We start from the raw sequence: 72,089 nt of genomic DNA, 5'->3' as shown, positions 1-72,089 counted from the left end.
ATGGTGACAACACCACTGTCCTTAAAAATGACATCATTACATAAAAAGTTGTATTATGTAATAAAAGGGGTCATCGGGGGAAATGGCATTATCTGCAATGAGTTGTTTGTATGATTTATTTAGTTATTTCACAATGAACTGATTTGTTCACCTATTGCTGAAAATGTTTTTAAAAATGTTGCTTAATAAATTGTGTGTTGAGGGAATTTGAAATTAGAAGGATTCATTGTTGGATTTGGTGTTTTTATGGAATTTTATTGACGCTAAGAAAAAAATGTTGAACGCCACCAGCATTATCATAGAAGTATAAGAGGCTAAATTACCACATCTTATTCCTATGAAGTTCAAACCAGCAAAGAGCAGGGCCAGTTGAATGGAGCCCATGTATACATGTGGAAGTAAAGTTTAGGCTGGCACTGGAAAGGGCAGAAGCATCAATTACAGATGGGGGGGAGAAATCGAGGTAGAAAGAGCTGAAATGCATAATCATCACACTCTCTCCCTGGCCCCACTCTCTAATTAAGCCATCTCCTCGTAACAAGGCTTCAGGCCCCGCTCTCTTTGGAGTGATCGACTGAAAGGACAGCATGCAAATGGCTGACAGTTAATCACTACGCTCTTTGGCATCGATCACAGACCAAAGAAAAATGTCAAATGAGCAAACGTGCAGCACATGCTTGCGTTTCAGATTACACGCAGATGCCACGAGAGGATTAAACTCAAGAATCCATGACAACATTGATATTACAGACAATAGATAATTGATAATATTTTGCTTCAGGAATAGCCATGTGGACTGAAGGAAAAAAGGTGTTGATGTTCTTTTCAAAGACGAGTCTGATCGTGATAAAAAACCACGCATGTTCTTTGATCCCATTTAATACAGTGAGAGGACTGTAATTCTCTCATCAGCTTAGTGCGTACACCATTCCTATTCATACGAAGGAAAGAGCGGGAGACTTTCATCTGCCTGGTTAACAACTTCAGTCATTGTCTTCTTTAATTACAACATAGTCAACAGCTCCATTACTTCCCCTACTATCTTTCTTTCATCCCCGCGCTCCCTGAGGATTGGGATGTGGCAACAAAACAGAGAAGGCCTAAGTCTCATCTGCAGGCTGGCGAGAGGGTCTGAATGTAATCAGCATTCAGAGGCAGACAAGGAATCGAGACGTCCAAGCAATACACGCATCCGTGGCTCCTGATGGCAATTAGGGTTCCCTCTGCCATTTAGGCTCGGTTCTCCTGGCGGAGCAACCGCTGCCTCCGCGTGATATTGATTTACCGACCGGCGGCCGGTCGGTGAAACATATCCATCAGTCAGTCAGTCCGTAGCTCAACCATTCAGTACGTCAGCTCCGGCATCCGCAAAAACTAATAGTTCAAAAAGTTAGTTTGCGGATTATTCAGCAAATAAACATTCCAGTCCATCAGTTAAAAAGATTTACATTTATTTTTAAATTGTCTTTACTTTTGTTATCATTATTATTATTATTATTATTTTTACTGTTTGCCCTACTTTCCTGTTGTTTTCTTCCTAACTCTGTTCCACACACACACAAGAGAAGAAATTTAAAAAGAAAGCTTTCCACACGAGCAGTCCATCTATACGTGTCAGTAAGTCTGTCAATCAGTCAGTCAGATGGCGATTTATCAAAAGATGCATCAGACGGTCGCCTCCTCGCCTTATGTTGCAGTGGCTATTCTGACGCCGGGACAGCCCACACTACTGCTGTGCGGCGCTCTGAAGGGAGTGATTGATGATATGATGAGCATAACAAATGATCGAGCTCAATCAGCGCGGCTCTAAAGCAGCACAATGAGAGTTACGGCTCGTCATTAGTGCAACGTTTAACAACAGCTATAATATCGCTCAGTGGTGTGGATCAAACCACATTAAGACAGATAGAGATGATAGAGATCATTGCAGGTAATTTGCTTCAGATTACCTCCCAGCAGGGGACAGTTTTGGACATTATGTTTTATTTAAATTGTGGCAGATGTGAGAGGAGCAGGCTAATAATAGGAGGGTTCGAGGTTTAAATGAGAAATACCAGATGGGGAAATCTAGTAGCATCACTTTATAGCATCAAAATGCCCTTGAGCAAGTGCCACAAGCCAGAAAATTAACCCCGAGGTGCTCAAGTAGAAGCCGGTTTGAAACAAGATTTAGATGCATGAATAACTTGACAATTGCTGTGTCATAGTTGTGAGCCTCCACCAAACCAGTCATGTTGCAGTTTACATCCATGTCTGTTTAAAACCCCCTCGAGGCGCTTCAGAGACATCACAACAACGGGACAGACATGAGGTCATAGAGCCCTCGACCTTTGACCTTGACAGAAATTCAAGACAACTGACATGCCACTTGTTGACGTTTTGGATTTGTCGTACATTGTTTTGTACGACAAATCCATTTGTGGCAATATTAAGGACAAATTCAACACAAATCCTTTTTTATACCTGGAATAAAAAGACAATGGTTTAATCGATGGCATGTTATGTCATTCACTGTTAACGTTTTACTGCATCGTCGACTATTACTCAAAAGAAAAATCCATTTCAAAAAAGCTCCTGCCGCTAACCCCGGCAGACGTGAGGTAAGGCTGTCTGACGCTTCGTCTTCCCAGACGTAAAAGTTTTACAATCCTGCAGCGATTCGAGTCGCTGTCTTCAGCCCACTGCCGGTATCTTCTGTTGGTGGAGGGTCCGAGGCCTGAAGCGGAGGCCGCTGACTTCCTTGTAATCCTCTTCGCTGGTCCTCGTCGTGGAGGATCCGAGGCCTCGTCCTCGTCCTCGATGTCGTCCTCACCGTTTCTCTGCCGCTTCACAATCACCTGCTGCGTGCGCTCCTCTTTCCCGCTCTTCTCGGTGGACTCTCCTGACCTCTGGGGGACGAGGGGCGGAGCTTCTCCAGGACGTTCCACACCAAAAAGGGCGGGAGAATGGCGAGCAGGGAAGGGATGGGCAGACGCAACATGTCCCAAATCCACCAAGAAACCGCTGGATCATCTTCCTCTTCCTCTTTATCCCACGAACATGGAGTAGTACCTGGAATCTTCACTCTCCCAGTCGGACAAGATGTCTTCCTCCTCCTACTACTCCTCCTCCAAAGAAGAAGAAGAAGAAGAAGAAGAAGAAGAAGAATCAAACTCACTTTCCTCTTCCTCATCTGAAGACTTGTAGATTGAGAGGCCAGCACGACCAACAACATTGTCTCCACCAGCTGAGATGGAAACATTCAGGATTCCTCATTACATTAAACTTTTCTGGATTAAATCAAACAATAATCAAAGTTTACATTTTAAACTACACAACCACAAACTAACAAGGACTACACTACACGTGTCACGCAGGCACCAACACACAAGACACTTTACTTTGAATAGTAATATTTAAACATAGTGCAGCTCTGTCTCTGAACACGATATGAAGCAACCACCATAATAATGATAACAGGGAAGGTAATAATTATTATAATTGCCGTTAGAAATATTATCCTTGTTACTGTAATTAATATTATCAGCCGAAACAACTGTCCAAAATAATTTAAAAAATGTAATCATGAGGTGCACGTCATAATTGATGGATGAGGAGCTGCTCTACACACACACACACACACACACACACACACACACACACACACACACACACACACGCGCTTTCTCCATCTTTATTGGTCTGGATTCAGATTCCAGCTGCTAATCAATCACTCAGCGATTCACCGGCTGCTGCGGACTCCAGCGCTCCGGGCGAAGACACTTCTTCTGCATGTGTGTGGACCAAAGCGGTCAACGGCGTGCAACGTCTTCCATATGCATTGCTCTGCCGGCGCCATTACTCACAGCGACACGAGGCGACATCATCCAACATGACCACCGTGACCTCTGTAGTTCATAGGTCATTGTTCTTCCAGTTTATGAGTTGTGCATCGCAGCGCGTGGAGGAGATGGCGTCACGCTGGACCCAGCGCGCTCGCAGCGGCGTCATAAATCACTCTCTTTGGTGGGTTTTTTTTTGGGCTCAAGGGACCATCTTTTGTCCGAAATTTCAATGTCAAATGTGGAAGATTTGCTGCCCTCAATCCAAAAGAAGAGTGTTTTCAAACATCACCACCGTTGACACATTTTCTGGGGCTCTTCTGTTGCGCTCTATAGATGTGATGCATTAGTTTTGTTCTCCATCGAGATTCATAAAAGTAGATTTTATTCAGCAGTTCAAAGCTCAAAGAGTCCGCTCTGCAGTTTGGGTAAACAAGGTCTGTAAACATCGATCTGTTTCCATGGCGTTTACTCCCGCGCCGCGAGTGATTAAGCAAGACAGAAAGAAAGACAATTTAATTATTTTCTCTTTTTTTTTTTTAAATACCTATTTTTTTATTAATACTTATATTTTTTAATTACATTTTTTTTTTTTAATGTGTTTCCATTCACTGCAGTTCTAATGAGTTGTAACAATACACAATCTGTCTCCGCACTACTCACTCAGTCAAATGGAATAGTTTGGGGTAAAAGTAGACAACAAATGAAATATGACTGCGAACGTGTGTTTTAAAACAGGACAGGTCTGTTGAGCACGGGAAGACAAAATAAATGAACATTGTTTGCACACAAACATATTAAATGTAATTATGTTCTCCCTGGTATTAATCACACAGCGTTTTTAGTGTGGAAAGGCTTGTTATTTATACTGCGGCTGATCATAAATGTCATTCAAGCAAAACTGGCAACATTTCATATGATTACAACACGTTGTCACTTTGTGCCCAGGTTTGTCTCGATAGAGGAGGATCCATGAGGACAGTGACGACGGAGTGGGAGTTAGATGGTGACAGTCAAAACTCTTTATGAATCAAGTTAAAAATGATGAATATATATATATATATATATATATATATATATATATATATATATATATATATATATATATATATAATTGAGGTTCAGCGGTCTGCGTCATCGCCACACAAAGAGAAAATTGTATTTGTGTTGTGAAGTATATTCAAGATGTTTTTCCATATATGCACAGATAACAGACAGATATTTTATACCAAAAAAAAGCTTATTTTGCTCGGTGTATGACAACAATATGATTCAAGTAGATGAAGGTGAATGGGGGTCAGAACAAATCATGACTTAATTAACAGCTATAATTAACGTTTGGCAGAAGGAATGAAATGCAAACAATAAAGGGAGACTTTATTGTGTATGCAAAACAATATAAAGGGATATATGGTCATGGAGGAGGCGATCATATCTGTGTCCTTCTGTCAGCGACCTGTAGCGTTAAAGTTCCCGCCACTCGATGTCCCTAAAATGAAAGCGTGTCAGTAATAAGCGGCGTGTTGTGAGTGTTTCTCAAAAGAGGGTGAACATTACATCTGACTCCACGAAGCAGTTTAATATAGATTTGGTAATTGTCTTCACATCCTACGGCTGTAACGCGGTGCTACAGCACGGTGAAAATGAACGCGGAGGTCGTGCACTTAGTGGTCCTCTGTCGTTTAGACGCGCTGGACATGCGGCCTGAAGCGTGAATACAACGTAGAGAATGAAAAACAAAAAGGTGAGTCCCGAACATATTTAACATTTATGGCTCCAGCTCAACCGCTGGAGCCATAAATGCATTTTAATGACTTGGAAGACAGTGCCACTCTGACGGGGCTTAAAAGATGAATGATTCCACATTGCCTACGAATAATTTATGCACGTCACCTCACTGAGTCACTTTAATAATCTGTCTCTGCGCTGCCATGTTTCACTATTTGTTCAGTGCACGTTTTGTTGGCGAGGCATAAGCCTTTGAACATGTATTTTGCGGCGGCTCAATGTTTCACCAAGTCAAACATATCTGACGTGAAACGGGTCAACTGTAAGTTGTTTGTCACAAGATGTTTAGTGTCGAGATAAATCAACTTATAATAAATTAATGCGCTTCCAGCTTTCGAATCTCTATGATAGCCAAATGTACAATCAAAACCCACAAAAACAACGTTATAACAGAGCATTTGAAGAACGTTTTGACAATAAAAGTTTCAAGAACAATGTTACAAGAACTCGAGAAAAACAACAATCCATTAATACGAGTTGTTAAATGTTAGTCCTATGTGTCATTATTTATAGGAATGAGTCATTCGTCACATTTGCTTGTTTAACAATCTCTAATGAGATTTGGAATACAAAGTGGTGACAAAGGCTAAACCAAATTAGAAAAATGACAACGTGATTCAAAGGCCTCTGATGTGGAACACATAATGAACTCTGCAGACCGACTGTGATAACCGGAGAGCTAATGCTGCGCGGCGCCGCCAGAGCAAACAAACACTGAAACACTTTCGACTGCAAATCTCGGGTAAACACTGCAGTTGGAAAAGTGCTTCGCCCACCGACAAGTAAACAACTTCTCGATAAACATGTTTCTTACTGACAGCATAATATGAGCTCTTTTGAAATGAATGTAGGGAAAGGGTAGAAGGTAATTCTAACTATTTGTCATCATAAACCTTTTTTTATGGGTGACTAAACACTGTAATTCCATCAGAACCCCTTTTCACCCCATTTCAGAAGCGCAAGAGTGAGGGAGCGACGCCTGTGTGCGGCCATGCGGCCATGCGGCCAAGACGGCGTCTGAGACGGAGGGTCAGGGGGACAACTCGGTGTGGCGAAAGCAGTGATTTGCAGCTGGAAGTCAAAGCTAACCAGCCGTGAGAGGCGACTGTCAGACTCCTCCGTTTCCCTGCTGAGAGGCTGGTATGACCGTCAGCGTTTATCCAAGTCTTTGAAAGGGCAACCGCGAGTCTCTCTAGTGTGGCGCTGCAGGTGGGGGGGGTGTCATGATTTGTAGTTTTTGTCTGTTTTATTTTGTAGTCTCGTGTCCCCTGTGTCTCTGCACTTCCTGCCCTGGTGATTGTCTGGGATTGTGTGTCTACTTGGTTCCTGATTGTGTGTTCCCTTCACCTGTGCCGCCCTCATTGTGTCCACCTGTGTCTCGTTACCTTCCTCTTGTATTTAAACCTTGTTTGTCTCCTTGTCACTTCGTACTGTGTGGTCCAGGTCCCGGTCCCTTTCTTCCATTTTGCTGGATTCTGGTCTGTTTTTGAGAACCCTTTTTTGTTGGAATTAAACACCTTTTGAACTCTTCTATGTCGTTTAGGTCCTACTTCCTGCATCCCTTGACACGGGGTCAGTACACGTTTAAATCAACGCATACACACAAGCTCAAGCGTCCATCTCCCGATTAAAAATCTTGCATTTACAGTGTCTGTATTTGACGTCCGTGGGAGTGGGACCGGCTGGTCCACCCTTCCAGTGGCCTAAGTGCCTGAACTCCTGCACAACAGTTTCACAAAACTTCAAAATGATTAAAAACCGGCGAGTGTGATGATTTTTTAAAGAAAATTCCATCTGTTGCCTCTTGTTGTTCTCTTCTTTCTTCTTCCCACTAAACGTTGCGCAATGCCAGCTATGGACTCGGCAACCTCAGACAGGTAATAAAACGTAATGGGAAATGAAATAAGAACCAGAGAAACAACCGTTTCTCCGTAGTTCCCAACAAAAAAAAACCTGAGGATCTGGATCCCTGTGTTCAAATTGATTATGTGTCCTTTCACTACCTGAGTTTTTGTGTGGCCGAGGCCCCTGAGTCAGCACTCTGGTCGATTTCTGACATTTTCTAAGGCAGTAAAGGCGGATCATGTTTATCAATGAGCAGTGCTCTGCATAGGGCAAGAAGCACATTACCTCTCTGCCTTGATCAAACTCAAAGACCTGAACCAACACTACACGTCCTCTCGGCCCTATTTCCTATTGGCATTGAGTGTGTGCTAAATCAACTATGCCTCAATTACACACATCCCCTTGGGCGTGGGATGTTATTGTGATGCAGGAGGTCATTCGTCTGTTAACGTCTGCTTCATGTAAGTCTGCAACATGGTCACAGAACGGATACAATGGCGTAGAGACCAAAGGCTAAAGGCGTCTGTAACTCAATATGTGTCCTGCTTTAGTTTGTCAATCAATGTTGTTGTTTTTGTTCCCTGTTTAGTGTCTGCCTTAAGCAAAATGTATCTGGTTTCCTGTTTTGAGACAAGGTGCTTTTATTTTGAAGGTGGAAAACGGAATTGAAACGGAAGTCGCGTAGTTTAATGGCTAAAGCTACGGTCTTTACGGTCAATTTCGAATTGGTAAAGAAGCTCTTTATGTTGATTTTTGGAAACAATAAAAGACAAATCAGCAGTCAAAGTGCAAGATCATCTGTCGGAGGGGAACGCGACATCATCTGTGGGCCCTATTCCAGAAGAACATTTGATTTTAAATATCGAAGCGTCACGCAAACCATTCCCCAGTGGCCCCAGCAGCGCTGGTGTGAGTGAAGTCCTGGGTTTGGTTATCGGAAATATTCTGGAGATTTTGTGTTAATTTTGACCTGATTATGACCTCTTGTTGAAAAGTGAAGGAGTCTCCAAAGTTACAACGATTCATCCTGAGGGGGGTTCATGAACGTCTGTGCCAGATTCTACGGGTCCCCCAGTCATTACGATTTGTCCTCTTGACTGTTGACAAGATATTTCTGGCTGCACTAAAGTGTGTGTGTGTGTGTGTGTGTGTGTGTGTGTGTGTGTGTGTGGGTGGGGGGGTGGACGCTGACCAAGTGGTCCATCCTTACAGCCACGCTGCCAGAGGGAAACAGAAACAGCTCTGTTGTTGTTTCAGGGCTCATTTGAACTAATGATGATGATGATGATGTGGGTCTGACATGGTGATGAAAGCCCATTGATGATGAAGTAGTTACCAAATGGAGCATCTATGTGTAATGTTACAGCTCATTAGCATGCATAGTCCTTCATGTGCGCTGTATTATGTCACGCTACATTAAGTTATAATGTGTAGACCCACAAAACATGCTGATCTGTTTTAACCAGCATTGTCTTTCACATTGTTCCTTTAGCTTGTGAAGACAGGAAGCAGGTTGTTACTGACTACACATGCATCCATTCGTACGAGATTATTTTATTATAATGCGTGATATTAAATGTAGATTAATTCAAAAAAATACAGCAACAATATCCTTATTATTAAGAATGTTTCTCTAGATACTGCAAGATTTGCCATGCTGTATTGAACAAGTTGACATTCATCACGTCACAAATTCATGGAATCTCTAGCCTTGATTAAAAAAAAAAAGTATAAAAATAAAAGCAAGTGCGGTTTTAATGCAATATCAAATCATTCGTAGTGATGAGATATGCAGTGTGGAATTTTAAGCAGATCCTGGCATCGTTTTGCTGGAACGTTCCTTCAGACTGATTTGCAACCATCAAAAGTCTCCTTCAGGAACGAGAACCACGACTGATGTTTATTAAATGCTGTATTCACTGTAAGCCCTGAATTCAAAAACTTTGATTTAATGAAACGTCTCAAAGAAAGACTAATGTGAATATATATATGTATATATATATATGCAATTTCAAACCTAGTATATTCCTTCAAACATGTATTTATTAGTGTTTGTTTTTCCAAATTAATTGTTGCTTTTCTTTTTCCGTCTCGTTAAATGCTTTAAAAAATGCAACTTCCGGCCATATTCACCAGCTGTTGATGTTAATACTGCAGAAAAAAGACGGCGAAGAGAAAGAAAAAAGTGAATTCTTACTCCCCTCTAAATATCCACTGAGTGCAGCCCAACATTTCAGTCATGATCTTAGAAAACAAACCATTTATCTTTGAAAATGCCGTTCTGGATCCTGGTTAATGGATGCAAACTTGCTGACCTTGACGTCATGCAGCGAGTCATCTGACAAAGAGCGTGCAGCCCGCCGCCGAGTGTCCGCATTCAATATGAGCGGACACGCTGCAGATCGCCATTCATTTGTCAGTAATGAGAGCTTTGATGAGCATCTATGGCCGCCGCAGACCCGATGGGCTGGAGGTTTGCACGCTGAGAGACATAAATATAGACATCCAAGTGGCTGCCAAGTCCAATGAATAGGAATATATGGATATACATTCATTTAATGATGGCTTTCGCACTCTTTGTTTTTTTTTTCGTATTGAAACGTGCATCAAAGCAGGTGGATTCGATAAATAAATAAACAGTCCCAGCTGAATGTCTCCGCACTTTCAGGTGATGTTTGAGCAGATGGCTCTGGACCACAATGCTTTCGGGTTGGGAATAAGTTTGCCAACAACCTCGGGGACGTCGCTTTGTACAGGTCTAGTTTTAGGTTCGTTTTTACCGGGTATTTAAACAAGGGTTAAAAAAAAAAAAAGGGATTTTTTTTTTTTTACTGGTGTGATTGTATAAAACTATTGGCACGCTAGATCGGGACGGGACTACAAATAAAAGGTGTCGTTAATCCAGTCCAAATGCGGATTGAGAGTTTACCCATTTGGCCGAGCTTCTTATCCAGAGAGTGTGCGGTGAAATAAGCCTCAATAATCTCATCAGCGAGGTCGAGCCAGTATGAGGAGGCTCTCTTTGGAGCGGTGCGAGTCAAAGGAAACGTCTTAGACCCGGCGTCAAGCACCTGCCTCATCGACTGCGTCGTCCGTGAAGGACAACCAGCACATTAGATACAGCCGCTTTTTAATTTTTTTGTATTATGTGAGTCAAGCTGGATTTCTCACTGAATATGAAAGTTCGTGTCCAGACCTTTTGTGTCGTCAGACAATACAATATCACGGTCTGTGATTCCCGCTGTTGAGGCGGTCTTTGTTCGTCCTCGTGCGTTCGACGCTCCCTATTTTAAGCCCTGCATGTCGTGTCGCTTTCATTTGAAATTAGGCTTTGATGAATAGTGTATGAAAAAGAACCTGCTCGCAAAGAGGCTGACCTTCACAGCTGCTTCGCCGCCGCTGCGTTTGAAGTGTGGTGGAGTCCTCGCGGGCTCGCGGAGGCGCACTCAGCCTAATAGAAGACGAAAGACAGTTGCTGCGAAAATATTTAACCAACATCGCCTTAATTTGAAGAAGGCTATAAGCCTCAAAAAATAAAAGCTCAACAGGCAGGAGGGGGGGCTGAATCACCGGGATTGTGGTATTTGAAACGGCACTTTAAATGCCCTTTAACCCCCCCTCCCCCCCCCCCCCCCTCTTGTGTTGTGTATTGGTGAGCTGTCCAAGTTTGCCCATTCAGCTCCATCGCTGTGATAAAGGTTAATCTGTCCGTGTCAGATATCACAGTGTAATGGCTGTTTTTGGATTAAAATAACACACTTGAGAGAAAACACACACGCCCACACACACACACACACACAAAGCGAAGCGCTCCGTCATATAAATGTCATCCTTCTTTGTAACGTTGGCTTCCTTTGAAAATAGTGATCACCTTGCTCGCTAAAAGCACTCCATAGATAAATATGACTTGACTCATTTTTTTCCTTCTTCTTCCTCCCTTTTCCAGCCCGCTTGCTCTACCGCCCTGCCAACCATCTGAAGAGTTTGGAGTAAATAACTACTGACTTTTTAATCAAAGACGCTGAGGCTTATGGCTCCACCTTAACGCGCGCGCCTCAAACATCTGGGTGACCAGCTGCTGCCTTCGCTAATCCTATCGGCTCCTTAATGTTCTCCGAGCAACACCTGGCAGCGCCTCAGCTCTTTGATTCATCTCACCTGGCAGAACCTTGCTGTTTGGCCTACACCTTGCTCGGTAAGCATTTATATAAAATAAAAATGAAAAAAAAAAAAAAAAAGCGTTCGACGCTCCTCGCTGGAATCCATCAACGAGGAAAAAAAAGCGGAGACGCACACACATACACATACACCCCGTTATCAAATCTGCAAGGCGCCACAGTGTTTTGCTGCGGGGTGTTTATGCTCACACCGCAGCCTCGGGGGAACTCTGATGGCTGGCTCATTTGCTCGTCTTAGCGCGTCGCTGACGGTTCATCGGGGTTATTGGTACCGGCGGCCTGTTAATATCCGCGGCTCTAATGCGGCGGCAGAAAGGCTCGGGGGCTCCGCCGGCTGCACGACCGCTCACCTGCCTTCAAAGGTGACCGGGATGATTTCCCCCGTAGATCTAAGTCAAACTTCTGCACGCTTCTCGGGAAAGGATGTCGGAGACATGTTGGGGAAAGTCTTGAGGAATGAATGGTACTTCTCGGGAAATGCTGCGCCGCCATTAGTGAGGATATTATAACCGAGGAGCTCGAGGGGGAGGAAGGGGGGGGGGGTAACGTAATTACAGGCCCATGTCCTTCATCAATGTTGATTACAATTTCAAGACTGATGGCGTTCGGAGTATCCAATCGTACTTTGCGAAATCCAATAAAGCATCCTATTTCGAGTGTAATTCAAAAACATTTTTACAAGTTCAAGGGCTACAGTCTGAGGCTCTGGAGCCACAAAGTAAACAATAAATATGCTAAATATCAGGACAGACCGTCTATATGTGGGGAACGCTGTCCGACAGGCCTACGGGGAAGGCCTGCAAAGCGCCTGGCCCGCTTCCTGCCGCTCAAAACCTGGGCTGCAGAGTGTCTGCCTGGGGAGGTGGAAGGGGGATAGCTGTCCAAACTACAGCCCAATCAGGCCCCGTGCCATCTCCCTGTAAACTCAGGCCTCAAGCTGTCAAGCTCCAGAAAGCTCTGGCACACTTTACGGGCGGAGGAGGAGGAGGAGGAGGAGGAGGATGAGGGCGGCCATTTAGCAAGGAAACACAATCGACGCAAATCTAGCCGGTGGCGACGCGACCGCGCAGTCGCTCCGTCCCATCGTGACGATCACCCTTCCTCGTCTCAGCCTTCCTCGTCTCAGCCTTCCTCGTCTCAGCCATGCCACACACACACACACACACACACACACACACGCCGGGCGCGGTGAAAGCTGCTGGCCTAAATAAATGCTGCGGGGAAACCTGTCACAAATTGTGCGCGGCGCTCTCTGAAAACGTCTCTATTTTTGGATGCGCTTCAGAAGAGGTGCTGGTTTCACCCGGACCCCGTGGCTCAATCTCTGGGCTCTTGAAACTGTCTGCTGCAATCATTTTACTCACTCGAACGCAGGTTCTTGTGAAGTCAACCTTGGCTAATCCACACAGCCAGGCTCCTTCCTCGTGGAGATAATATTATTGGGTATCGTGTGATAAATCTTGATCGTTATCACTCTGCTCTGGAGAGATTTTGGGGAGGAGGGTGGGGAGGGCGTTAATCAATAATGTGAGTGGCCCGATCAGCCCGAGGGGGTTTGCACGATCGCTGTACGGTGTCACTTTTCAATTCAATAAGCCCACACAGCCGCCGCTTCCCCCTGCAGAGCCCTTGTCTCTCTGTTTCTGTAGCAATTATATAAGGCTCAACTCCCAGTGTACACAAAGAGCTCCTCCAGACAGAGGCGGGAATTACCGCCTCCGCCAACCAGTCAAGTTACGCTTCACATCCACGTCTGTCCAACATGTCAGCACTTCATTATCCTCATCCTATTAGACATTCATGTCAGATTGTCATAATTAGCATATCAAATCTTAAGTCGTGGCCAAAATGTACTTTTTAAGAGTTCTCAACAATCTTGGACGAGCCAAATTCCAGTCGGTTCACCCTGGAGTCCGAGCTGGTTTTTGTGCCAAATTTAAATAAATTTGGACCGGGCGGAAAACATGACTGGACCTCGCTGAATTATAATTGATTGCCCCTGATAGAGGACGTCGTGATAAGGTCTTGGCACCAATCAAGCTTGGCGTTAAAGCCTGAACACTGTTGATCACCGGCACTTCCACTCTGCTCTTATCCTGCAGGATAAAGACATATTCAAGAAATGTGACAGCATCTTCTCTTTAGTCCCCACAACTGAGACCCAACAGAGCTCCGTTGGGATCAGGTGGAGCAGGATGTTCGCAGCATGACTCTGCTGCCAGAACGTCCACAGCAACTGTGTCATACGACCGAGCCAAAACGGATCCCTGTGCAACAGCTGGCTGAGTACACACCTCCAAGTCTTCCCATGCACAGAGTAGACAGTCGGCGTACGCGCGTACTCCATATGTCGTCCACGCGCTGCGGCGGGTCAGGTTTCGCTCGGTACATAATCAACTCAGACGTGCTTCACAGAAACAAAAGAGAAAGCAGCCACGATGGATGAAAGGAGCAGAGACAGAGGAGGGAAACAAAAACAGCAAAGACACAAATGCTTAAGCTTGTTTTTCTCCGGCTCTTAGCGGGTGATTTGTCTTTACCTAATTAACTAGCATGCACGAGGATAGTGAGGCGCCACCGTAAAGTACCGTAAGATCTGTCACCTGTGCTGAAAGCAGTGGATGTGATGGGCTGTGACACTTCCCTCGGTGGATAACCTTCCGTGAGCGGCGGTGGGGGGATTACTTTGCCTCTGCATTACAGTGGCAGCAGCAAAAAAGTTTAGATACAAGCACCCCGGCGTATAAATAATAAATAAATACCAAGTAAATACCAGCGTACGAGCTGAAACATTGATTGCTAACTACTTTAGCATGGCCAGCCAACCTTTGGGTTAGTTTACACTTTCAAATATGGCGGTTAAAGACTTTTGAGGATGTTTAATTTAAAAAAAAAATGATACCAGAAATGCTGATGTTCAATGTATGGATTAAATGGTGTGTGTAAGCTGTGACATGTAGCATGTAAGACACTGAGTGTTACCACCAGGTGCATATCCTGAGCCACGTTCGTCTGTCGGGTTACATGTTACTTTACGTTCATTTCTCCGTTGTGCGGATGTTGGTGTTGGATGCTATCAGAGTTTAGGATATGTCTTTGGAAAGTTCACAGCCCACAAGCGGCGCCATATTCCAAAACCCTTATAGTCCGAAAAATGCCCTGTTTGACCGAACGGGTCATTTTGTGCAAAAAGTACTCGAAGAATTATTAGAATATTGTATTTATTTGTTTTAAACGGTGAGTGAAACTCAGTTGTCTTTTAAATGAAATACCTGCCTGCTATGAGAGATCACTGTGACGTCTGAGAGGTACAGCAGCCGTTCAGGCCCAGTTTGAGGCGTCACAGGAGGTGTCTTTGGCTGACTTTTTCCTCCCCATGCGATTTATTTCTTCTTCTTTACAATGAGATGAAAGCTTGAGCGTGACCTGTGGCACAACATAGCTCTCTGGCGGTATCCACGGCTTAAGGATGGATCGAAAAGTGTCTGAGAGGAAAGAAGAAAAAAAAAAAGAAGATTGTTTTAAAGGTGAATATCTGGTCCACCTTAAAAGGTCAGCCTACCTTAAGCTTGCCTGAGCCCCCTTCATTTAGTCAGCAGGTGGCTGGCAAGCAAGACTGGACAGCTTGTTAGGCACTTCACCCACAGCAGCCCGGCATGAGTCGGTTTGGGGTTCACAACCGCTATTGGTCGGAAATAAAATAATAAAAAATCCCTAATACACACTCTCCATGCGACAAACAAAGCACATGGCTATTTAATGCGCACAATTATGTCATTTGACAATTTCTGGATGCAATATGTGTTCCTTCTATGGCCTATAGGCATGACCCACTATAGTCTCACTTTAATATTACGACACTATCTAATCTCACTACTAACCAATTAATCTACTATCAAAGGAAACGAGTAATAAGAGGAGACTGGTGGGTCACTGGGCCGGTGCTGTGGTGTAATTCTGCATAATAATCAGCCATGTGCTCCTGTTTGTTGCACAGAGAGTGTGTACTTTAGGAGAAATGGGCCTTCGGGACAACAGGAGTTTGTTTTGCGGGATAATGGGCTGACAAATGGGTCCAACGGGACTGTTAGGGTTTGTAATAAGGGGTTGTTGGACCTATGGACACTACCTCCCAACTTTTCCCCTAAAAAATGTTCCGTTATAGCATTATTATATGGGATAAAACATAACATAGTATTAATTTTAGTCACCATCTCCCCGGCACAGGGAGAGTGGCCGAAAATGCTTTTTTCGAGCAGTTTCCGACATGTTCAGAGCGTGTGGTTGAGACCCTTACCGAGGTCCCACATACTAACAACACACCTTGTTGGAAAGAAGAGGGCCTAAAGAACCCGAATCTGCAATAAAAACACAGAAAAATAAAGTGTCGGGGGCCATGCGAAGGTTTTTCAGAATTAAAAAAACTGTAAATCACTTCAGAAATGAAAAAGCTGAAGGTACTATGAGAAAACTATTATTTCTGTAACAACTAAAACTACATTTCCCAGAGACATGGCCGGATGCGTTCTCTTCAGCAGACTGCACATGTGCTCTGTGAAAAGGTGCAGACGTCATCCGCCTCACAGGGAAATGACGGCGACTCGATATGTAAACATAAAGAATCGGTTTTGGGAATTTGAAGAAACTATGAGTCAAGCAAAGTGCATTTGGATTACTGGAAGACTCCTACGAGCCCACACGGTTACGGAAATGTGCTTATTATTGAAATTGTTGTAAACGATACTTACAGACGATTTTGTGAAACCTTACGAAAGCTCACGGCGAGTAGTTGGGAATTTTTCTAAGTACATAAACTTAACGATTACTTTGATTATTGTGTATTATTGTCTCCTCAAAAGGGTTGCAGCATTGTAGCGACTTCAAATGAAGTTAAACAACGCTGTGGTTGTGGAGATAATTAAGGAAGCGTTAAAAAAAATATATATTTTGGGATAATGGCTGCAGGGGGCACGATGAAAAAGAAGGTGAAAGCAGAGGTGTCAATATTTTTCTTTTTTCTCTCTCTGACACTTTTCTATCCATCCTAAAGCCGTCAAAGAGCTATTTCCTGCCACAGGTCACGCTCAAGCTTTCATCTCATTGTATAAAGAAGAAGAAAAAACCTATGGGGGGGGCGGGGAAGTCAGCTAAAGACACCTCCTGTGACGTCTCAAACTGGGCCTGAACGGCTGCTGTATCTCCCAGAGATCACAGTGATCTCTCATAGCAGGCAGGTGTTTGGTATGCCGCTCAGGTCCCTCCAGAACAGCGTCTGCTCCCTCTGCATCCTCCTTATCGGCTGCTACACACACACACACACACACACACTCTTTATTCTAGTCAGCCTGTGAATGCCTTGGTTTCCCGATGCCCTCTCCAGCCCTGGTGTTTATCTACACTTTCTCTCCGACACAATCGAACTCAACGTGGAGGCGACAGAGTCCCACCCGGGTACGTGAGTGTGTTCGGAGTAGCCCTTGTTGAGCCTTTCAGCGGACCAGATGATGCGGTTCCCAACTTCCTGTCTTTGGGACTCAATAAAAAGATGCTCGACTAAACAAGGGGCCGCTGCAGTTTGAACCGGGCTAAGCCACCAAACCGCCTGCGTCGCTCGAATTTCGTACCCCTCCGACACGCCGCGCTGGTCGCGCAGGCAGGTCTGAATGCATCGCACCTCCGCGTCTGAAGCGATACACACCCTTCCAATCTCCTTCTGCCGATGGACTGGATCAATGCCAGTGGAAGTCACTGACACTGCATCTCTTCCCTGTATCTGCAACGGGCCTCAGATAAGGGCCGGAGGGATTTCTGACAGCGCAGGCCCGGAGGCCTGAGAGCCGCCAAGTCGACACAGATGAAGATACGGACGACGAAACCTGACTCTCTCTCGCACACACACACACACACACACACACACACACACACACACACACACACACACACACACACACACAGCCTCGCAGGTGGCCGCACTTGATAATCGTGCACACTGGCAAGCGACAGATAACATCAAAGACTTTTAACTTTGATACAAATAGCAAGGAAAAGGCAAGGGAAACGCAGCACAACTCAGATAACTCTATCACGTCTGCCAAGACGGAATATATTTAGAATTAATGTGAGACATTAAGCGGAAAACATTGTTTTTCACGCACTGATCAATTTTAAAGTTTTGGGCCTTCTTTGAGACTAGTGGAAATAAAAACATCCAAATCATGTGTGTTTATTTTCCTACTTTGTCTTATTTGTGTCCATATATTTCTCCTAAAATCACCAAAAGTTAGCGTGGGGTAATGCCTCATTTGCATATTTAAACCAGAAGATTTCCAGAAAACAAATAACTGTCCTAATGTTAGATATCAACTGGAGAGGTTTCATGCCGGTATCTATTTGTTAAATTATGTTACTCATTCACCCGCAGTGCAGTGAAAATCGTACAAAACATCTTTAAAGGCCGTTTTCTCAAATATTTTTTTCTCATACTGTGAGCCATGAATCTCCAGTTCAGCAGCACTTACATACACCAAACTTTCCAGTTTCACTCCTATCTATATGCTGAAGCGTTCTGCCGAGAGGTTCTTTCATACATCATTCATAGCCTGATTTGTATCGCATTTTATTCCCAAAAACATGGCAAAATATATTCTTATATGGATGTATTTTCTGGTTCCAAACAGAACTGCAATATGCCCACAAACAAAACAAAGACTTTAGGACTTTGCTTCATCAAATGTTCAGATGTATGTTCTGGAAATTAATGCAAATTATCACATATTTAATGGATATTAACTCGGCTGATGACCGTTTTCATGTGATCGGGGGTATTAATTAGTTTTAGTTCTGCAGCCCTATTTGCTTCATACCAATCACAGGTGTATTTATGAATACATGAACTACAAAACGAGATGAATATGCCACAAGTAGAATGACATAAAGTTCTAAAATTATATAAAATACGTTTTTAATCGGGAAATCAACAATTCTTCTCTTTTTGATATTTCTTTTTGATAATGGTGAAAGAAAAAGCTTATCTTGGTAGAAAGAAATGTAAGGTGCCATTCAAACGTCTATTTGATGGCCATGTTGTAGTTTCAACCAAATAAAGAAACTTAATTAAAGAAGCTAAACACAGGATCAAATGAACATTTGAAATGCAAATATGCTCAATTTGGGTTCGCTCTAGCGCTGCAATAACACTTTGGTTTCAAGGAAAACATTTATTTGAGGCTTACGATGCTCTCCAGAGTATTTCTCGAACATTTGGCATCAATCTCGAAATTAAAGTTCTCGCTGGCAAACGACCCCTGGAGATTAAATGGCCCACCTCAAACCAGGAAACAGAGCGCAGACAAAATAAGAAATCTATCACTTGAAATAAACAGAAATGTTCTTCCCTCGAATCAAAAAGCTGACTTTTCAGGCCCTTTAATTTTTTTTGTTAAACTCCAAAAAAGTGAACATTCATACCAGTAAAATTCCAAGATGTTTAGAAGTGTGAAATTCAGCCTCCCGCGTTCACAAGGGCGATAAATATTCGCTCATTGTGAACGCTGGTGCGTCCTTCTCCCCCTCCATCACGTGGAATAACGACAGCAGTGGCCGGTCTGTGTGGCGGCAACCATCTACTTCCCTTTCGCGTTCACTGGGCATCATCATCATTGCGGTCGTGAAAGAGGGCTCCATCATCCCTCCCCGGTCAAATGTATTCAACAGAGAAAGAAAGCCTCCACTTGATATTCAAAAACCAGCCATGTTAGTCTGTCGGCGTACACCGTCTGATTCCCCATCTCTTTGTAATACTCTGATTCTCTCCCGCGTTCTCCTCTGGTCCTCTCCGGCTCATTCCTTTTAACTTTGTCGGGGAGAAAGGATTCATTATTTGAATACATCCTCTCCTCCTCTAATTTGAAGGAGAGTGAAACGGAGACTGATGCCCTCTCCGACCCGAAGTTGCCGTGTCTAATTATGCCGCCTAACTTCTTTTTTTTTTGGGTCACCCTTGGTGTCACAGCACCACACTCCAGCAATGTTAAGTGGTGCTTTTAATGGGTTTTCTGCTACAGGTTCATGTCCAAAGAAATAAGGACGGGCATAGACCGCTCAATATCAGGGATCAAAATTACCTGCAAGAAGTTGGAGGAGGCGAGTTGAAAAGTGGTATTGGACTTATTTCTGTCTCAATAATCACTTGCAGTATGTCACCGCTAAGAAAACTATAAGTATTTATCATATATGCAAACACATCTGAGAATGATAGGCAATCACTTATTAGGGTTATTGCCACAACGACCACAACCAAAGTGAAATATTCGCGAACATAACATGAAACTGGATCAAGAAACTAAATAGGATGTGGTCTTATATTAAGGTTATTTAAAAGCTGGAACAGTGGAACTGGTCAAATAGTTTGCGTCTGCTTTGCTCTGCTGCACCATGCCAAAACATATTGATAGCTATTTTCTTCTCTTTAAAAAGAAAATGAATCCATTATCTCCGACATCATCAAAAGGCAAAATGAACCAATTCAAACTGAAATCAAAATCTCTGGTTTATTTATGTTTTCACTTTAAACTCTGCCAAACTAAAATTCAAAGTTCTGGCCACTTTAGTAAGTAAAGCTGTACAATCCAATGCAGTTGGATGATGGAGGTGTTTCTTTTCTTGTATCCTCCCTATTTAAATACACGAGGGAGACAAAATATTGGCCATAGAAAAAAAATGAAATCAAGCCACATCGCAGACTTATTACAATCATCTAGACCTGGACGGGCAAATCTACATATATATAGTTAGCGCTTTATAGTTATGCTATCAACAAGCATGACACATACCCGTCTCACTTCTTGTTTTGTGTCAAATCGTTTTTGTGACCCCAAGTCAAGATTCAAGTACACTAGCTAGCGTAACTCGCTAGCTGCGTGTTACGCCCAGAATATACAAAGTTGGCCCCTTTTCAACCAGCCTACGCTAGCCTAACTCGCTAGCTGTGTATTACGTCTGGTACAAACATTGAGCAAGTCGTGCCTCATACTCTTCTTCAGCCAATACTAGTGAAATGCTCTCGGTGAGGTATTTAACCTTGTTTTGGTCCAACGGTGGGAAGACTGGATGTACATGTGCGCTGTTAGCGCTAGCATATGGAGCTAATTTGAGTTTCTTTGGATAAGTTGCTAATTAAAATACTTTTATTTGTTAGATTCTGTGATTGTTTGAGGTAAAGACCTGTGTCAGAATGAAAAAAGGTGTAAAGCCCCATCCTGCAACTCAAAAGGTGAGTTAACAGAGTTTTAGATGGGTTTATCCGTTTCTATATGCCTGCCGCAAAGTGAATTTAGTTCCAGCTCCCCTGACACCGAGGCTTTGCTTAACAGGAGTTGTTGAGACAGAAAGCCCAAGGCGGCAAAATGAAGGACTGTTAAATAATTTTTTGTCAGAAGAGGCGTCAGACTTGGATTGAGGCAGACAACGCTTTAGCAAAACACAATTGGATGGTGCTGTGGGGGAGAGTGTGTGTCATGCTCAACACCTTCACAACTCATTCTGATCAAGCTCCTTTACTGGATGGGCACATTCTAAACAGGGCCACACACACACACACACACACACACACACACACACACACACACACCCGTGTCAACACTCACACTATTATACATTTAAACCCAGTTCTTTGAAAATGTTCTGTAATCATCGCTTCCCGACTTGACTGCAAATGAGGTCAGCAAATTACTCGCTTCAGAACAAAAGGACAGAGGACAGGATATCCAAACATCAGATGCTTTTGTGACCCTGGAGTGAATATGACAATGTATTTTGTGTTCTTTTATCTGCTGATATATGCGCCCTTCGGCCCACATCATTGACTCTCATAACATGAGAATAGAAATATATGTAAATATACAAAATATGCACACAAAAAAACAAATGAGACTTAACTTATTGGTTTCTTTTCTGGGAAAATAAATCAACATTGCATCTCATACAATGTTGTTGTGTGTAAAAACTCATTTAGTGCATATATTGTTATTGTCGTCTTGTTATCAACATAGTCCATATTTGCATAAAAAGACAAAATTTGCATCATCGAAATAATTTGATTATTTGAATGTAATACTAATGAGGACATTTTTAGCATTAGTAATTCTAAAGATGTTTTATAAGCTGCTTAGAGCCAGTCATATCGTTTGTATATTGCTGTGAAAACCTCTCCTCCAACAAACCTCGATCAATTTCTGTAGTCGAGGTATTCAAGCTTCTTTAGAAATCGTTTCAGCCCTACTCCAAGATGAATTGGAAGCCTAACGTTAAGTATTCAAACTTGACTTTCAGTGGAAAGATGAAAATTATTATAAAATTGCTTTCATTGATAAAGAAATGTATTTAAAAAGAAGATCATTTCATTCTCAAGGTTCCCTTGAAAAAGCAAATTCCCTTCCCCATCTCAGCGTCAAGTGTCATACATCATCTTCAACTAGTACAAACAGATGCATGGCTTTCATCCCGGAAGTATAGACTCCTTTTTTAGGTGCCCTACATTGGCCCCCATGTCATTTTAGAGTTGATTTCCACATGTTAATGTTAACAAAGCCACTCTTGCGCTCACTTTATCTTATACAGTATTAGTGATCTTTTGACCCTTCATAACCCTCAGCATTTCTGGCTTTACCTTCATCAAAACTACCGAGGCATTTGAAAAGTCTGCCTGTGTGTCTGAGGTTAGCGAGCTCTGTGTTCACTTTTGTTCGCTCTGCTAAACACCTGTGTTTATGTCCATCCATCCATCCGTTTTCCGCCGCTTATCCGGGGTCGGGTCGCGGTGGCAGCACGCCCAGCAGACCGACGCAGGCTTCCCTCTCACCCGCAACATTTTCAAGCTCATTCTGGGCGACCCCGAGGCGTTCCCAGGCCAGCCGGGAGATATAATCCCTCCGGCGTGTCCTAGGTCTCCCCCGGGGCCTCTTCCCAGTTGGACATGCCTGGAAAACCTCTAATGGGAGGCGTCCAGGAGGCATCCAGATTAGATGCCCGAACCACCTCAGCTGACTACTTTCGATACGGAGGAGCAGCGGCTCGACTCCAAGCTCCCTCCTGATGTCCGAGCTCCTTTCCCGATCTCTAAGGCTGAGCCCGGCCACCCTACGGACGAAGATCATTTCGGCCGCTTGTATCCGTGACCTCGCTCTTTCGGTCATGACCCAGAGTTCGTTTGTGTTTATGTAAACAACTAAAACCAATGCAGGTGATCTTTTTTTGTGTATTTGTCTTTATTTCTTTATGTGTGATTAATTTGGAGTTCGTGTTATCTGATGTCTTTACTCAAGCGCACACACTTTTACTTTGGTGTTGATCTGTCAGTTGGTGCATTGCCTTGAAGAATTGCTAAGGTGCTACAAGAATAAAGGTTATACAGTATATAGCAGTAATACATAGAGAAATAAGACATTTTCCCATACTCCTCACTAGCAAATGAATTATATGACTAGAAAAGTTATTGTTGGTTCTTCTTCAACTTGCAAAGTTATATTTTTCTCCTCGTGGGCAGCTGATCACCAAGAGAGCCAGAGAGCCAATATCACAATCTTATATAAAGATCATTAAATTGCTCGATATGTCACGAGACCAATGTGCCGTGAGACTGGAGCTTCACTGCTTCCAAGGCCAAACTTAAGCGATATGAGAGAGGAATATTGTGATGTGAAATGGAGGAAGACACACAAAGTATTTCTGAAGAGATGAGTTTTCAGAGTGACTCCAATTCTGAAATGAAATTGTGGTCTTTTGAGTATAAGATTTTGAATATGGCAATAACCCTCAAAACACTGCTTATACCCGGTGTTTTTTTTGCAGATCTATATTATTGACTAGGCCAAAATGTCTAGCACCAGAAGCAAAAATTATCTGTGGGTGGGTAAGGTGGGTTGCCAGATACTTCTAGCAGGCCGAGCCATGTTTTGTTGTAGGTTTTACTGTCTGACATCCCCGGAGCTGTTTACTTAAATTCTCCCACACCGCACGGAAAGATATTTCGGGTCTGGTTTGCTTTCTTGGTCAAATGAAGGAGGGAGCTTCCATTATATCAGCGATGGGAAATGTGGAATGTCCAATTTCCAGTTCATTATAGTCCAGATGGGAATCTGTTTGCAGAAGGGCAAGCAGTGGAGGATCAGCTGGGATTCAAGGAGTCCATCCACTCGGCTGAGAAGGTCGGATATACCTGCTGGGATTCCCGGAAGGAAAAAGGGTCAAACTCAGATTATTATTGGAGGCCTAATTTCTCCTGGATTCAGTTCTTGCTCGTGCATGTAAAACCCTCAAGCAGCTGTACTGGGTGAAATGGTTAAATAAAACAAATAAAAACACGGCACGCAGACAAGGCCAGACTAATCACCAGAGACAGAAATCAGGTAAAGTTGCATCTACAAATTGAAGATGTGTTAACTCTTTGTGGACCCACTACAGTAGTCACTCATGCTTATCTGTACTATAACGTATAGAAAGTATCGTACTATCATTTGAGAATGTATAAGATGCTGTAATAGCATATCAGAAAATGAGGAATATAATTTGTGTTTATGTGTTTGTGTAATATGTCTACATGGGCTTGTGTGTGGGAAGTAAATGGATGTGTTTGATTCTTGACATTTTCTATACGAACTCCTTGGTCAGTTAATGGCCTTTTGCTTTTCGGCATCTGTACGCCGGTCACGACGCTGCTTTCTTGGCCAGGTCTCCCTGGAATACAGCTTTAATCTCAACAGGATTACTCAATTGTTAAACAAGGTTAAATAAAGTCGATACAAGTTAAATATGAGGTCGGGTAAAATGATAAATACTGTGCCACATTATTTCTGTTGGGGGTATGTCACATTTACCTTCCTGTTCATATCTGGTGCATTTACCAAATAAAAAAAGGATTTAAAGGCAGTGCAATGCTCCCATTCAATCGCTGTTCATCTGTTCATATTGGCGGACATAGCATGACAGATAACAGAGTGATTTTATTCATCACAATTCATGTTTTGAAATCACAATTTGAACCATTCTTAATACTAGCCTAATAATGCTACACTGCTACACTAGCTACACAGCTACAATAGCTACACAGCTACACTAGCTACAATAGCTACACTGCTACACTGCTACACTAGCTACACAGCTACACAGCTACAATAGCTACACTGCTACACTGGCTACACAGCTACAATAGCTACACTGCTACACTAGCTACACAGCTACAATAGCTACACTGCTACACTAGCTACACAGCTACAATAGCTACACAGCTACACTAGCTACAATAGCTACACTGCTACACTGCTACACTAGCTACACAGCTACACAGCTACAATAGCTACACTGCTACACTGGCTACACAGCTACAATAGCTACACTGCTACACTAGCTACACAGCTACAATAGCTACACTAGCTACACTAGCTACACTGCTATACACATTAGACCTGTAAAAATACATCCCCTTTGCCACCAGAAGCGTATCCGTCATCAGACCGATAGCTGATGGGTTCCCGAGATCGACTCTTGGCACGTGTGTAAATCTGAACAAAAAGGTTTGGTTTTAGGAGAATGGAGTGGTTTGGCTTAAGTTAAAGTGAAACTAAACTGGACACGAACAACGGTTTCCGTTGTGAAAGTCCCACGTATTTGCGTGTAAGCATAACATTAATTCCTTTGAGAAAAGACTACACAAAAGCAGTATCTGCGATGCGATGGCGTGAAGATGTCAGAACCAAACAGTGAGAGGCATTAATTATGTCTTATTCATGTGCAATTAGTGGCACCAAAGACATTGTTCGTCGAGTACAGACATGAGTTGCCTTCCCCATGTCGTGAAGCAGATGAAGAAATACAAGATGATAAGTGTTCAGATCATTGCCAGAGACCCTTCTGTTGAAGTCCTCTGTCCGTCTTTGTCTCCTTCAATCAATGTTATGGGGGAGAGAACCGATCCCCGCTGTGTTTTAACAGACGAGAAACTAACGTTTTCATCATGCGGCGAAAAAATATTTTACTTGAGCCTCTCCTGTCTGGCTTCATCACATGCAAAACACGATACTAATGTGTCTTCGCCGCAGATGATGTCGGGTTTCCGCCTCACAGAGTTCATCTAACTAGTCGTGTCGTTACCACATCATTAACTAGTCAACGAGGCGGAAAGAACTGCAGTGGCCTTGAACACACTGAGGCATGCAGCCCAGCACGGAAGAAAATTTTAAAAAGGAGGAGAAATATTTAATGTTATTTCCTCCGCTGGCTTTTATTTTCCCTGGAACCAGGGTTTCTCTTCTGGTCCCATTTTCAAGGCGTTGCGACGGCTCTGTGATGCTTTGGAAGCATCATGAGGTTCAGTTTGTTTTTGCTCACCTTTTTTTTTTTAAATCACCTTCCACCGTCAGTGTCTGACACCTCAATTTCACTTGGGCAAATAGTGGAAAGCCACGAGGCTTCATTACGGGTAACGGGATGAGCTTCTCTGTTCTAAAACCACTCCAAAAGGACATTTCGCATCATACAAATGAGAACATCATTTTAATGGATGTTTGGTATTTAGATTCATTCACATTAGCGTATTTAGTTTAATTTCCAATGTAAATGCAGTAGTTTGTGTGTGTGTAATCAGAGTCGGTTCTAGGCCAAGACCCAGCAGGAGATTTAAAGCACGTTCTGTGTTAAGACATCCGTGTAGGAACTGCTGAGTGAATGTCAAGCAGCCCAGTGGATCTGACACACGGCAGCATCCCAATGACACGATCTGTCTAATTGCTCACGTGAGACGGTCCAGTAATGTTTCGTTTGTGTTTCGTAGTGAAAGGCCGTGTTCACACCAGACGCGGCGCGAAGTTTCGCTCGACAATAAAAGTGGGTGCACACGCCCCTTTTGTCGCGCGACTCAGCGTCACGCAATTTTTTTTGCAGATTTGGTGAAGTTCAACTCGCGCCGCCTCAAACGCTTCGTTCAGCCCCGCGTCTAACGGGCTATTCGCGTCGCCTCAAACGCGCTATTTGTGCCGCCCAGCATTTTCTCGCGCGTTTTGAAGACTCTCCCAATAATATAGCCGTGGACTCACGAGCTGTGTGCTGCGACGCATGTTAAGTCAGGGTCTCACCTCGAACAAAAGATAATGTCTCTACTTTGCCCACTGTTCACTTTAGCGGCCGAGCGTGCCGGCGAGAGATGTGTCCCAAGGTCTAAAAGACTTCATGATGCAGAAATAATGTGGCATCAGTAGATATCTTTGCAACAAATGGGAAAGTCTATCCTCCAACTTCAATTTGGCTCACGGCGGGACATTAGCGGAGAGAGCGGTGAAGGAATGTAATTCAACAAACGTCTCCAGCCAAAGTCGAGCGCGGGATGTTTCCGTTCATGGTGGACGCCGTAACCCCTCAGCCGGCCCCCATTTCTGTCAGCAGATGTCTTCTTCACCTGTAAACCTCAAGGGACCGTTTTCTTTTAGCTTTCACCTTCAAAATGCTACTTTTGAGGTGAGTAAAGTACAGTTTTACGGTTCTAATCCAGTTGTTTTAAATAAGCTATTAATGAGCAAGTCAAAGCAGCAAGGGTACACGTCTTCCTGTGTGCATCACACACTGATTAATGGCTGTCCTGCCCACACACACTCTGTGGTCACGACCAAACTGGGTGCCTTTCAGTGACGGACACATTGACAACAGAGAAAGGGAAGAATTTTCTCATTTTAAAATGTCACTTTTGAGTGAATGACACAATATCTTCGCAACCACAAAGGCTATTTAAATCATTTCAAAAGGTATAATGTACAGAAAACACTCGTGTGACTAGTTAAGAGGTATATAATAGTATATGTGTTATTGGTTTATCGGTTGATGATAGAACAAAAACCAAGCAAGCGAGGCCTTGTGGAATATCGTTTTCTCAATAAGTAAGTCATATTTCAGTTTATTGCGTTAAAAAAAAGCAATGTGGTTGATATCTTGCTGAGGCTTTGTCTGGCGGGTTCGGTAGGTCGTAATATTTCCAGAAAGGTGTGCTAATCATGTGTGGCATCAAGCTCGGGATATGAGAATTGATATTTCCGTAACTTCCATAGAGTCACTTTCAAGTCTTCTCAAAGTCATATTTATGGTTTTATATCCGAAGCTGGTTGAATTGTGTCATAAACATGTGAAATGGATTTATATGCTTCTTTTTGTTGCTTCGTCACATCAGTGAGTATGAGGACATGGGGAGTGAGGAAGAGCTCCTGATGAAGAATTAACCCCTATTTTCCGGCGCTGCTGGGGATCTTGCCACAAAAAGAAAACTCACTGTTGCCTCCTGAATTAAAAACTAATGTCTGTTTGAAAATGCAATTTTAGCCAGATGAATTGTAGGAAAACTTTCTTTTTTTTTTACATTGGTAGTGACAAAAACAACTTCATGTATCTGGAGGAATAGCCGACTGCTCTTGTTAAAGGAGCGAGGTCGCCACGCCCTAAAGCGTACCCGGCTTGACTCTAAATGGAACCATAATCTATGAAATGAAACATCATGCTGTATTGAAGCATTGAAACCAGCAATTGAAATCATAAACCTGTGTTGCACGTGTGTTAGTGAGGTAATAAATCAAGTGAGAAGTAGGGTATTTTCCTATCCACTTCCATTCCCGAGAAGAGGAGTCGCCCCTTGACGGCCATCACAAAGAATACAAGTGCGGGTTCGGAGATGGCCCTCGGGCAGACGCTGACTACGCTGGAGGAATTACATATCCTATCTCGCTCGAAACGACCTCATCATCATCCTCATCCTCGGGGAGCTCGCTGACAGACGTTTTGGCTCCTTCTGCCTTCTGCCGATGCTGCTGAAAACACTGCGGTTCTGTTGAAATTGAAGCAGGAAAGAGTCATAAACTGCTCGGATGAAGCCTAACGCTACAAGTGCTTGCCTCTTTTTTCTTTCTTTCTTCGAGCTTTCAAATCCTGCCCGGTTTCATCGATGATTTTGGAGCATTTCCTGAAGCCATCAAGGGACTGTAAAGCCAAATAAGATGTGCATTTGCCCAGTCAATTGTGGGAAGGTTTTATGTTCAAGTCCACGTTCTGAGAGACCAGTTTAAGAAAAAAAAGATCTTTCCTTTGCCAAAACCTTCACGAAGCAAAGTGAAAATGATGGGCTGGCTTTGCAAAGCTAACTTAATGGCATGGAACAGTCATCATGGGGAACCATCCAGCCCTTGAATCTCAACCGGTCAAATAAGGTGAACCCTCCCCGATGGATAAGACTCTTACACACCCGATTGGGCTGAATGCAGCTTCAAGCAGAACAGACAGCATTTTGGGATCTTTTCCACTTCCTCTCTGGGAGCTCCAAAGTATTGCCGCTTACTTAGGCTCCTCCAAGACAGCGGCGTGCGCCGGTGTGTTTAACCTCTGTGGTGGAATATAATAAAAGTATGCAGCAATGTGCGGTATTGTGCCCGCGAGAGTGTGATCCATGAAGGGGAGAGCATTATAAAACCATCATAAATGAAAAGAGGCTGCAGATAACATTCCCTAAACACGGCCGCTCCTCTCTCCTACGACTCGTAATCACTGAAAGAAACGGTGCATTACACAGCGTCGGAACACAATGCAGCGCAAACACTCGGCCGTTTAACCTTGACTTAACATCTAATTCCTCCCACAGAGGACAGATATTAGCTGTGTCATCCGGCGGGGAGGGAACGCACAATGTGGAATTTGTTCTACTGGTGGGGATGAGTCATTTTCTGAGGAGAAAACTGAGCTTCACGTCAAACTGCACGCTGGCATTATTCTGTTTTTATCTCATCTGTACATATTTTTGCACTCATTTCTAATTTGTAAATTGGTTTAACTCCTTTTCAAGGGCTGGAATGTTTTCTTCATCGTATCGTTTCAGACGATTTGTACATTTTTTTTTCCTTCTCCTCCTCACTAAGTTGCACTGCTGGTGTTTTTTCCCCACCAACGTAGCGGTGCAATCATTCCTCATCCATTTATATTCTAGGAGAAGCTGCATTAGGCAGCTTATTTGAGCACTTGAGTAATTAGGGCATCTCTACAGGGTCTCGAAGGCCAGATGGAACACTTTACTTTACAATTTGGGCTGATGATTGTGATGTCAAATAAAACCCACATAAAGTACAGCTTACTTCTGTGTCATCATACTTTCAAGACTTATTATTTGATCGTTTAATTGGGATTGTTTTCTACTTCAACTACTCCAAATTTCCCCTCTGGAATTATTCAAGATGCTTCTTATCCACTTCAACTGCCGGCCATATGCTCAAACTGTTTCGTCACTGAGAAAAAGGCTCTTGCCCTTTCTGCTTTTTTATGTTCCCAAACTAACTGCGAGCCCTTGAAATGGAGGCATGAATGGTGACACAAACATACTGGAGCAAAGTTGAGCTTGTTAAATTGCTTTAAGCCAAGCTTAAGTACAATCCACACACACAACAGTATGATTAAATATTACAAAGCCAAAATTGGAAAATGTAAGGCCATTAAAAAATGGGGATTTTGAAAAAAAAATTGTATTTGTATGTACTTTTTTATTATAATCTATTGTAGTTGATTACATTAAAAACGTAGAATTTAAATGATCAAGAAAGATGTATTTCATATTGTTCTTTGATTAATTGTCTTTGGTGGGGAATCAGCTGTTTTAATGATATAATATTCTCTGCTAAGAGCTCGTTTAAGGACATTAAACAGGTGGTCATTGCATCTTTAATATCTATTTTATATTGCTGGGAAAACTCCTTCTTCAAACAACTGTTTTTACCCAAGCTATCCACCAAAAAACACATTTTAAAGGACTACGTTTGAATACATCGCGACAACGTTCTTGTAATTAACCTTCACCCAACACAGGATAACTAACAATAAAACAGATTGGAGCTTGAACGAATCCTAATAATACTCAATTCTACCTCTGTTGACGTCAGCTGTTCTGTTATAAGCAGTACGTTGCTTTACTTCCACCTCAAGTTGCCCTGTGAATAACTGTAAATACTGAATATATATGTAAAAAGTCCAGACCCGGGTTCACCAACGCCGCATAACACTGGTACTTACTGACGGATACACACTTGCTTTTCAGTCTAATTGATTCAACTTAAACAACCGATGACGGATAATCCTTTGAACGCAGGTCGCAGCAAACACATGACGGCTCGGCTGCGGTCGTGGCTGAAGGGGCTCAGGCGACGGCGTCCGGTCGCTGACAATTGCGTGACTGAGCTGTGGGAGGCCGGCGGTCTGCGTGGTGCCGGCCCGGCAGCGTCAGATGAATAACAGATGTCGGCTGACAGGCGGGACCATTTGTCATTTAACTGTCTGAGCAAAACAGGCCGAGGGGGCGTCGCCATAAGTCAATGTCACCGGACGGCGAGGAGAGGATCCAAACATTTTAATACTTTCCAACCCCTCGCTGCTTCGTGCCGTCGCGTCTCTTGGCGTCTCTTTCGACGTCGAGTCATTTTCTCATAGACTTCGATACAATCTGACGACCAGAGGACGGCCATTAGAAAAAATGTGGGTTTTAGGAAATCCCGTATTGGCTTTAATGGACGGGTTCCCTCCGGTCCAGCTAATGCTCGTCACCGGAAACTTCCTCCAGCAGCTGGCTCTCAGTTATCAGTGCTTACAATAGAGATATTCACTGTTTACATTCATAAAAATATATTCAGTTATGAGTATTGCGACTTTTTCTATTACTACTCCCATTACTGCTTTCATCATCATTCTATTAATACCACTGCTATTATTAATTATAATGTATACTAACTAATATTATTTCTGCTACTGCTGCTATTAACACTCATTATAACATAACAATTATGTTATAGAGATTGTCAGTTTATGATGTTGTTGTGTACACACAATGAACTTTCATTGTGACTTTCTCGCAAGATTTTGGAGCTGAAGCTAAGTGCTGTTAGCATGCTCTCGCTAATTTCTCAAGATCACCAAGCCCTTAGTAGTTCGTCTTTCCTGTTTCTCCTCCTGTCTACTACGATATCTGCCTGTTTCCGTTATGAGAAAAGGATGCGAAGATGTTTTGACTGCTCAACTCAGATATTAAAATGGATGTTTGTTTGTTTTTCCTCTGCTACGCGGTTTCCCTCCCTTCTCGCCGTCACAACAGTGGACTGTTTTGACTACGATCATGTCGTTCTGCTATTACTCTCTGTAACAAACAATCTGCCTCAGTATGACGCTGACTTTAACAGTGCACAGATTTCTTTTCTGAACCGCGTTTTCCAGCAGTTGCTTTCACGACACAGATTTAGCACAGCTGCCTGAGCAATTGAACTGTAAATCGTGATATTTTACTGCCGAGAAATGCATGTGCACTTAAACTAAACGCCGTTATGTTCAGCCCTCGCCCAGCCCCCACCTCTAATGAACAGCTGCGCTGCCTGGAGGGAGTTTAGAGCCGCGGTAAATGACAAAGTGACCATTAACAGTCAACTACAATAAAAAGCTTGGTTGTCTCATGATGAACTGCGTTTCGGTCCTTTTCACGGGCATTGTTTTAAGAAAAGGTGAAACCACAGCCGTGAAACGCGCACATCTCCGGGTGGGTCATTCCTCTCCGGGCTCGCTGCCGGCGTTGCTTTTGATGCTCTCCGGAGAATGATAGCTTCCTTTTATTACCGGACAACAGCACGACGACATTCCTCATGTTGACAGGACTCCGCATTCACCTCGGCGCTTTGGGGGGAGCTCGGCTCGGCTCGAGCCATTTCTTCCAGAGCTCGGGCTCAAGGTCACCGCCTCCGCTCGCACAACCGCGTCCTCTCCCAGTTGCTGTTTGTTGCGACCGAGAGCCAGATGCGCTTAACTGCATCTGGGATGTTTTCCCCTCCCTTCCTCGTAGGGTGATTGCATGTTATTTCGCGTCGCTGTCATAAGAATAACTGTAAGGAAATCCGCCCGAGGGGAGGGAGGAAGGAAAAAAAAAGCAACAAGACATCACGCCAGAGGAGCCGTAACGCAAACAGCCGGATCCCTGCGAGACCCTGCGAGCCACGCACGCCACTGCATCAGTCAAAAGCCTCCGACGGCCAAATCTAAGCACAACTATACCGCACGTCTCCATGCTCGTGAAACCCCACCTTCCCTGCGAATGAAAGAAATAACAATATTATAGCTCCTCGCAGACAGCTGGGCGATATTAATAGAAGTCAATTGCGGAAGAGATTGGACACAGAGATCCCGTTGTGAATAAAAAAGGAAGGCTCCGTCCAGAAGGCCGGCTCTAGTGCGAGGAGGAACGCGTGGACGCGGTCAGGAGAGCGGCGAGCACTGTTTGGGCATTGATGTGACACACAATTATCCAGGGTGACATATGGATAAAAGGATGGAAGGAATGAAAGAAAGAATTAGAGAGAGCGAGATGGGACGACAGAGCAAACGAAGGTTAAAAAGAACTTTAATGAGAGGGAGAGACGGACCGCGGCGGCACATCACAGCGGGGGATTGGTTGCTTCCGGAGGCTTTGAGTCAGGAGAAGATTTTCTGACGCCGCTTCTTCAAAACATCCCAATTTACTTCATCAAATCAGTCAAATTTTTTCCCGCGCCGAGAAAAAAAAAAGAATCCTGGACACTGATTAATAGCACAACCTTCATCGCTGCATCCGAGAGATTTGGCCTTTGGCGACAGACAAACAACACATTGCATTATAGAAAGAGTTTGGTTTTGACATTTTGGGGAGGAAAAGACGCTGATTTGCTTTTCTCGGCATCGGGTCGGATGAGGTGATTGATACCGCTCTCGTGTCTGCATGGTAAACACGGGGCGAAATAAATCCCAATTCCCCCAAAAGAAGACAATTCATTTGGTTCAGGGAAGTGAACACGGACACATTCACAAAAGGTTGAAGGCGTGTCATCAGACTGCACGGCTTCCAGTAGTTGAGTCCATGTCCTTTTATATATATATATACCTATATATATGTGCGCTTTAAAGGTAGGTTGAATTACTATCCACCTGGCCTCTCTTGTTAGCGATAACAGATTAGATATCATTCCAAGTGTTTCCCCCTAATTGATGCTCTTGATTAAGCAGATGCGATGCGTGGGAATCCTCGGAGGCCCATTTGGCCCGCTGGATTGCTTTCGCTCTTCGATTGGTGACTGTAATGTTTCTTTGTGGTGTAGTTTCCCATTTAATCCAATCAGTGCTCTCAGCGTGCACACTGGGTTATAAGTAGAACATGTTGGAGCATCGACTCGCCGGCTTTTTACGAAGTCAGTCCAGGCCACGCAGTCTCCTCTAAAAGCTGAACTTTTTCCTCTCCGCGCTGCCGACAGAGAAGCCGGGCTCAGCACAGCGGCCGCTCTCTGCTCACCTTGCTTTGCTCTCATCGACTTTGAAGAAGGAGGGGAAAAAAAAGAGTTGTGGGAGTCTGAGAGATGCAGAATGATGTGAACGAGTTCCCCAGGTGACCGGACTGTGGGGAGACTGTTGGCTGAAGTCAGGATGTGAAACTAAAGCCGTCATTATTTGGAAAAGAAAATGATGAGGCTTGCGCTTCACAAAGCTCAGAGGAAGGGATGAAAGACCCAGTGGAGTAAAACATCTTTTACCCGGGTTAATCCTGTGAACTGTTCACTTGTTGTGTGCCAACTATGTTGCGAGTACATAACGTCTCTGTCTTCTCTCTCCTGTAAACCCGTTTCAAATGTTTGAGGACTCGCAAGGCTCTCAAGGGCGTTCTCAAACAATTAAATGAGACTTTTGGGTGACTAGCTAGCCGCGTAAAAAACGCCTAGAGTTTGGAAATAAACAAGTAGGGCTAAAACTTGGTTTTCATTCCCAAAATGTGGCTGAGATCTTATTCATTCAAGGGAAAGTTGAGTTTAAGAGGCTCCCGAACAGCCATTATTACAACAGTTTGTATATATATATATATATATATCAGTGGCGGGCCGTCAGGGCCTTCTAAGCCTTCTCTAAAGGCCTAAACATTTTTTCGGGAATAAGGAGACAAAATAGCACCAACCCCAACCACTCGAGTGCCGACGCTAGAGATCTTCCTATCTTTACGAGACACACAGGGCTGGGTGGAGAGCTGCAGCATCAATCAGCATGTACATAAAACCAAACACACACCTCCAGGTGAGTCCCCGTGGCCCATCATATCCTGCAAACGCCGCAGACTGAAAACTTATCTGAGTGCGAGCATGACAGGGGACTTCTAACTTTGCATATAAATTAGATTGGGAATTTGTATCAGTTTGTTCTGGATTGTAAGCACTACCTCTCGGAGTTTATGGAGTAATTGCATGTGGACGGCGAGTCTTCACGGGGTGTTTCTGAGCGGGGTGACGTGCGTGGGGAGTATGAAAAAGACACACCTGTGAAATTGCTTTCACTCATCATAATTACACAGACAATATCTGCATCGGGGCTGTTTCACTTGTGGTTTTGTCACCATTAAATCTGTTGATTATATCATTATGATTTACTCATCTCTGGGTTTTTATCATGTGTTTCATAGATAGGCAAGCAAGTAACACAAGGTTCAGTATGCTGCTCATTATAAACCTATATGCTGCCGCTTATACACCTAAATGATGCTCTTTATACACCTATATGCTGCTCCTCATAAACCTATATGCTAAAAAGTGGATATGCTAAAAAGGCCACACCAAAGGAAAACAAAATTAAATATTCCAACTGTAATAATTTGACATGATTCTAACTTTCTGGTCCCATGATTGTTTCACAACGTGTGTTTGGTTTTGAATAGCTTATAAAATCCCTGATAACTGTCTGCAAAATACCGTCTCTTTTCCAGCATAAATGTTTAACATTATATAAGATTTTATTCATCATCCGCCGACCGCTCCTTTACTATTTCGTCAATGAGATAAATGCGTCTCCAAAATAGTAAAGTGTACATCATCAGTTACACTGAGCCAATACATCAAGATTATGATTAAACGTCATCTCAATACATTGCTTTTTTAATGTCTCAGTAACCAGTGGACACTTGGACACGCGTGTAATGGAAACATCATGGCCAGCGAGCATCCCCACGACCCGCTGCGTGTTGTACCTCTGATGTACACCACGGCCCCGAATTAGCATCAAATAGCAGCCCAGGTCCACCAAGTTTCTCCCAGTTCAATATGTATTATTAAACTCAACTGTGTATTGTGTTGAAGCAGACCGCTAGGAAGCAACTAGCGCTGAAGCTAAGCTAACGTTGGAAACGTCCAAGACTCTCGCAACATGTCCATCATGTGAGTGACGGCTGGATCTGTACGGCGGTTACACACCGGCTCCCAGTCGCGTGAATAATTTCACTTCAAATTTCACTCTTCAAGCAATGAAAACACGGATTTAAAGAATTGAAATCAACTCTCATCTCCACTGGCCCCGGGGCAGTGATGGATTTTTTTGTGTTTTACCCCCGTACTGGCAGCAAACTAATGAAATATGTGATGTCTCACAGATGCTTCCATTATGTGAGACGTCACCTTTTTTTCCCCTCCATTTCCCAGGTGTCAGTAAGTGGTTTTCAGGCCTATGGGAGCTTCCCACTGCTCTCATTAGAAACCCCTGTTGTGACCCTGCCTTAGACATGTCATCTGGAGCCATGCATTACTTAAAGGGCCCATTGATTGCCAGCAGAATCACTGGGCCTCTGACAGTCAGCCAGGCTGAGTCCACGGGGCCTTGGACATCCGCCCGACTCCGCCAGCCTTCAGCTGTTCAATTCCTTTCCGCATCAGCGCACAGCTCAATACGGCTCTCCATCGATAGGACACCGAGGAGAGAGGGGGATTGGGTTTTCATCACCTCAACTACCTGCTGGTACTGACAGCTGTCAGCGTCCTCAAAGATCAAATCAAAATTACACACGAAAAAAGGAAAAAAGAAACTATAATAGACTGCGAGGAAAAAAAACAACCGACATCAGCCACGTTAGCCGGAGGTGTGATTACTCGCAGACGATTGCCCGATGGCGGGGATCGAACCTGCGATTGATCATCGGCGATCGTGAGCAGACTAACGTCGGAGAAGTGTCTCTCTTAACAAGATGAGCAACTGTTTACGTGCCTCGAACTGACTGAACCAATTAGGGTCGAGTCGTCTTCGCCTCAGGCCAATAATCAGCACCCTTTCTTCTTCTTCATCTTCTTCTTCTTTTGTGGAATTCAAGAAAACATCTTGTTTTGTGTCTTTATTTTTAATTTTTTTTCCCCCCCACCTTCCATACCGCTTCGGTATGGAGGACAAGTGCTGTGATTGCGGTGCCTCACTTTAAATCCGTCTGGGTTCTGAGGTGCGACTATTAAATACAAATTTTAAAAAAAAATACAACAACCCAGACTTGCTATGAGCAGAGTGTCTTGGTGTGTACACACACACACAGTCGAGATTGAAGGAGAATGCCACTGATGGGAAATGTGCCGACTGCTGAAGGAAGAAAACAGAAGATAAAATGGGAGAGATGAATATCCCATCAGCCCCAGGCATGGGATTTAATTTTCCTCTATGACCATTTCTACTTCAGCTTGGGAAATTGTTCATTTATATTCCCACACCAGGTGGAAAAGTGAAAGGGCTTGTGTACGTGTGTGTGTGTGTGTGTGTGTGTGTGTGTGTGTGTGTGTGTGTGTGTGTGACAGAGAACGCATGAGAGCGTAACTAACCACACCGAGCCGGGAACAACGATTTTGCGGCGGCGATACAGTTGTTACTCAGTGAAATGACTCGGCAGTAACGGGATGAACAGACAAACAAAAACAAATATCAAAGTGACAGTCGAGGGCCCGGCCGGACGCTGACAGGTAGATTAACGCCGTCCCACACGGCCGTTTAGCTCCGGGGGGAAACGGCGCGATCATATTAATCACGGCCTCTTTGATTGATCGCCGCTCTCCCGGTCGACGTCTCCATCGCACGCGTCACAAAAGGCCTGGGCGGGAAGAAGAAGAAGAAAGAAAAAAAAAAAACGTGCCGCCGCCACGTGCAACCGCTCCGGCGCCCACTCTCCTGTCGTCCTGCGAGAACACAATGGTCGCCTCTCGCACGCGCGCCGCTGCCGTCGCCGCGGATACACGGCGCCCACAGCGTGTTCGATCATGTCGCTGTCAGCTCGCTGCTCGTGAATAGACGTCAGGTCTTGGTGGAGGCTCTGCGTGCGGCGCGGTGGGAAACAATCTCCTCCGCCGCGCACGCTGACATTAAGATCACTTGACAACAACGAACGCGCAAATACTCCCACGAGGCAGAGCTCGGAAAACATATTTGCATTGACTCGACTGCTCGGCTGTAATACCTTTGAAAGCTTTAGGGCCCTGCAGGGAGGCGGAAGTGCTCAGTGTCGGTTGGAGATAATGACCTTGTTTGTACGACAGTTTAAGAGGAAAATGCATCCTGCAATGGTTGGAATGTAATTCCCGCTTTGAGATGCAGGAACAAGGCGGTAATGTAGGTGTTACTGCACACGCCAAACGTGTGTCAGTGCAGCCGGAGAAGATGTAGTAGTGTTGGTATACTCTGGATTAGGTGGTGAGGGTTTGCAGCACAGATTTAAATAATCAACAAGAATGGAGATAGAATGAATTCAGTGGTAGTCGATATAAAAACCTACAGGCAGTGCAATATATCAATATTATATCCATCTCATTATAAGATGAGACTATATTACCTTCAAGGATATATTGATGTAGTATGTGTTTTGTCTTTTCCTGGTTTTAAACGCTGCATAGATAGAGATATGATTAAAGGTATCCGACTGTTCTCGCTGTTCTATTATTTGTATTGACCCATTTTTACATTATGTCCACCTTACTGATGATTATTCATGAAGAAATAATTAAAAAAGTGTACATATTTGGTATGAGCATCAATGGTAAACTCTACAAAATTGTCCATATATCAGTATTGAGGTATTTGGCAATGAAATATTGTGATATTTGATTTTCCTTATATCACCCAGCAGCACTATTAGCCATGAAATTCCACGTTAGCCGACGTTCAATCGAATGTCGGCTAACGAGGAATGAGCAGCCATGTGGATATCGGCAGATATGTAAAAAGGAGCGCCGTCATGTTTTCAGAATTTGGGCAACATCCAACGTACACCCCTAAAGTACAATATCTGTGTAAAGAAAACGATTAAAACACACACTAGATCAGTGTTTTTTATAGATCACAAACCATCATGAAATCATTCACTTGTCCATAAATCGTGAGAAGAGTGAATATGTGCGTAAATAAAGGATTGCCCACCTTCTCTTGAGTAGTCAAACCAGCCATTTTGAAGGAATACACATTTGATAAATCAGATAGTTGTTCCTGAAAAATGTTAAATTTTAGGCAGACATTTAGGACATCTATTTTCATTGGCGGTCTACGATGTTCACGTGATGTTTCTATTAATAGCCCTGCGATAAAACGGCACAGAAAAAGTTTGCGAATGTATTTACGACCCTGATGAAATCCTCTGTGGTCCCAATGCAGTCTTTGGGAGTGACATATTTACAGCATTAAAAGAAACCTTCATGTCATGAAAGCTTAAATGAAAAATGTACGCGCTATTTGAACATGGTGTATGCCGTAAGGTTGCACGGGACTGCAAACCGTCACGTGCACGGAGCAGACGCGCATTGCGAGAAGTAGTTAGTTAATGAATTAATGATGTATACTCTTGGGTAACAGCAGAGGAAAACACGGGGAACATGTTGATATTTGCGTCCCGGTCTGTTGAAGCCGTCTGTTAATGTAACGTCTACAGTGTGTGGACGTTGCACTTATCACATCTTAATGGGAGCGGGAGGAAGATGTTCAGATGAAAATGGCTCCTTGAGCAGCGGCGGGTCAGAGTAAAGGAGCGCCACTGATCTCGGTTTGGAGGAGGGAAAAAAAAAAGAAAAAAAAGATTAGAAAAACATCTCCCCCTTTTTTTTAACTCGCATAATTGGTCTCCGCATCTTCTGATTCCGATTCAAGTGATGCCCTCGGCGGCGGCGGCGGCTCCCGAGAGAGCGACTCCCGGGGAGCCGGGCTAATCAGATCGCTTCGTTCTAAATTAGACCTCCAGGGAGTAAAAATGCCCAAACAAACTGAAACATTAAGTGTGTTTCTTGCAACAAGGAGCGACGAGCAAGATTCCCCCTAAAGTGCCGCCGCACTTGGACTACCTCGTCTCCGGCTCTCCCTCTTATCTCGTCCTGGAAATGTTTTTTTTTTTTGTGGTAGATGCTTGTCCTGCCGTAACCCCGCTTCTTTTCTCTACCTCCTTTTAAAAAAGAAAATACAGCCCTGTCTGGTCGGGCACAAACAGGAGCGGCAGGAGGTCCAGAAACAACAGACGCCTCCTCAATCAGCACAACTTGAGCCGCCGAGCGCCCCACCCCCCCCTTTTTCACCCCTACACCCCCCAAAAAAAGACATTCAAATGAGAACTTGCCGTTGTTATGCATATATTAATAATGTCCAAAAGTTACGCGTCAGATTTTCATGCAGAACGTTTGCGTTGTTAACCACGGGGGGATTCTGGACAACAGGCAAGTTGAAGGAGACGTTCTCATTAGAGAGAGGTGGGCCTTCAACCACGGAAGAAAGTATAAGGCGGCGAGCTCACGAGCCGCGTTATCCAACGCCGATGAATTCTACTCAACCGGGAACTGAACTTCATCTGTTGCGCTTCATGTTGTGGACAAAACGGCAGTCGTCCCGATGACTCGAGTGCCGCAGTGACGTTGTGTTGAGATTCACAGAAATGTGCGGTATCATTTGATATCCCTGTTTGGGGGCGGAGCTTCAATCAGAGTTTCTCTTGTCTTTTCCAAACTGGGCGAGCGGCTGATTTGTATCAGATTTGTGTTGTTTGTCTTAGTATTGTGTGTGTGTGTGTGTGTGTGTTTCTCGGATGTTCTCTTTTCTGTGTATGGCGACATCAGGCTTGACCGCGACACTTGTATTTATTATGAGGATAATAAATCACCAGCAACTCTTCAAAGTAAGAAATAACTCTAATTCCAGCATGAATCTCTTATAATGCAGCAACACATTATAAACAGGATTTCAAATTCCAGTTTTTAATGTAATTATTTTATTCACATCTCACACATTTAATAGTTCTGCCCTTTGAATCGGTATCGGCCCGATGTTTGTATCACGTCGGTGCAGCCGGCTGGTTCAGAGTTCATACTGAGAAAAACTTTTTCATTTTTTGATCTCTCTCACACACACACACACACACACACAGCGTCGGCTGCGTGCTCATTTCCAGTAGAGACACGGCCTCCCAGATAAGCAATATTCACCATTAGTGTTTCATTTTAATGGGCTCATGACTGTTCATTGCTTTAACCTCAAAGGATGTAAATAACTAAAACATGAATAAAAAGCTGCACCCTCTCTCCATTTGCTACGCACCGAGAAAATCACGCGATCACCTAAATGTCGGCAAAGAATAAAGAGACGTGAAATGATACAGAGCTGATTTGGAATCAGCGCGATCATTCATTGATGTCAAGAACGTAATGCGGGAAAACTAATGATCCAATTACGTTTCTGCTGAAATCCCAGCAGACAGCTGCTGTCACTACACTGCCTTTCAAGAAATCCCGAAGACTGTGTTGATGAGAAGGTTTGAGTGGCAAAACTTTGGTATCATTACCCCCAAAGTCTACGTGCGTGCAACCTATTGACTTGCATGCTTGAATCTATATGATATGTCGTTATGAAAGCGTGGATAAAAGAGAAAACACGGCTCCTTGAAGTCGCCTTGGTGTACTATTGAGAACCGTGCAGAGACCTCGGCCACAGACTTTTACATTATATTACATTTTATTTAGCTGACACTTTCATCCAAAGTGACTGACAATAAGTGAGTTCAACCGCGAGAGCAAACTCAGAACAACAAGAATCAGGAAAGTACAATTTCTTCAATAAAGTCAAACTACAAAGTGCTGTCAGTAAGAGACATTTAAGTTATACTAAAGTGCTGCTACTCCGCTACCTTCTTTATTCAAGGTGTAGTCAAAAAAGGTGTGTATTTTAGTTTGGGACAGAAGATGTAGACGCTTCCTGCTGTCCTGATGTCAATGGGGATGGAGAAGGGGACGTATCATCCTGATGCTGTACCGCTTGTTCCTACAGCAATGTCGGCAGTCAGGCAGAGTTGACTGTCGAGAGTCACACTGAGGTTTGTGGGGTCGGGGGCCAACAGACCTAAACCAGTTTTAACAGTAGTCCCTGAAATATGGTAATTATGGAGTCTTTCAACAATTGCTTTGTTTTTTTCCCCGTCATTTGGAAATGTTCTGAGCAGCAGAAGAAGCTGACACATCACCACCTTCGTGTCTCACGACCAGAACCATGAAGCCACATGAGCACGAGGCCAGGATTTTACCTCCGTTTTGGTCTCCGCCAACAAAATATTTGACCAGCAAACACTCATAGAAATTGTCTGATGGATGGATTAGTGAAACGGTTTGTTTAGAAGACACTGACAAGCAAACTAAAGCAGCTTCCCAAGCAGCGGTCCTCAACCTTTTTCAGTGATGCTTTAAACATCTGATTTACTATACAATATATACAATTAAGTTTATGAACTTACATTTATATTTGATTGAATATTTATTGAATTACCATTTCTAATGGATGCTAATTTTAAACGGACCCCATAGAGTGCCTTTGCGTACTTGCACCACCATTTGAGAACCACTGGCATAGAGCTCCCTCCTCATAACATCGCACCTTGAACTCTGACCCTCTTTCTTATACATCTCCGAGCCAGAAAAGCATTTTGGCATACTTCCTTTGACATACGCTGTATTGGGAAATGCTAAATCTTTTTCTGGCACGCTAAATAGGCCGTCTAGGTTTTGGAACACACAGTATTTTGTGCTTCAGTTATGAAGATTTGTGGTGCTACAGGAATATAAAGGAGGACACCCCCCTGTGCTGGTCTCTCTCACCGCCGGGCATCTGGGCCGCCGGCGTTTGGCGAGCTATACGAGCCGTCCCGGGCCTCGCGGATCAACGGACACCAGCCGTGTGGCGGCGGTCGGGCGCAACGCCTCGCAGGTTACAGGCTTAAACATTTGGGAAATTGGCCTTGCTGTTCTTTGCATAATTTACATCACGACCGGAGCCAGGGCGGATGTGGCGAGGAAGATGAAAAGGTACGACAGCGCTTTAAAAAATAAAAAAAAAGAAGAAGAAGAAAAATATATATATAATCTTTAAAGCTAACAGTGGTGGTCAGAGACTGCTTCAGCACCTTGATCTTAATAATACTTGCCTTTTCTTTTTTTTTTCAGAATCAGTGGCTACGACGCTCGCTCCCCCGGGTGTTCGAGGGAAACCAGGTTTGATATGATAATTCTGCTGCTCAGCTCTCCAGTCTGCCATATGCCTGACCTCTCTGTGGGGAGAGGAATGCAGCTGGCTCGTCTCACTATTAATCAGCCTGATGGGGGGAGGTGGCTGCGGCGGCGTTGCGATGGGGAGGCGCTATAGCTGGAGCCGGATGCTTCGCCAACATTGCATTTTACACACACACACACACACACGACTCACACAACTGACTTCTACATGTGCGGAAAAAAAACAGAAGAAAAAAAACAGCTGGCTCAGCGTCCTCCTGTTCGTCTTCCTCGCCCTCTTCCCTCCGCCGTGCCTCCTTCGCTCCTCGCCTCCTGCTCTTCTCCCCTCCCCCACTCGCTCGTTTGTCGTCGCTTCCTTCCTTTTTCTATTCGAAAGCCTCCAACATCCATCACCCCGCCTCCCCCCAACACCCCACCTCAGCCCAAATACACTCAGCGCGGAGAGCAGCGGCGAGGGCCCAGCAGGGCGAGTCCACAAAATGGACGAAATATGAGGATATCAGGATCAGCTAGTGTCTCCATCAATCAGCCTGCTCAGGTGAATCCAGGTGAAAGCTCTGATCCCTGATTGATTTACCTGCTGGATCCACTTTTGTTCATGGCGGAGGGATGGAGATAAAGGAGAGAGAGGGGTATGCACCTGCAGGTAACTGAGATGTGGGTTGAGTGGAGATGATATCAGGCAATAAGAACAGAATCAGTGAATAAAGAGGGAAAGCAAGAATGATCACAGATGCTTGCGGGGAAGAAAATGCATCAAATAGCATAAAACAAATCAAGGAATAAGTGCCGTTCAAATCCCGGCTTATTTGAATATGTATTTATTTGTACATGGTTGGTGTCCAATAAAAGAAGAAAGGATGTATTTGTTTCTTCAGCAAGCTAGTGAAGTTCGGCTGAGCTTCAGAACTGGAGTTGGAGTAACGATCGTCGAAGAATAGCTAAAAAAAAAAAGAGGTTATGCTCTTTTAATATGAGCTGAACCAGAGAATTAGAGTTAATAATAAGAGGTTTGTTAATGCGTTTGATAAACATCATGGTTATTAATCAGGACACAAAATCATGCCAGCTTACTTCTGCTTTGTCCTTTTTTTGGCATGTAATATTTATGTATTTATTTCAAATTTGGTGTCTCCGTTAACTCTTTATTTGATTGGTTATTCTCACTTACTTTTCTATTTTTTGGTAATTAGAGCGTGTGATACTGAGTGACTTTATCCACATGTTAGTGATATGTAAATAAGCTTTGCTGTTAGGCTATTATTCAGCATATTGTTGCCTTTTAAAATGACTTTATGGTCTTTATGGTATTTGTCCCGCCCTTTGTCGTTTCTGATTGGACGACTGGGGAAAAAAGTGACACAAGGTGAATGTTTGACCCAAAGTATTTTCATTTTTTAACCCTTAGCTTCCAGAAAAACTAAAAAAAACAAACGCGCAGCAATCAGCATAAAATGGGCCTTTTAAAAATATTTTAAAAATAAAAAACCCAAACAAAGCATTTATGTCAGCTCCTTCTGTTTGCTTTTCAATCATTCAAAAATAAAATGGCGGTTATTGCCACAATCCAAATTTGTAACATGTTTAAAATGAATCTAATGTAATAATGCATTCAATAATGTGTTTCACCATGTTTGAAATAGTGTCACTGTCATTAATAACCACTACATGCGACATGTGGCACCATAGTGGCTCAACCAGCATGGACTAATGCATGAGCACTTTAATTGAGTTGTTCCACTGTGCCAACATGTTGTAAATGTTTTTTTGTGTGTAACATCACAATCTCCTCCGAATGTGGCACTGGGACCGACTCCAGTGATGCTGGTGTATTATCACCCATCTGCCTCTCATTTTCCCGACGCCATTTCCTGTTCAGGTTGGTCCCAGTCAGTCCATAAAAGCTGGTTTAACATCTCACCCACACGGGGAAGTATATTATAGGCACACTTGGGCTCCTCGGGCGTCATCCGAGTTGTCGTTCGTCACAAGCTAGTCATCTTGTTACGTCTGGGTATCTGTACAATACACCGGAGGACGGCCTTGAATGGGCCGAATGGCTATGAAGCAGCTGCCGCGGCCTCCGCGTGGATGAAAGAGGAACGCCGAACAACAGGGATGTCAGAGCACCAGCACCTCCGTTTCAAAAATGATGATTGAAATTTACCAGGAAATTTACATTTAGAGTCCCTTGCTGCGTCTTTCCTGTTTTGTTTAATCAAGCTTCCCCCACAGCCGCGCTCGGGCTCAGCGCTGGAGCTTTTCTTCCCATCCGAAATGGGATTCGGGTAACTCTCCGGCTCACACGGGGCAGACGGACGGGGCTTTTGGACACGCGTCCCGCAGGCTTTCAGAAAGAAAGAAAAAAAGCTCTCCTGTGCTTTAGTTATTGGAAATATTTAGTTTGGGAAGGTCTGTTGGAACGAGGCAGGACGTCGGCCTCGGGGGCCGGCATGATGACAAACAGATGGTCGGTGTGGAGGCAGCTTTGTTCTGGAGAGCAGGTGATGTTACTCTGCTGTGGGTTTCAGGTTGTTTCAGGCGCGTGACTTCTCACAGGTTTTCATGAAAGAACATTATTTTCTGCCAACAGCTTTGTGATTATTTCCAGTCTCCGGCGCGACTGAGCACTTTTGCAGTTTTTCCCGTGTCCCGCAATGCAAAACGCTTCCTCTCGTTTCTTTTCTCGTTAAACTCTTTCCGCGTTTTTTGGGGGGGGGGGGGGTTTGTCTCAGATTCCCTAAACCCGTGTTACCATTTGCTCTTCAGATTTATTTTTTGCCCGGATCACCTCCAGGAATGTCACCGTCTCCCTAAAAGCTGGCACGCGGCCGCAGAGGAATCGGAAAAAAAAAAGGGGACGGACATATTGCACAAGCGCCCGCACATGGTTAGGATTCCTCTCAGGGAACGGGGATATGAAATATTAACCTTGTTTTCCGTCCTAATTGGCTAAAGCTTCTGAGAAGGTGAGAGGTGAGGTTGAGAAAGCACTTTGAACACAGCCGAGGAGGGAAATAGCGGGCGAAATTCCTCATTAGCTCAGAGGGTGCGCTGACGGCGGGACGCCTCGCCTGCGAATACGAGAGGTCGCGTTTAACGACATTTTGTTTCGTTTTTTTTCTTTTCTTCTTCTAGCGGTTACCACTCTTCATTCATTAGGCGGCTGCAAATACGTCAGCATCACTACCTGAACCCTCTTGTGTCTGGACGAGGGCCGACTGAGGAACATGCACGACACTGAAAGGAAAATGATGCCGGATGGTGGCTTTTCACTTTCGTCCGAAATTGAATTGATCTTCATTGAGTATCGGCGTTTTAAATCCTCCTTTCAGGGATGAATATTTATTCATCAGTGAAACAGTTAGTGAACAGGACCACACCTGTACTCTCGCTCTGTGAACACAAGCCCACGCGCGCACAATGGTCGACGTTAAACACGACGCCCACTCGCGCTCGGTTCATTAATTTCATTCCTGGCTCTGCATCCATATTTAACTTTTTTATACTGCTCTCTTCAGGTGCGTCATCTTCATTTTTATTCTGCGGAGGTTTTATCTTCCTCTCGGGGTTTTCTGTCTGAATGAGGAGTTTGGACGTCTTCAAGAACAAGAAACGAAGAAAGACAATAACCGTCTTTTAAAGTTTCTCTTTAAATATTAAGAAGCCGAGCAGGAAGCTCTATTGCTTCCCGGCAAACACCTTGACTCTAAGACACTAATTGACATAGATGTAAGAACTTTCGGTAAATATAGGCTCAAAGCCGTACATTTAATTGAATCCTTCCTCTTTCTCCAGACAAAAAACCCTCGGCCTCGGCAGAACCATTTATTTATTGTCCTTCACCGTGAATTATTACATAGGGGGGGAGAAGGGAGCCATTAATTAGACAGGGATGTAAGATGTCTCAATCCCAGCCATTTGTCTTGCAAGTGATTACTTAGAGAAAAGCTTTTTTTTCTTTGACGTATGGCTGAAAGCCACCGTATTCGCAGGTAGCTGTACGGGAATGAAGATAAAGGGAGCGCGGCGCATCATTCAAAAACACCCAGACCCGAGCCCGATTTAGCTCCAGTGACCACCGGCCCGTCATCAACGAAACGTCTGCCGAGGTGAACACAAAGTGAGCACATTGAGCCGGCATCGAGTATCGATTCAGGTGAAATATGAACCCTTTCAAGTCACACTTTTCTCGCTGAAGATCTACAGGAAAACCACTTGACTCGCGGACTCTTAAAATAAGACACCGCACTCATTACCGGACTGTATTTTAATCCATTACATTGAGGAAATGTAACACGTTATGATGAGATTTTTTTTCCTGCTGTAAATGAAATCGCCCTCTTCCAGTGCAGCATGTGATCATAAAATTTGATTTACCGTATGATGAATTAATGGCTTCATTCGATCACGGGGGGAAACAAATGTCTCTGATATCTGAATAAGATGCTTTATCATTCAACAGTACAAGTTTGGATTTCAAAACGGGACCGATTAGCCAACACAATTTATTTTAAAACTCACTTACTTTGGACAGTTTGGCATTCACTTACTTCTCTGGGAAGACTGCCAGGATGTAGTATGATTACAGAGACAAAAAAGAACATAATGCATTGTCATGAGCAATGTCTTTCTTTCTGATATTGGTATGCAACTATACCAATATCAGCTCCTGGGCACTGATAATGAGGTCAATCGACTCAATTCTATTTGTTTTATATACTGTGTATTATACATTATATATATATATATATATATATATATATATATATATATATATATATACGTATACGTATATATATATATATATATATATATATATATATATATATATGTATATATATGTATATATATATACGTATATATATATGTATATATATATGTATATATATATACGTATATATATATGTGTATATATATATATATATATATGTATATATATATATATATATATATATACACATATATATACACACATATATATATACATATATATATATATATATATATATATATATATATATATATATATATATATATATATATATACTGGAATTCCAATTTAAATGTTCAAATTGAAATGTATAATATACATTTTACATTATGTACTGGAAACGTAATTCCTGTGTAAGTTTTGACCAATTTATTGTTGCTGCACTAAAGAGATTTACTCAGAATTTTAGTAAGTAAAGATAATCCATAACAATGAAGTGAATGAAAATCTGTGCATTTGTTATTTTAATTGGGTTTGAAGCGATGTTTAAGCCAAGCCTGGTGCTGCCTTCCACGTGAAATAAAGATCTGAGTAACTTCCACACAGTGAGCCAAACAAACGTCTAATTAAACCCTGCTTTCCGATTGGTCCAGGTACCGGGACTGAAAAAGTCGGCTCTGGAATCAAAAGTGGAATTCATCTGCAGACGTAACTCTGCAGTGTCACATGGTCTCCCGAGCCGGTTCGTGGCTATCTGTCGCTTTGACAGTGCGGTCGCTGACCCGTCTCCCCGCCAAACGCTCTCAAGTACCCCACGAGAGCAAACACCAACAAATGCTTTAATTCTCACGTCGCGAGCATGAGGGCATCGACCGCAGCCATAACACCCTCAGCTCCTCGGCGGAGCACTTTCAGCTGGAAATAACGCTTTTTGTTTCAAATGTTCCCGCATCTGTGTCTCTGACTTTGTGTGCTCGTGAATAAACCCCTCTCCTCTCCTCCGCCTGCCTGGAATTGGCTTTTCAGCAATGATTAGAGCGCGGGCATGGCTACAGAGCCGGGACGTTCTAAACATACTAATCCACCGGTCTCGCACACATGGTACGACACCACGACGTGTAGTACACAATGAGGCTGGGAAGCAATGCAGAGTTGGCCGCGCCGTGTGCTGGATATTGGGAATTCAAGCCGAGCTGAATGTGCTTGATTCTTCTACAGTAAAAGCGATGCCATTATCATCTCCCCTCATATGTCTGTGTCTGTCTCTCTCGTTCCATCTCTACTGTGGCTCTTTCCTCCCCCTCTCTCTCTCTCTCTTTCTCTCTGTCTGCATCTCTCTCCCTCTGGTTGCTGTATTGCTATCAGCACAAGTCAGAGATGTTCCCGGTATTGATGCACACCAATGCACAGCCTCTGACAGGAGCAGACAGCATGAAAAGAGAAGCGGCTGAAATAAATACATATGTAATGAGGGGAAAAGGGGCTGCCAAATGGCTTGCCAATTTGCGTTTGTCAAAGGCAGAGCTGGGGTCGCATTGACTTACAGATCTATAATGGAGCCACTTCTTATGTCATTTAGAGGGGTCTACACAACGAGTCACACGCTCCCCATCGGCGCAGTCTCTGAGGTACAAGATTAGAAGGGTGCCCAGTTTTCTTCATCATAGAAAATTGTTTTATCCAAAGGAGACACAAAGTCACTCCGGCTGTCTTCGTGGGGGGAAATTGCATCCCATCTTTGCGGACGGCTTCGCAAAGTTAAAAGATACAAGCAGGTGCTGCCAAGTCGAGCATCTCAACAGCGAGTTCTGCTCCGTGCAAAAGAAGAGTAACTGCACTCACACGAAGATAATAAACTCTCCTGCGATTGTCGTGTGGACTGCCCTGCCTTATGCAGCTAAAAATACATATGGTTCTGTCTTTATCTCCCTATAAGTCTTGGTCACAGTGCGGTTGCCCCCATGGAATGTGTGCTACGTTATTTAATTAATCTTTCAAACCCTCACATTGGTTAAAATATTGTCTTGCGTCTCCACATCGCGGTGTCAGCTCTAAAGAAAGGTCAGGCTGCACACACGTTATCATCACGGTATATAGGATAAATAAAGAAAACACACACTTCTTTGTATTTCTTGGCTCGTTGCGTCTTTGGCGGCGCTAAGCACAGGATGCAGAGATAATGCTTTTGCTAAATAGATAGCGCAGATAGCGGATGAAGAGGAGGATGCTAGCCAATGTCGCCGGCCAACGGCAGGTGTAATCACACAGTCTTCATCCGCAGAGTCATACCCGTCGGAATAAAAGTTTTTTTATGACACTTGTTAGCTAGTAAAGCTACATCCTGACAGCATTTAAACCTGCCGTTTTACTGAGCAGCGCTTGATCGCGTCGTAATACGAGTTAATGCAACCTCCGCTAACATTAGCCTGTTAGCTCCGTTAGCTGGTCATTGTGATTACTCTGAGCAGCATGGACGTCAATGAATTACACTATAACAAAAATCTGATCTAGTTAGTTGCTCTTAATGTTTTTAGGGTCGTTTTTTCAACGGCTTATTTTTGACTTGGGTTGTTCACAAGATGGGTCGCTAGAAATGTGTTGTCAGCAAAACTATAGATTATTTTGTACTAACAGGCGTGGACAATAAGGAGCTGTGAAGTTAGAGTTGTATTAAAATAAACCTAACATAATATTAAGATTTTGGCGGTCGCAACCCGCGGCTGGCAGGTGCCATTTTCTACCATCGTTTGTAATTTTACATCCACTTTGGGTCAGATGACACATCTTACAACCTGTGAGACCTGTGATAATGCATAAATCTCACCATTGTTCCTATTGTTATAAACACCCACTGCAACTGTGGTTCTCACCAACCATCAGCAGTGGGTGTTTTCTGCCCTCCAGGCCATTTGTTCAGTGTTTTCCTTGTTGAAAAGGTAGTAATGCCCCAGCACTTCCCCCGACATATAGTGTACACAAGGTCGTTGTTCGAGAATTGTTCTCTCCACTGTCAGACTTCATGGACATTATTTTCTCTTTGCTGAAAAGTCGGTTATGTAAGCTATTATAATTGTAAAAATCTTGCAGCAGAGCTCTTTCTGCTTGAGTTACAGAGACAGAGAAAATGAGTGCAATTCAAACAAGAGAAAAGCAAACATATTTGTACATGCTTGCTGGGTCAATAGTTTGACACAAGTGATGAACGCAAAAGAAAACAGGCTTTGTTTTTTACACATTTATTCCTGGAGCATGTTAGAGATCTCGCAGGAAACTTTAAAAAAAACAGCTTTTCTATATTCACGTCAGTTGGAAGAAATCCTAAAGTAAAGCAAAAGACTTCCCCCAAACAATGTGTTACCACTGCTCCATTAATAATAGGTCTGTCAACACAGTCGGTCAGCTGGCACGTCGTACCCAAAAGGCCTATTGTTCTGTATGCCTTATGTAAGCTATAACATGCCATGGTATGGTACTGTAACCTTGTCAGTACAGTAGAATTATATTAAACAATGCCACAGTGGTGGAGGTGTTGTTTTGCGTTACTTTGCATTAGCTAACTAGAGCTAGAACCATTGTACATGCATCTTATGTCACTATGCTAAAGGGCGACGGCGGCTCAGAAAGTAGAGCGGGTCGTCCCTGAATCAGACGATCTGCGGTTTGATCTTCCAGTCCATGTCGATGTGTCCTCGGCCAAGACACTTAACTCACAAATTGCTCCTGAAGGCTGCGCCGTCGGCGCGTAAATGGCTGTAAATGCTTAGAAAGCGCCTGATAGGCAGGTGACACCTTGCCCGGTAGCCCCTGTCATCAGTGTATGAATGGATGAATGGCACGTAGTGTTAAAGCACTTTGAGTGGTCGGAAGACTACGAAGGCGCTCTACAAGTACAGTCCATTTACCATTTATACTGCTTAACCACTTAGCCCTGTTCGAGCTGAAGGTAATTTTGGCTTCACATTCCACAGATGCACGCCCGAATAAAAAGACATGTACCTGTGCACGGAAAAATGCCGCAATTACCACTGAGCTAAATCCAGCTGTAGAAAACGTTGCGTGACAGTTTCCTTCACACAATTTCCTCACCGATTCCTTTCATTCAGCGTTATCATGGACAGGTCGTCGTCCCCTTTCGAGCCTTTGTGTTTGCGGTAAGTATTACATTTGCTTCTTGAAGTTGTTTACACACCTCCTTTTGGAGAATTCACAAGCAACTAGTTGAGCGGAGAAAACAGCGCTACATTTCGATTTTTTTGGAAGAATTTCTCGTGAGAATTGAGCCACAAATGCAGCCTTTGCAAAAACGCAATTTGAATATGACAATTGTTAAATCTGCACATCATCAAACACTTATGTGTGAATGTATTAGAGTGGACAGCGATAGACACATTGAGCCTTGAAACTGAATATTACCCATTAGCTTCCTCTGCCACAATAATCACCAGCATATTTCACAGTTTCTTTTTTCCTTGAATTCATTCAACAGCGGTGAGCCAAGACGAGTAAGCAAATTGCCAACACTGCCAGAGGAAAGAGGAAATGAACATAAAACTGCAAGTCTGCCTAATTTTCCTCTAAAACTAAAATAAGACTAACTGAAATGAAAAAAATATATTTCTTTTATTATGATAAATTACCCAAAGGAAAGTGGTTTTACGATTGGTGCTACTGTTGTAGTCAGATCACAACTAAGACAGATGTCGAACGAGAGCGTAAATTACCTGAAAGTGCTTTTCCGTAATCAAAAATACAAACTAAAGACTAAAAGTGGATTAGCGGTGGGTTGACAACTAAGCTGCAAACATTAGCAAAAGTATTAACAGCCCAGCTAACTAGCTCACAGAAAGTAACTGAAAGGAGCATTTCCTACTTTATTACATGAAAGGTCTCAACATGCAAATATGTCGTGTAGTATTTCCCCGCTGTGTGGAAGCTGCCCTCGGATGCTACAATAGCACAGTTTAAGCTAAGACTTGAAACTCCGTCCTGCTTTTTATTTGATTTAGAAAATACAATTCAGATAAAGTTATGTACACCAAACAGCAGTAGGCCTTTCCACCCTGAAAGCCTTTTCTCTTGTCACATTAAACCCCAGAACATTAACGTCATGTGATTTTCACCCACGCGATGGAAACACACCATTTGAACAATAGAGCATGAATCTAACCTGTCCTGCTTGTCTGTCAAATGTGAGCCACACCACTTTTAAAACAAAGTAATAGCTGAGTATTTGAATGTAAGTGGTGAGAATGTCGTCTTTTGGGACGTGTGCGGCTAGCCTCGGGCCGCTGCTGACTTAAGAAGCTGCATCGGGTATCTGTGACAACGGGACCGATCAATTCAACTCCACTCTTTGTTTACGTCTGCCAGCGTCATTCGTCAGCAGCACGCCGGGAGGCTGCATCGCTGAGGGAGCTCACAAATAAAACATGTCATCTGTTTGGCGGTATTTCACTCTTGCTACACCAACAAGTTCTCAGGCTACTTGCAACATCTGCAATGCCAACGTTTTGAGGGGGTGCAAGTAAGCACTGCAAAACATGACACAGCCAACTTAATCAAGGCAGCTCCAGAGGCATCTCGCGTTAAGTTAGGAAAGCGTCCAAGATGTTCCTTTACACGTGAAAGAATGATCCCAGTCTCCTTAGCATACAGCTTTTTGATTTAACGCCGGTATCAGATTGGCGCTCGGTGTCAGCCGATACCCAATGGCTAGGTAACGCGACTGGGAGAAATTAAACGGAGCATCGCTATGCAGCCATCAAAGGGCACATCCTGGTTAACTTGAATCACTAAAGCATCAGATGTGTTACAGCTTAGCCCTGTTTCTCTACCCTGCGTTCTGTGTGTGTGGCGTGGGAGTCCTCAGAGTCCTTCTAATGCCTTATTCTTGTGTATTATTTTGCATTTACTTTTTTACTAACCCCTGCCCCTTTAGCCCGGCCACCGCCGCTCACGCCACCCGACCGCTCTACCTGCATTCACCTCGTGCCCTACTCAGCACCAGTGTCCATCGAATAAAAATCCATTACTTAACTTATCTTGCCGTCCTTGTGTCTGCCCTTAGAGGTCGAGCCTAAACCAAAACCAACAAGATGGCTTTTTCCACCATTCTTATTACGCTAACACTAGCTTAATTATACTTAATAGCGAGCTAGCTCGCGTTAACTCTGTTGTGTACATGAGAAGCTGCTTTTAACTTTTAGCTATTGGTTCACAAAGTTACAATTTAAAATGGTAAATCTGCCACTTTTGTCCTTGTAACTTGTACGTTGTTGCACAAAGCTGGACAGGCGTAGCGACGGTAGCTGCTTCGCGATGGATCAACCGACGTCACTCGTGGGGAGATGGTCCCAGGTGTGGGTAGTGTCGCCCGCATGGTGTTTTGTGACAGGAGGGTATTCATTTCATGCTTTTGCAACAGGGACCAAAGCATTCAAACGCCTATTTATTTATTTTTGTTCAAGCTGTCAATATTCACAGCTGATGGAAAGTGGCTCTCAGAAAACGCCTCCCACAGACATGGTACAAATGAGCCGGTGGTGGAGTTGCCAGGGCAACAAGCACCGTGGTCCCCCCCCCCCCCCCCCCCCCCTCCGATTGACGAACCACAAGTCGCGAACCCAAACATCAGGAAGTAGCTGGCGCTGCATGCACGCGCACCCGCCAAAAAAATCTACGCTCCCCCCGCCCCCACTTATCTGCCCACGGCTGCTGCTCATCCCGAGCATCCAAATTGTGTGTTGTTTTTGGAGCAAATGGTAATTTCTCAGAGTAAATACAGTCAGCGACAGTGGGTATTTTTAGCGCAGATAATCAGTCAGTCAGAGATACATTATAGAGCTTTACACTGCAGCGCAGTCCGTCTGGAGATTTGACTGAGCATGGTTTACAAACAGCCTGCACTTTGCTTCAGTGGAGAGCGAATCGGATCCCCGCAGACGGAGCCAAAGAAAAACCATGCACACGTCCAAGTTCATATTTTAGGCTGTACAAGAGTACCTTACATGGTTCTTTTTTCTCTCTCTGTTCCCGCGAGCTGGAAGGCAAGAAAAATAGAAAACCCCAAGCAACATTTCCCGCTGACGGTATTACTACTCCCCACTGCTCTCTCTCTCTCTCTCTGTCTGATTATCTCTCACTCTTCCTCCCCCCCCTACTCCCCCCCCCCCCATCCCCCCCCCCCTCCCCACACACACACACACACACACACACACACTCTCTCTGTCCCCTCTGACATCAGAGGAAGCGTTGCAGCTTCACCAGAAAGCCATGTGATAATGCACGTTGACTGGATCTCACGCTCGTGCTCCCATCACTCCAAGAGACTTTGTCATCACACACACATGTGAGCACACACACTCCCTGAGACATGTACACCTGCTTTATACCGCCTCTATTTTACCCCAGCATTGTCAAGCTGTTCATCTTATACGGGAGCACGTGGGGTGCGGTAGAAGCACGTGTGTGTGTAGAGGGGGGTTTATAACAGGAGATGTGAGACCAAACTGTCTTCATTCATTCCCTCAGCCTGGATGTGAAGCCCCCGTACGCTGGTTGGATTCCCTGCCTTCCGCTTTGCGTATCTTCCTCCTCGTCCATCTCTGTCTTCCACGCCTCTTCCCTCCTTTTCCTGCAAGCCGGTGCATTGCGTGAGCAACCTCGTAACTCCACCGCAAAACTAATGGCAGCCGAGGCCTTTATCTGGCAGGAGAAGGGATCTCATCTACAGAGCTGCCTCAGGCTACAGTAGCCCACACACACACACACACACACACACATACACGCACACACACACACACATACACGCACACATACACGTACATTAAGCCTCACCAATACACTCAAAGAGGCAGGGAAATAGAAACTCAATTCCAAAGTAGCTTCGCAGAGAGACAACAAGGGGAGGGTTTGTTTGTTTCCCTCTCCCCCTGCCTTGTTATGCAGCACCTTGGATATCAAAATTAATAAGGAAACATGATTTGCATTACGGTGGTCAGTCTGTGCAGAACCACAAAATAAGTTTGTTGATGATGAGCAGAGACACAGCCCGGCGTCAGCATGTACAACTCGCAGCAATGTGTCACAAGTTCCATTCAAATTTAGACATGCCGGGCTAAAATGATTGGCTCTTTAATTAATTGCATTATCATCAGCAAACACAGTGATTTTCTCCCAGCCGTGAAAGCTCCTGAGAGAAGGCAGATATAATGCAGCCCAGGCCACTCCACTCAGCCACTGCAGGAGGAAATCAACAGGCGCGGGGCTGCCACAAAGGCACAGTGCCCCCTACTGGCCGACACGCCGCCGACACCCTGAAAGAGCGTCTCCCTTGGCACCGCATCCAGCAGAAGGGAGCCAAGGGCTGGGCATTTGTGCACACAGCCATGGGACCCTCGTAGCATCCCTGCAGAAAAGGATTTTCTCGCCAAGTGTTTGGCAGTCCGTGCGGCGCTCATGCATACTCAGATTTCAGGGTTGCACTTGATATACAACCGCTTTGCATGATAGCGGGATGCGAATGTGTACCGTGGAGATGGAAAATATTCAGGCTGCCATGTGTGGGCGGCCGCGGGGAGGGCTGAGCCACGGAGGTCCAGAGGTTTATGCACGGACCCGATACAAGTATTGTACAAGTGTTGTCCGAATCTACAGATACATTCTCAACTCGAGCAAAATGCTCTTCCTCGTCGCAGTTTCCAGACCAAATTCGCCATTTCACATCAGGACTCGCACGTCATTCCCAGACACAGTCTGCCGGCAGGTCTTCTGGAGGCAAATGTTGAAGCTGATCCATAGACACTGAATAATGGAACAACTGCAAGGACACTGTCTGTTAGCAGCTGCCAGATTTCACGGGGATATCGAGACATTTTGAGACTTATGAAACTTAGTTGGACTGGATGAGCTAAAAATGTCTGTCAATTACAGAATCTAAGTTCACCTGCTAAGTGACTGTCTTTATGCGCTCTTCTCCAGACTATAAAACGTCTATGCCCGTGGGTCATCACAGAACTGTTTGGATCCATTACAATGGAACAATGTTAATTCAGATTTAAAGTGATTTTTTCGTTTTAACCTCTGCCTCGCAGGCTCCGTTTCAAATGCAGCGACTGTCCACATTGATAGTACACGGAGCAGGCGTGCCAGACGGACTTGTTCTGCTAAAACGAAGCAGTTTGTTGGGGAACAGCAGCGGCGGAATGGACATATGGTCGAACTGGGCAGAGCATATGTCCATAGCACTCGCGCTCGAGTCTATGTCCACAAACATGACAGACCCAGGCCAACATCCCCGGGCGAAGAGTCTGCTCCTTGCTTCTTTCAAACAACTCCCGAGTGTTACGAGTGTGCATTGCAATCGCCCATCTTTGGAGTGAGAGTATTGTATAGTAGAAGAAAATGCTCGAAATGCAAAAGCTAAAATGCAACATTAACAATCAAGACCACATTGTGCATAATTTCCATGCATCATTACTCAGCAGAACAGCTGCAGGGCTGTTTTACTCTGCTGACAACGACCTCCTACGATCTAAATACAAACTCGGCCGAGACAACCGCTGTTAAGGAAACGGTAATTTCTACAGGTGAAGAGCACTTTCTGCAAAGTGTCCACTTATGAAGGATTGGCTCATTTCACCCACCTGTTCTCCACTAAAACACGAGACGCATATGTAACCCTATGAAGATAAATGAGTTGCACTATATTCTCTATATTATACATTAGTGATATTAAAGTTGCCTTGTGTTTATTAATGCCCTCATTACGAAGGCTGAAGGAAAGGCGAGGGCCGTGGTGGACGTTTTCTTTCTGCACTGACGACTTTCATTCACATGCAAGATGTCTTTTATCAATTATGAGAGACCAGAACAAGGAAAGAATATTTTAAACAGCTGGATAATTTTGAGGATAAGAAAGAATGACAGATAGAGATGTTGAAAGTTGATTTAATGAGCCCACCAGAGGTCATTAGGATGTTGTAGCAGCATAAGTCATAGAACACAGAACGAAGACAAGTAATTATGTGAAAATACTACACCCAGCAGTGAGATGTGCATATGCAAACATCTGAGCAGCGCAGCATGCAACATGAGGACAGTCCATTCTCAAACGCATCAGTACATCATCCGGCTGCACCACGTTGTTCTGATGTGTTTAAGTGCTCCTCTTTTTATTGTTTGTTTTTGAGAAGGCCATTAATGATGATCTATTGATTGACAGGGTTCAGAAAACATAAAGTGACGTAAATCTGTCATAATGTTTGTATTGAGAGGACGATCGTATTCCACATAACAATGAACCTCTGTGTTGTGTCGTGCTTGGAAGGTGGCGGGTGCATCGAAAGCCGTCATGGCTCCAGTGGTGAACCCTGAGGAACTCCACAAGTCCAAGAAATCTCTGCCGAACTACAATGACAGAAAATGTTTTAATTTTGAAGATCTAAAGGTCTATCCTGACTCAAATAGTGCGATGGGATGGATCTATTCAATTTAATTATCTGTGCAAATACGTCGTTGTGTACTGGAATTTGAATTTGTGTCTTTGTAAAACCAAAATACTCAAACAAAAAGAGAGTAAGGTGAGGAGAAAGCGATAAAGGAGACTGGTGTGTCTCGGCACGCTGCACGGCACAATGGCTCTTTAAACTGCTGTCGTGTCCTGACAACAGGACTTGTTTTTGTGAAACCAACAAAGCTTCCAGGATCCAACACCTCTTCCTCTTCCTCCTCCTCCTCCTCCTCCTCGGCTGAAAGAGGAGCATCCCCTCTGTATGTTTGTTCCAGTCAGCACTGCAGGTTCACATGGACACCATCCAACTTCCCTGCAGTCTGCGGGGGGCGACAGAAGGTCTCCGCAGTAATCTGTTACCATTTCCTTTACAATCCAGCAATTAACTTCACCCGGTGACAAAACAAAGATTTTTTTCCACAATGAAATCTAATTAGGATGTGATTTTCATTTTGTCAAAGAAAAAACACCCACAAAGGCTCCCATGGGGGTTCAAATGATGTGTAATTGAAGTTTAATGGGTCTCGGTGACAATAACGAGCAGCAATGAATATTCATATTTTAATAAGAGAATAGCCGTCTGTATTGGTTTAAAACCATAACAGGGTTCACATCCTCATTATATGATCCTAAATGGACACAAGGAGTGCAGCTTTAACGGCTTCTGACTCAGTAACTTCAGCAGCTCTGTCAGTATTTTACACTCAGTTGGCCACAAGAACTTTATTTTGAAACTCGATTAAAGAATTCATTTTTTTTACTTACAAAAAAAAGATTCATTTCAGGAAACTACGCATGAAATAACACATTGCATTTGATGTAATGCAGACACAATGTTACCTGTGACGTTACCTGTGATGGACACGAATACAGGAACTATCCAGTGATGTTGGCAATGTGAGGGAAAATGTTTTATTCAACTTCTACTGGATTATCTTTACTGGTTGAAATCCCAATACTGACCATGAATGTGTAAAATGCTCAAATTTTGAACAAACACACATACATACACACACAAACACAGATACACATAAACACAAACACTCTTTCAGTCCTCGCCGGTCACAGAGCAGCAGTGGTGTGAGAGAATTGAACAGGATCTCAAAGTAGCCTCTCTGTAGATCTTCTGTAATCCAATGCAACAATATCCAGTAATTCAAAGGTTGTGTGTACCTTTTCACAGTCTGGCTGTACCGATTGTGCGAGTAAATCTCCCCTACGGTTACAGTCGAATACAAACACCAAACGTGTATTATTGAATGGGTCGCCCATTCATGCATCTCTCTTTTATAACGACTGCATGAGGCTTTGTTCTGAATGTTATACAGCTGAGCAGGTTAGTGTATTGTGACATAAAGCGTCGCTGTATCCCAACAAATCAGACCATTTGGCAGCTCAAAAAGAGCAAAGCTATACATTTTTACCCCCCGTGGGGTAAAAATGAGGCTTTTACATTTGATGAGATTAGATGAGTAAAACTTTAATGATCTCCTTCAAGAAATATGGTTCTTGCCGCAGCAAAAAGTAATAGGATACATCAAAGAGAAATAGAATATAAATACAAACCGAGTAACTGGGGGGTCATGTAAACACACGCAGCCGACAATAATTCACTCAATCAACTCAAGTTCAACGGACTTTATTGAATGCGAATACATGACGGCGTTTTCGCACCTTCCTCTGTGGTTGCTCTCTCCGGATTCGGATGATGAGATATACACCCGCCCAAGTCCTCCGACACGATGTCACCACAATGTGTCACATGACGGAGCGCATGGGAACCAGCTCATATGTGCAGGAAGCTTATGAGCTGATGATCGTCTCCCCGCCACGTGATTCTCACGAAGACCATGGATTTGCTGATGGACTTGCGATCCACAACACACTACTTGAAGCCCAGAGGGTACGTCAGCTGTGCTCCTCCAACATCGCACAAACCCTTTTCGTGTCAAAAAGAAAGGGTTAGGTGCAGAGAGGTCAACACCTGGACGAGCCACCGCACATAATATTGTGATGTTCAACCCGATGACCACACGGACTTCAGCTCATCAACAAGTTGCCGAAAAGCTGAAGGCCGTCTCCCCGCCGGAGGACTTTGGTGATCCATTTTCTCTGTGGGGTCCAGGTTATAAATAAGAGAAGGTTATATGGAAGTGAGTTTGTCACTGAAAGAGTAAATGATTTACTGTTTCAGATGTCTAATTTACAAAATCTTATATATATATATATATATATATATATATATATATATATATATATATATATATATATATATACATATTGTGATTTTTTTTATTGTGAAATTATGAGAAATTTACTTTTTCAGATTTACATAACTTTTCTTCCCACATTCCAGATGTCTGCGTCAGCATTGTGATAATACTGACGTGGACGAAAAAATCTAATTATATATATATATATATATATATATATATATATATATATATATATATATATATATATATATAATTAGATTTTTTCATACATATATACATACACTGTGGCTTTGATGATTTCTCTTTAAAATATAAAAAATATATAATTAATAAAAACACTTATATTTGAGATGTATATATATATATACATCTCAAATATAAGTGTTTTTATTAATTAAATATTGGATATATGTTGTATCTAATTGTTTTTATTAATTATATATATATTTTACATTCATGTTATTTATTTAATTTTATATAAATATATATATATATTTATTTTTATATATATTTATTTATATATATATATATATATATATATATATATATATATATATATATATATATATATATATATATATATATATATATATTGAAGAGAAGTCACCAAAGCCACAGTGAGTCGTGATCACATGACCCCATGTGGCCCACCCCCATCAGAGTGGGTCATGTGATCTTTGATGACTTGTGACATCATCAAGTTCTCTTCAAAACCACTTCAGCTTTCATTAATTATCAGAATTCTTCAACCAGTTGAAGGAGGACTTTCTACAGGAAGAAAGAACAGGAACATCTTTAAATCGACAATTCATTTCTTCCATCAAGATGGGTTTAATGGGAACAAAATCTGCCGCACCTGAAGATGAGGAAAACTTTGACCACCTCAATTTGTCTTTGTCCCAGAGACAGAATCTGACCGCCATGTTTAAGGCGCAGAAAGACAAAACAGTTGACCTCGAGCAAAAGTTATGTCGCAGCAACCAAGTCCTCACTTCACAAACCAACACGATGAACACTTACAAAGAGTCCTGTAAAAGACATATTGGTGTGTTTTTGAAGATTCAGAAGATGTTTCAGGAGTTGTTTTTGAGGCATCAGCAGCTGCTTTCGGAGTATCACGAGATGTCTCAGGAGAAAGAGCAGATGGTTCTGAAGCATGTTGAGCTGGTTTTGGATAATCAGGAGATGTCTCAGGAGATGCGTTTAAAGCATGATGAGCTGCTTTTAGAGATTCAGAATCTCACTCTGAAGAAGGATGATCTTTATTTGGAGAAGCAGAAGCTGGCTATTGAATTACAGGATATGGATTTGAAGCATGAGGAGCTGGTTTTTCAGATTCAGAAGCTCACTGTGGACAATCAGGATCTGGCTAAGGAGAAAGAGCAGATGGTTCTGAAGCATGATCAGCTGGTTTTGGACAATCAGGAGTTGTCTCAGCAGACGCGTTTAAAGCATGAGCAGCTGGTTTTAATGATTCAGAAGCTCACGAAGAACAATCAGGATCTGTCTTTGGAGAATCAGGAGCTGGCAAGGGAGAAACGGAAGATGGCTGAGATGATTCAGACGGTGGTTTGTAAAAGTATGGAAATCGATACGACGAATCACGAGCTGGAGCTTCACAATCAGAAGCTGAAGTCAGACAACGAGAAGCTGTGTTTCCAGAATCGAGAGCTGACTCAGGTCCAGAGCGTACACCAAGTGAAGGTCCGGCTCCTGGAGGACATTTGCTTGCGCCTGAAGCGCAAGAATTTAGGAAGATTTGGGAGAGCGATGGGGGACCGAGAGGTGGAGATTGAACGGATGATGAGTAAGATGCTGGCGTCCCGCACCACTCTCCCCTCCCCCCCCTCTCCTCCCCCTCCCCCACTTCCCTCCCCCTCAACCCTTCGCCCCCCTCCCCTCCCCTTCCCTCGCAGACAACGTCGTAGATGCTCGCCATGTCGCAGTCGCATGCGACGTCGTTTGAACGACTCAATTTGACTCATGATGGGCAGGTGCAACTGTGATAGTTACGTCTTCATCAGAGTGCGAATGTGTGAACGTGTGAATGTGTGAACGTGTGAATGACGGCGTGTCGTGTAAAACAAGCGCCGTTCATCTACCTTGCACCCCGTCTTGTGTTTTTCAACCTGGTGATCAGGTTTCCCAAAAGTGAAATAACACACATGACTTTCCTTCCCACATTCCAGATGTCTGCGTCAGCATTGTGATAATACTGACGTGGACGAAAAAATTAATAAAAACAATTATATTGGATTCTGACGAAATGTAAACAAATTCGCAATGTATGTTTTACAAATACGGAACTAAATAACTCTAATTTATGCCATATTTTTCCTAAACTAACCCTGTAGCATAAAATGGTCCAACCTTCCCCTTGAGGTTTGTGGCAGACTCCTTTATGAATCTATACCGCTGTGAAAACTCGCCGTTGTCATAGAATTCAATTGGGTTTAGGCCGATCTCTAATTTTCCTGCGAGGAACTCTTTCCTCTAACTCCATCCAGCCACGTTGTCAATAAAATGGAGATAAACCTCCTCCAGGGGTGGTTTAAATAGAACCGCTAATCCAGGTTTAGTCTAGGTTTAAAATAACTGGTGCAACAGATTTGATTTGCATCCAGAAATTAAACAGATTTTACCAAAGGGTTAGATTTAACCAGGATTAACTGTAAACTAAGGTTAAACTCGGTTTAAAGCTTGGTGCAACTGGATTAAAGTACAAACCTGGTTTTAAATTAGTTCAAGAGTTAATCCTTGTTGGTGCAACCCAGCCTTAAGTGTTGCAACAATTTAACATGCCAGAGGCTGGAGCGGGGAAAAGCATCCGCAGACAGCTGTGTGAACTGCTGAGTGGGAGCCGAAGCACGCAAGTGTCACAGTTCAGCCAAACTCAATGCAAAAAACAGATGGTGCACTTAAGAGTAGAGGCGACACAGGGAGACACGGATCAGCCGTTGCAGCAGCCCGTTTCAGAGCGGACTGTTATTACACGGGGAGAGTCAGCTGAGCTGCATGTAGTTCATCAGCACCTCCACTTCCACACATTCACGCCGGTAGATGCTCCAAAAACAACCCTGGGCTGCTACTGTCAGCCATACAGCAGCCTGACTGAACAATCGAGGGCATCAAGGGCTTAAAGTTCTCCAAACCGGCGGGATTACTACATGTTACATATTATAAATTAAATGAACAAAATCGAAATACTAGACTATTTGATTTAAATCAAAAAATAAATCTCATAATGAGTGAGCAGTAACACACAAACACACACAATTACAAGTGTGTGTTGTGATTGTTTTGGAATACTAAGAGAAGTTGACAAATATAACTAAAAGTAATGGATAAATATTTGATTTAATGGATAAATGGCTGAATTACAGTATATACCTAATGGATTAATGGATGGTTGAATCATATGACTATACTATGAATATATAACTGACAGTAATGAATATATGGTTAAAATGTCTGACTTCCAGTACTGGATGAATGAATAAACTATATCAAACATATTGGATAAATGGTTGAAATGTCCAATTTCTGCTGAAACATTGACATTTAGCCTTAATTGTAGACAGATTGCTTTAATCTGCCCAGAATGTATTGTATGTTACCTCAAGACCAAGATCACCCGAATACTTAATTGTGGGGGAGAGTATGCCAAGAAATATCAAAAGAGCCTTTTAAAAAAAAAAAATGTCATTCTATATCCCGACCACCTTCTGGCAGGCAGCAGCACCTTCACTTGCACTGAACTCAATTAACATGCCGCTGACCCATTTCCCTAGCAATGAGCTCGGGGAAGTGTCTGACAAATGCATGTCTGTAGCTGTGCCGGGAGGATTGTGGCTTCAAGGAGCACACCGAGATCACAGCTCTGAGGGAAGAAGCCTAATCAGATGCAAATGTCTTACTTCTGTCTGCAACAAGCTCAAAGAGACAGTGAGAAGACAAAAAAAAGGTCTTCGAAGCTTTGTTTTTCCATAATATACTAAATACAAAACTACAGGCTAATCACTACTTAAATCAGTTGGTTAAATCAAACGCTCTGCATGCATACTGGTTACCGAGACAATAACTTGCACCGGCAGAGCCTCTCCTCGTGGAGAAAGCGGGCTTCAAAGAGAATCTATTAGCAGATGAAGCGGTAACAATGGACGCACATCCATTAAAAGCCATTTTCTTTTAAAGCGCCGAAGAGAAAGCCCACGGGTCTACGGAGTCCAGTCCGGTTCCCATCGGCGCCCGGTGTGAAAAAAAACAAAACAAAAGCACTGGGCCACTGGGACATTCCTGCGAGCTTCATCAGCCCTCCTTAACTATTCTAAACTGACATCAATTGCTGTGCCGGCTTGATCCCAGCGGAGCTCGTTAGCGCTATTTAATGGCAAAATGAGCCAACTTCTAAGTCCTGCTCTGGCACCGGGAGCTTTGTTCGGTAGCGGATGTAAAAAGATATCACACTAATTACTGGAGGGACACGGGTTTGGGAAGGCTAAACATTTGTACATTTGTTAGCGCATGGAGCCAGTTTGTCTTGGCCGTCACAGAAAGACATTTCCACGAAGATGCTATAGCTGTCGCATTAAAACACGACCGGCATCTGATGTTATTTTGTTTTATTTATGGTGCATGTCTGACTCTCTAAATGACGTCAAGACTGATCTCTTCACCATGAGCTCGTCAAAGAATTGAAGACAATTAGCTTGGTGCATTTCTTGTACAATGCTAGTTTTGCTGGTGTGCTACGTTACGCCTGCATCCTGCAACATTGTGTTCAATGCTCGAAAGAGGTTATGATGCAGTAACCAAAAAATCAGAAAGATATAAAAAAAAGCTCTTGCAGCTGGTGAAAATACGGATTCTCTTGAGTGTGTTTGTCTTTGTGACAGTAGCTCAAATAGAGGAGAGCCGTAAAGTCAGCAAACTGCCTCAGTGATACAAGAAACATAGCAAGCTAGCTAGCATTAGCCCCCTTAAGCTACCGCTCAGGACCAAGTTTTTGATGAACGGTTGGAGTCAATAGGAACTAACTGGCAGGATCCTAGTTAAAAAAAAAAAGTTTAAAAAACAACATTCTCTTAGAAATAAAATGAATTACACCGCTAGGTGACAATGAGCCTTAAAGCTAGCGCCGGCTGATAAATCATATTTTCACAATATCAACATTTTGCGATAAACATGATAATATTCTACGAAAGCGATGAATGACAACATTTTAGGGTTGTCCCGAAAAAAGGAAAGACCACTCAAGTTGACGGCAACTTTGCTCGTTGCTGTAAGGAAGCGCAATAAAACCCTTGTGGGTACAAAGACAATGATTCATTGGATAAACGATGACACAGCAAGGATTTGGGCAGTGTTAGCGTTTGCTGTTACCCCTAAGAGTAACCTTGATGAGTAACAAGTTAATATGCGATAGTTCACACACGTTTTCAAGCCCTTGAGTTACCATCCACTCCATGCTATTACGGGGGAGACAAAGGCGGAGATGGTTGAGAATATAATGAAGATTTAGGGAAGTGAACTCATTGCTGCCCTTTCCTTTGAGAGGCTGGCTGACATTTCCTCCATTTTGCCAATTGGATCAGCACAAATGTCCTGAGGGTGGAGGCTTCTGCGCTTTAGTCTGCTTCAGTTTGAAGGATGCGGCCCTCAACCAGACGCTTTTTTTCTTAAATCAGGCACTTTGTCTTCACAAAGTATGTGTGTGAACTAGGGGGCAAGAGCTATTTATCATAAAAGTCTTCTAGACTTTTAAAATCACTTTCAAATCACCGTTAACTTTGTCCTCCCTTTGCATCGGCTGTTGATGTGATTTGAGCAAGGCATCCTCCCCACCAGTTGCACCAGTGCAGCTGTGAGACCAGTGACGATACTGGACCGCTCCAAGCTATGTAGAAATACATATTAAGCTTTAACTTGGTAAACTTCATCGGTAAACACATCAATGCTCGTATTTCTTCTTTTTATTCGCGGCTCCATCTCTAGCTTCTCTCTCTCTCTCTGGTGAAACCTGAGGGGAGTCGAGGTGATGCAGGTAAACGTTTCGTAACATCTCAATAAGCAGCGCTGAAGTCACCGGGACTCTTGTTAAATAAAACTCAACAGTGAGGAAGTACAAAAACAAACTTTGTGTTCAACCCTCCCCATGTCATAACCATCCAACCACGAGCTGTCATAAGAGCGAAACAACGGTGTCAAGCCCCAAATCTGTATGGAATCAACCTTGTTTTGTGGAAAACATGGCGTAATGGAGAAATACTACACTACCCACGATCCTACAGTGTCACAGAGACATATCCTGACTCGTCGAGATCAGTGTTACCGTGGAAATGTTTTACCGCCAACGCCCAGTGAAGGTCGTGCTCGTGCGCTCCGCGGCCGAAAAAAAATGGACCAAACAGCCACGCTAACAGCTAATGCTCAGCATGTGAGCATGCTCACTACGCTAATGTTAGCGTGCTGATATTTAGCTGGCATGATGCTCACCGCGTCAGCCATCTTGGTCGAGCGTGCTCGCGCGCCAAACATTTGCTAGTTAGCGCGAGACGCAAAGTCAGCTACAAATGAGTTTGCAGGAGTTCATTTGCTCCCAAACCTGACAGCGTTGGACAAATGGACTTGACGAAGGCAATGGAGAGTCAAGAGATCGCCATTTCACCCTGAAGGGGGAACACGGACGGCCGCGCCAAATTTAATGGCGACTCGTCCGATAGCTGCTGTTGAGGTAAGTGCTGCCTTTGAGCCTGAAGTCGGGTATTCTGGTTTGTGCGGGTTACTTGCCAGCTGGACTCCGACTACAGTTTGGTCCTTAAGAGTGTTGGTGGCCTTCTGAACAGTGCGTGAGCCTTAGGTGCTGAGAAGTCTGTGTGTGTGTGTGTGTGTGTGTGTGTGTGTGTGTGTGTGTGTTGTGTGCATTAAGGCAGGGTCATCGAGGAGTAATAGGATTGCTCAGCCCCGCTCCCTCTCTCGACACCCTGGCAAAGACAGGCCTCCTAAATCATCCTCACATCTCTTGAGCAAGATGGAGGACCTGGCATCGCCTCACCCCCCCCCCCCCCCCACCTCTCCATCCCCCACCGTGGTATAGATACTGCTCTCGGCCGTGATTTCAACTCAAACCTCCAGAAGGACTGGGATCATTTCTCCTCAGCATTCTGTGAATATCCACCGGGAGGATGTACTCCAGATCACCGCGGCTGTGCCACCGGCTGCTGATCCTCAACTTCTGCTCTCGCTTCTTGAACTTTTCATCTTGCGACTCCTCTAAAGGGAAGCAATGTGTGAGGCGGGGGTGACTACTCAGCGGATATTATACATGATTCATGATCCGTGCTCTCTTGTTCCTACTCAGGGTCATGAAGAGGCCGGTCGAGACATGACAACCTTTTTCATTGAACATTCAGCTGGTCCAGTCGAATAGTTCACAGAGTTTAATCGAGGACCTAAGCCACCAATTTAGAATATACTATATATTTTTGTGTTTGTGACACCAACACAGTGCGTTCAACTGTTTGTATCCGAGTGTCTGCAGCCCCAAACCGGCGCTGGGGTGCAACAGTGTGGTCGCAGCCCAGAGCATCAAAATAATGGTCAAGTTTTTATTTGTTTTTGTTTACCGCAGATGAAAGAGAAAAGATCCCTGAACACCAAAGTTCACCCAGAACAAGATGGCCGTGACGTGCCATCGCAGATGAACGGGGAAAAATGGGGTCGGATTCGTCTCAATATTAATAAACGCACACAGGAGGACTCACAAATGCATTGTGTCATTTCTATAGACGCTCTTTTCACACACAAAAAAATTCAATGCACACACAACATGAACGTCAACTTAAAAAAAAAAAAACTGCTTCTGACTTTTAACATTAAAGTCATATTGCCACAATGTTACAAACAACTGCAACACAAAGTAACACACTGCTACAGAGCGCTGCGACAGTTAACAACAGAAACTAGCGCGACCACACGTAACCATGGTCGGTTGAAACGGGTCATCGCACAAAAGCAAAGGGGACCTTGGAGTGGGCCAGCACAAAGGCAAAAGTAAGCAATCAACACGCACAAAGCACTCGACTGACCACTGTCAGGTCACACGGGACAGAGAAAGCGTCGGCAGGCGCCGAACACGACAACCCCACCAGAAGAAAGAGGCCCTTCACAAAGCTTGTGTCTGCACAGACACAAAAGCTCCTCCAGCCTTGATTCAGGCAGAGCGGGAGGCGCGTGAAGAACGACCGGTTCCTCCACGCGCCATCACTCCATCGGAAGTTGACGTTTTTTCACTACGGACGGACACTGGTGTCGGACTTGTGTTGTCTGTGACACGGGGACGTCAACACTTGAGAATGTGATGAGGATAACATGTTGAGTCCCGTCCAGGAGGAGGAAGAGGAGGAAGAGGAGGAAGTATTAAAGAGGACGAGGGCCAGACGCAAGTTTTTTTTTTTTTTTAAATCTCTCTCTCGCTCTTTCTCTCGGCTGATTGAGCTCGAGCGACTGCTGAGCTCAGCAGAACAAGTTCACCCTGATTCAATCACACCGGGACAAGAACCCGATCCACCACGACGAAGAAGACCAGAAGACAAGGAAGTCCATCATCCCATCAATAGCGGTGTTCTGCCACCAGAACTGTGTTCTCCGCAGACAAAAAAATATGATTGCTCTCTCTCTCTTTCTCTCTCTCTCTCTCTCTCTCTCTCTCGCTCTCTCGGCCTGGCGTTCAATGTCCTGAGGCAATAAGCAAGTGCCACTGTAAACCACTGAGGGGGTAAATTGTTGGATGGAGGTCAGAAGGCTGGAAGAAGAAGCGAGCCTCCCCATCCATCCGCCCGTATAGCAGCAGAGAGAGAGAGAGAGAGAGAGAGAGAGAGAGAGAGAGAAAGAGAGAGAGAGGGAAAACAAACGACAAACCTTTGAATCCCTGTCGTGATTTGCGAGACACTCTCTGGACGTGAGTTCATTTGCGCTCCAGAGAACGTGCTTTGACTGCCATTTCACAACGGGAAGTCTAAAAGATGGTATTTCATTCTCTCTCCTCCGTTGTCAGTCCGAAGACAAGCACATCGTCGATGAGCGGATGACAAATATGTTGCGTGTCTTAACGCACATTTGAAGGGAATCCCCGCCGCCTGGTTGTGTCACCGGGCTGCGAGTAAAGACAATCGAAGGCGCGTTGCCCAAGCAGAGACTGGACTCGGTGTGAGCCGTCACCTCCGAGCTTTGCTTTGATCGGACCCCGCCCTCTTTAGCTTAGCGGAGGCTAACGAAGGGGGGAATCTACTCTGGAGGGGACGCGGCAGAGACGGGGAAACCGCCTCGGCCTGTGAAGCAGTGCAACGTTGCAGCATTTGAATGAAGTCTTACACCAACTCTCACTCTCATATTCACAACTTCAACACTTTCTGAATTATACACAGTGCATGCTGCCCATCCAAAGGTCGGTGAGAGCAACAATCCTGCTGTAGAAGGGAAATGGTGCGTTCAATTGATTTTCGTTTGATTGCAATATATTCTTTTTGCTTGCTTGTTGAAAGGGAATATTTTTGAATCAGTGGGTTATGCAGCAAACTGTGTGATGCATTATGACGTGACTGAACCTTGGCCACTTGAGATTCGAATGCTCTAAAAGAGTTGAAACGTCATGGACACTCATTCAAACACATTTTGTATTACTAATATCTGCAGTAGAACTTGCTAAAAAGCAGCAGTTTCTACATAAAGTTGCTGAAAGTGTATGAGTCGATACTGTTACTTCTCTTCAAAGTTTATCATTCACATGAATTTGCGTGAACCGGCTCATCGTCAGCCTTCCGTTCTGACGCGACATTTTATGTCTCCATCTAGTGGATGAGTCGTGGTACTGCACTCATCATCGCGGCACTGGCCTTCAACACAGAACAAGCTGGTAATAAACCAGAGGGTTCTGGTTTTCTTTGACTGGGAACCAGTACAGAGGTCCCATTGGTTGGTCCTTCACAATAAAGACAACAACATGTTGTGTTGATGTAAATAACTCAATGGGTGCTAAAGTTAGAAACTGTTTGCCAATCAATTGTGTTGTTTTTTTGTTGCATGTTTTGATCCTCCGTTAGCAACACGTATCGGGTTTCCTGTTTTGTTGTAAGGTGCTTTTATTTTGAAGGCCAAAAATATGATTAAACCAGAAGTCGGAGTTCGCTGTTTAACGGTTAAAATGAAGTTTATAAGGGTGAATGTTTATGTACTAAACATTACACCAGTCTAGTAATGTTAGGCAGATACTTTTATTTTTTAAGCACTATTTAATGTTCACTTCGCTTATCAGTTGCCTTTTGTAAATTATGCTTACATTTAATGCACAAATCAACCTGTATGATATGTACATATTACCTCAAATAACCAATCTGTAAATTATATATTCAGTTCTACTTGAAACTCTAACTTATTCTCTACATATTGACACGATTGCACTTCTGGTTGGAAGCTAAACTGCATTTCGTTGCTCTGTACTTGTACTTGTGTAATGACAATAAAGTTGAATCTAATCTAATCTAATCTTAAAGAATCGGTTTAGCGCTCCCCTGAAGAGGAACAAGTTCTTACGTTGGTTTCTGTAATGAAGTTAGTTTTTGTAAACAATAAAACACATTTAAAAACCATCAGTTAAAGTCCAAGAGCATCAGTCAGAGGAGCACGCTCCAGTCGAGATGGAATCAATACCATTCAGGATATGTAAATATACTGAAATGAATTTCACAGTTACCTTGAAACACTTCAAAAGGGCCAGTTTGAAGATTCCCATGATGCCTCTATGACACAGCTGAGTGTTGTGCTCGTGTCTGCGTGACGCGAGCTGCAAATGCATCGCTCCAAAAGAGATATTCACTCTGAGCGTGGACAGTTTTGTTGAGGATGGAAGCAACAATGTTGTGTGTGTTGTGTTTCATATTCACTCACTCTGACACTGTAACATAAGCTAATACTTAAACATCTGCAGACATCTCAAAATGGTATAATTATTATAAAACCAAAATGATTCAAATGGACCTTGTAGTTGCAGAGATACTCTCTTCATGTTGGGCATGTCATTTTCCAGCATTCATTAATAAATAATCATATTTGATGAGCTCATGTTTCCTCAGTTATTCTTAGAAACTCTCTCTGTGTATGCGATGCAGAGAGTCTCTAAATCTGTGTAAAGATCTGGGGAATATGTTGCCATGATCCAGACAAGCGTAACGAGTAATGAGCCCAAATCCATCTCTGTAATAGTGAGAGCATTATTTATATCAAAGATTAGAATTATTAGACCATATTTTGTTATTCCCTCCTCTCCCAAATGCTTCTGGCTTTATTTTTAAAGCAACTTTATCGCACCCACAATAACCGACCGTACACGAGGCTGCCGTTAGCTGACGCTAGCTCACAAAATGTAACCCTTAAGTTCACAGTCACGCGCAAGAGTTGACGATGGTTTATGCTGCCTAATCCATAACTACAGTATGTCCCCAACACTGATTTTTCTCTGTGTAATCTCAAACCGAACCACACACAAAAAGCACACACATATTTATATGAGCTGCTTTTTTTTTATTAGAACATGTTGTCAGAAAGAGGGGAGTCGTTTCTTGGCGTATATTTACCATTTTCCTCACACGCA

Source organism: Clinocottus analis, unplaced genomic scaffold (genome assembly GCF_023055335.1).
Source record: "Clinocottus analis isolate CAN_PGR_092001 unplaced genomic scaffold, fCliAna1.0.p SCAF_1, whole genome shotgun sequence".
NCBI lineage: Eukaryota > Metazoa > Chordata > Actinopteri > Perciformes > Cottidae > Clinocottus > Clinocottus analis.
Note: the sequence above shows the minus strand (reverse complement) of the source record.